This window comes from Abrus precatorius, unplaced genomic scaffold (assembly GCF_003935025.1).
Source record: "Abrus precatorius isolate BTA unplaced genomic scaffold, Abrus_2018 Scaffold6, whole genome shotgun sequence".
Classification (NCBI taxonomy): domain Eukaryota; kingdom Viridiplantae; phylum Streptophyta; class Magnoliopsida; order Fabales; family Fabaceae; genus Abrus; species Abrus precatorius.
The window spans coordinates 2,246,200-2,316,936 of record NW_020874406.1 but is presented as its reverse complement, the minus strand read 5'-3'; the positions used below and the strand labels follow the sequence as shown (position 1 = coordinate 2,316,936).

Sequence of the window (70,737 nt, the reverse complement as noted above, 5' to 3'; positions counted from 1 at the left end):
GCAAAAGGGGACCAAAAGAGACGAAAACTGGAATTTGGGTCCAAAGGAGCCAGAAAGTGCCAGATCGGGAGAAGGTGGTGAGAAAGCCTTACTTTGAGTCCTTGGAGTGATATTCATGGAGTTTCAGTGGCCTGAGCCAAGTTTCGCACGTCGTCCTTTGCCAGTAAGCAAAAGGGGACTAAAAACGACCGAAACTTGAATTTGGATCCAGAGGCGCCAGAAAGTGCCAGAAGGGGAGATGGTGGCGGGAAAGCCTTCCTTTGAGTCCTTGGAGTGATATTCATGGAGTTTCAGTGGCTTGAGACGAGTTTCGCACGTCTTCCTTTGCCGGTAAGCAAAAGGAGAGTAACAGAGACCAAAACTGGAATTTAAGGCCAAAGGCGCCAGAAAGTGCCAGAAATGGACAAGACGGTGAGAAACCCTTCCTTTGAGTCCAAGGAGTGATATTCAATTAGTTTTAGTGGCCAAGGACGAGTTTCGCACGTCTTCCTTCGCTGGTTAGCAAAAAGGGACCAAAAGAGACGAAAACTAAAATTTCAGTCCAAAGGCGCAAGAAAGTGCCAGATCGGGAGAAGGTGGTGAGAAAGCCTTCCTTTGAGTCCTTGGAGTGATATTCATGGAGTTTCAGTGGCCTGAGACGAGTTTCGCACGTCTTCCTTTGCCGGTAAGCAAAAGGGGACCAAAAAAGACCAAAACTTGAATTTGGGTCCAGAGGCGCCAGAAAGTGCTAGAAGGGGAGATGGTGGCGGGAAAGCCTTCATTTGTGTCCTTGGAGTGATATTCATGGAGTTTCAGTGGCTTGAGACGAGTTTCGCACGTCTTCCTTTGCCGGTAAGCAAAAGGAGAGTAACAGAGACCAAAACTGCAATTTGGGTCCAAAGGTGCCAGAAAGTGCCAGAAAGTGCCAGAAATGGACAAGATGGTGAGAAAGCCTTCCTTTGAGTCCTAGGAGTGATATTCAATCAGTTTTAGTGGCCAAGGACGAGTTTCGCACGTCTTCCTTTGCCGGTTAGCAAAAGGGGACCAAAATTTGAATTTAGTTCCAAGGGCGCCCTTAAAGGCTAGATGTGGAGAAGGTGGTGAGAATGCCTTGCTTTCAGTCCTTCGAGGGATATTCATGGAGTTTCAATGGCCTAAGACGAATTTGGCACGTCTTCCTTTGCCGGTAAGGAAAAGGGAACATAAAGAGACCAAAACGGGAACTTGGGTCCAAAGGCGCCAGAAAGTATCAGAAAGGGAGAAGGTGGTGAGAAAGCCTTCCTTTGAGTCCTTGGAGTTATATTCAAGGAGTTTCAGCGGCCTGAGACATGTTTTGCATCTTCCTTTTCCGGTACGCAAAAGGCGACCAAAAGAGACCAAAAGTGGAACTTGGGTCCAAAGGCATCAGAATATGCCAGAAGGGGTAAAGTTGGTGAGAAAGCCTTCCTTTGAGTCCTTGGGGTGATATTCAAGTACTTTCAGTGGCCTAAGAAGAGTTTCGCACGTCTTCCTTTGCCGGGTAAGCAAAAGGGGACCAAAAGAGACAAAAACTGAAACTTGGGTCTAAAGGCGCCAGAAAGTGCCAGAAGGCGAGAAGGTGGTGAGAAAGCTATCCTTTGAGTCCTAGGAGTGATATTCAAGGAGTTTTAGTGGCCAAGGACGAGTTTCGCACGTCTTCCTTTGCCGGTTAGCAAAAGGGGACCAAAATTTGAATTTAGTTCCAAGGGCGCCCTTAAAGGCTAGATGGGGAGAAGGTGGTGAGAATGCCTTGCTTTCAGTCCTTCGAGGGATATTCATGGAGTTTCAATGGCCTAAGACGAATTTGGCACGTCTTCCTTTGCCGGTAAGGAAAAGGGAACATAAAGAGACCAAAACGGGAACTTGGGTCCAAAGGCGCCAGAAAGTATCAGAAAGGGAGAAGGTGGTGAGAAAGCCTTCCTTTGAGTCCTTGGAGTTATATTCAAGGAGTTTCAGCGGCCTGAGACATGTTTTGCATCTTCCTTTTCCGGTACGCAAAAGGCGACCAAAAGAGACCAAAAGTGGAACTTGGGTCCAAAGGCATCAGAATATGCCAGAAGGGGTAAAGTTGGTGAGAAAGCCTTCCTTTGAGTCCTTGGGGTGATATTCAAGTACTTTCAGTGGCCTAAGAAGAGTTTCGCACGTCTTCCTTTGCCGGGTAAGCAAAAGGGGACCAAAAGAGACAAAAACTGAAACTTGGGTCTAAAGGCGCCAGAAAGTGCCAGAAGGCGAGAAGGTGGTGAGAAAGCTATCCTTTGAGTCCTAGGAGTGATATTCAAGGAGTTTTAGTGGCCAAGGACGAGTTTCGCATGTCTTCCTTTGCTGGTAAGCAAAAGAAGACCAAAAGAGACCAAAATTTGAATTTGGGTCCAAAAGCGCCAGAAAGTGCCAGATGCGGAGAAGGTGGTGACAAAGCCTTCCTTTGAGTACTAGGAGTGATATTCAAGGAGTTTCAGTGGCCTGAGACGAGTTTTGCATGTCTTCCTTTATCGGTAAGCAAAAGGGGACCACAAAAGACCATAACTTGAATTTGGGTGCAAAGGCGCCAGAAAGTGGCAGATGGGGAGAAGGTGGTGAGAAATCCTTCCTTTGAGTCTTTCGAGTGATATTCAAGGAGTTTCAGGGGCTTGAGACAAGTTTCGCACGCCTTCTTTTGCCGGTAAGCAAAAGGGGACCAAAAGAGACTAAAATTTGAATTTGGGTCCAAAAGCGCTAGAAATTGCCAGATGGGGAGAAGGTGGTGACAAAGCCTTCCTTTGAGTCCTAGGAGTGATATTCAAGGAGTTTCAGTGGCCTGAGACGAGTTTCGCACGTCTTCCTTTGCTGGTAAGCAAAAGGGGACCAAAAGAGACGAAAACTGGAATTTGGGTCCAAAGGCGCAAGAAAGTGCCAGATCGGGAGAAGGTGGTGAGAATGCCTTGCTTCGAGTCCTTCGAGTGATATTCATGGAGTTTCAATAAGCAAAAGGGGACCAAAATTTGAATTTGGGTCCAGCGGCGCCAGAAGTGTCAGAACGGGAGATGGTGGCGAGAAAGCTTTCCTTGGAGTGATATTCATGGAGTTTCAGTGGCTTGAGACGAGTTTCGCACATCTTCCGTTGTCGGTAAGCAAAAGGGGAGCAACAGAGATCAAAACTGGAATTTGGGTCCAAGGGCAACATAAAGTGCCAGATAGGGAGAAGGTGGTGAGAATGCCTTGCTTTGAGTCCTTCGAGTGATATTCAGGGAGTTTCAATGGCCTAAGACGAGTTTGACACTTCTTCCTTTGCCGGTAAGCAAAAGGGGACCAAAAGAGACCAAAACTGGAACTTGGGTCCAGAGGCGCCAGAAAGTATCAGAAGGGGAGAAGGCGGTGAAAAAGCCTTCCTTTGAGTCCTAGGAGTGATATTCAAGGAGTCTTAGTGGCCAAGGACGAGTTTCGCACGTCTTCTTTTGCCGGTAAGCAAAAGGGGACCAAAAGAGACCAAAATTTGAATTTGGGTCCAAAAGCGCTAGAAACTGCCAGATGGGGAAAAGGTGGTGAGAAAGCCTTCCTTTGAGTCCTAGGAGTGATATTCAAGGAGTTTCAGTGGCTTGAGACGAGTTTCGCACGTCTTCCTTTACCGGTAAGCAAAAGGGGACCAAAAGAGACGAAAACTGGAATTTGGGTCCAAAGGCGCCAAAAAGTGCCAGATCGGGAGAAGGTGGTGAGAAAGCCTTCCTTTGAGTCGTTGGAGTGATATTCATGGAGTTTCAGTGGCCTGAGATGAGTTTCGCACGTCTTCCTTTGCTGGTAAGCAAAAGGGGACCAAAAAAGACCAAAACTTGAATTTGGGTCCACAGGCGCCAGAAAGTGCCTGAAGAGGAGATGGTGGCGGGAAAGCCTTCCTATGAGTCCTAAGAGTGATATTCAATTAGTTTCAGTGGCCTGAGACGAGTTTGGAACATATTCCTTTGTAGGTAGACAAAAGGGGACCAACAGAGACAAAAACTGGAACTTGGGTCCAAAGGCACCAGAAAGTGCCAGAAAGTGACAAGATGGTGAGAAAGCCTTCCTTTGAGTCATAGGAGTGATATTCAAGGAGTTTCTGTTGCCTGAGACGAGTTTCGCACGTCTTCCTTTGCCGGTAATTAAAAGGGAACCAAAAGAGACGAAAACCGGTGTTTGGGTCCAAAGGTTCCAGAAAGTATCAGAAGGGAAGAAGCCCGTGAGAAAGCCTTCCTTTGGGTCCTAGAAGTGATATTCAAGGAGTTTCAGTGGCCTGAGACGAGTTTCGAACGTCTTTCTTTGCCGGTAAATAAAAGGGGACCAAAAGAGACTAAAACTTGAATTTGGGTCCAAAGGCGCCAAAAAGTGCTAGGCGGCGAGAAGGTGGTGAGAAAGCCTTCCTTTGAGTCTTTGGAGTGATATTGATGGAGTTTCAGTGGCCTCAGATGACTTTCGCACGTCTTTCTTTGCCGGCAAGCAAAAGGGAACCAAAAGAGACGAAAACTGGAATTTCGGTCCAAAGGCGCCAGAAAGTGCCAGATAGGGAGAAGGTGGTGAGAAAGCCTTCCTTTGAGTCCTTGGAGTGATATTCATGGAGTTTCAGTGGCCTGAGACGAGTTTCGCACGTCTTACTTTGCCGGTAAGCAAAAGCGGAGCAAAAAAGACCAAAACTTGAATTTGGGTCTAAAGGCGCCAGAAAGTGCCAGAAGGGGAGATGGTGGCGGGAAAGCCTTCCTTTGAATCCTTGGAGTGATATTCATGGAGTTTCAGTGGCTTGAGACGAGTTTCGCACGTCTTCCTTTGCCGGTAAGCAAAAGGGGAGCAACAGAGACCAAAACTAAATTTGGGTCCAAGGGCGCCATAAAGTGCCAGATGGGGAGAAGGTGGTGAGAATGCCTTGCTTTGAGTCCTTCGAGTGATATTCATGGAGTTTCAATGGCATAAGACGAGTTTGGCACGTTTTCCTTTGCCGGTAAGCAAAAGGGAACCAAATGAGACCAAAACGGGAACTTGGCTCCAAAGGCGCCAGAAAGTATCAGAAGGGGAGAAGGCGGTGAGAAAGCCTTCCTTTGAGTCCTAGGAGTGATATTCAAGGAGTTTCAGTGGCCTGAGATGCGTTTCGTACGTCTTCTTTTGCCGGTAAGCAAAAGAGGACCAAAAGAGACGAAAACTGGAATTTGGGTCCAAAGGCGCCAGAAAGTGCAAGATCGAGACAAGGTGGTGAGAAAGCCTTCCTTTGAGTCCTTCGAGTGATATTCATGGAGTTTCATTGGCCTGAGATGTGTTTGGCACGTCTTCCTTTGCCAGTAAGCAAAAGGGGACCAAAAGAGACCAAAATTTGAATTTGGGTCCAAAAGCGCCAGAAAGTTCTTGATGGGGAGAAGGTGGTGACAAATCCTTCCTTTGAGTCCTAGGAGTGATATTCAAGCAGTTTCAGTAGCCTGAGACGAGTTTCGCACGTCTTCCTTTGCTAGTAAGCAAAAGGGAGCCAAAATAGACGAAAACTGGAATTTGTGACCAAAGGCGCCAAAATGTGCCAGATCGGAAGAAGGTGATGAGAGAGCCTTCCTTTGAGTCCTTGGAATGATATTCATGGAGTTTCAGTGGCTTGAGACGAGTTTCGCACGTTTTCCTTTGCCAGTAAGCAAAAGAGGAGCAACAGAGAACAAAAATGAATTTGGGTCCAAAGGCGCCATAAAGTGCCAAATGGGGAGAAGGTGGTGAGAAAGCCTTCCTTTGAGTCCTTGTAGTGATTTCATGGAGTTTCAGTGGCCTGAGACGAGTTTTGCACGTTTTCCTTTGCTGGTAAGCAAAAGGGGACCAAAAGAGACCAAAACTGGTACTTGGATCAAAAGGCGCCAGAAAGTGCCAGAATGGGAGAAGGTGGTGAGAAAGCCGCCCTTTGAGTCTTAGGAGTGATATTCAAGGAGTTTCAATGGCCTGAGACGAGTTCCGCACGTCTTGCTTTGCTGGTAAGCAATAGGGGACCAAAAGAGACGAAAACCGGTGCTTGGGTCCAAAGGTTCCAGAAAGTATTAGAAGGGAAGAAGCCCGTGAGAAAGCCTTCCTGTGAGTCCTAGAAGTGATATTCAAGGAGTTTCAGTGGCCTGAGACGAGTTTCGCACGTCTTCCTTTGCTAGTAGGCAAAACGGGACCAAAAGAGACCAAATTTGAATTTGGGTCCAAAAGCGCCAGAAAGTTCTTGATGGGGAGAAGGTGGTGACAAAGCCATCCTTTGAGTCCTAGGAGTGATATTCAAGCAGTTTCAGTAGCCTGAGACGAGTTTCGCACGTCTTCCTTTGCCAGTAAGCAAAAGGGGGCCAAAATAGACGAAAACTGGAATTTGTGTCCAAAGGCGCCAGAAAGTGCCAGATCCGAAGAAGGTGGTGAGAAAGCCTTCCTTTGAGTCCTTGGAGTGATATTCATGGAGTTTTAGTGGCTTGAGACGAGTTTCGCACGTCTTCCTTTGCCGGTAAGCAAAAGAGGAGCAACAGAGAACAAAACTGAATTTGGGTCCAAAGGCGCCATAAAGTGCCAGATGGGGAGAAGGTGGTGAGAAAGCCTTCCTTTGAGTCCTTGTAGTAATTTCATGGAGTTTCAGTGGCCTGAGACGAGTTTTGCACGTTTTCCTTTGCTGGTAAGCAAAAGGGAACCAAAAGAGACCAAAACTGGAACTTAGATCAAAAGGCGCCAGAAAGTGCCAGAATGGGAGAAGGTGGTGAGAAAGCCGCCCTTTGAGTCTTAGGAGTGATATTCAAGGAGTTTAAATGGCCTGAGACGAGTTCCGCACGTCTTCCTTTGCTGGTAAGCAATAGGGGACCAAAAGAGAGAAAAACTAGAACTTCGGTCCAAAGGAGCCAGAAAATGCCAGAAGCGGAGAAGGTGGTGAGAAAGCCTTCCTTTGAGTCGTAGGAGTGATATTCGAGGAGTTTCAGAGGCCTGAGACGACTTTCGTAGATCTTCCTTTGCTGGTAAGCAAAAGGGAACCAAAAGAGACGAAAACCGGTGCTTGGGTCCAAAGGTTCCAGAAAGTATCAGAAGGGGAGAAGCCCGTGAGAAAGCCTTCCTTTGAGTCCTAGAAGTGATATTCAAGGAGTTTCAGTGGCCTGAGACGAGTTTCGCGCGTCTTCCTTTGCCAGTAAGCAAAAGGGGACCAAAAGAGACCAAAATTTGAATTTGGGTCCAAAAGCGCCAGAAAGTTCTTGATGGGGAGAAGGTGATGACAAAGCCTTCCTTTGAGTCCTAGGAGTGATATTCAAGCAGTTTCAGTAGCCTGAGACGAGTTTCGCACGTCTTCCTTTGCCAGTAAGCAAAAGGGGGCCAAAATAGATGAAAACTGGAATTTGTGTCCAAAGGCGCCAGAAAGTGCCAGATCGGAAGAAGGTGGTGAGAAAGCCTTCCTTTGAGTCTTTGGAGTGATATTCAGAGAGTTTCAGTGGCTTGAGACAAGTTTCGCACGTCTTCCTTTGCCAGTAAGCAAAAGAGGAGCAACAGAGAACAAAACTGAATTTGGGTCCAAAGGCGCCATAAAGTGCCAGATGGGGAGAAGGTGGTGAGAAAGCCTTCCTTTGAGTCCTTGTAGTGATTTCATGGAGTTTCAGTGGCCTGAGACGAGTTTTGCACGTTTTCCTTTGCTAGTAAGCAAAAGGGGACCAAAAGAGACCAAAACTGGTACTTGGATCAAAAGGCGCCAGAAAGTGCCAGAATGGGAGAAGGTGGTGAGAAAGCCGCCCTTTGAGTCTTAGGAGTGATATTCAAGGAGTTTCAATGGCCTGAGACGAGTTCCGTACGTTTTCCTTTGCTGGTAAGCAATAGGGGACCAAAAGAGAGAAAAACTAGAACTTAGGTCCAAAGGAGCCAGAAAATGCCAGAAGGGGAGAAGGTGGTGAGAAAGCCTTCCTTTGAGTCGTAGGAGTGATATTCTAGGAGTTTCAGAGGCCTGAGACGAGTTTCGTAGATCTTCCTTTGCTGGTAAGCAAAAGGGGACCAAAAGAGACCAAAACTGGAATTTCAGTCCAAAGTCCCCAGAAAGAGCCAGATGGAGAGAAGGTGGTCAGAAAGCCTTCCTTTGAGTCCTTCGAGTGACATTCATGGAGTTTCAGTGGCCTGAGGCAAGTTTTCCACGTCTTCCTTTGCCAGAAAGCAAAAGGGAACCAAAAGAGTCCAGAACTTGAACTTGGGTCCAAAGGCGCCAGAAAGTGCCAGAAGGGGACAAGGTGGTGAGAAAGCCTTCCTTTGACTCCTAGGAGTGATATTCAAGGAGTTTCAGTGGCCTGAGACGAGTTTGGCATGTCTTCCTTTGCCGGTAAGCAAAAGGTGACCAAAAGAGACTGGAACTTGGATCCAAAGGCGCCTGAAAGTGCCAGAAGGGGAGAAGGAGGTGATGAATCCACATTTTACTACATTTTTATACATCATTTATTACTTTTTATAGAAAAGAATAGACTTAGATAGTGTAAATAAGATCAATATTCCAATTAGGCTAAATAATATAGGTTTCTTAGTTTTTTCTTAATTTACATGAATTTAGATAGTTTATTTTACATATTTTGATCATTTGAATAATATGGCAGGAAGCCCCAAGCTTATTTTGAAGAATTATTGGAGTTTGAGGAATTTGAGGTGAAAGTAACTACTTTCAATATTGATAGTGACAACTACAGCAAGCCATTTCCAGCAAAGAGACCAAAGTGATCACTTTCAAAGCTTAAAGTGACAACTACAGCAACCTAGAATCCACTAAACCTGCGCGTGGTTACTATCAATATTCATAGTAATCACTCCAGAGCATGCAGAATTGAAGGTGCTGCGCGTAGTTACTATCAAAATTCATAGTGACAACTCCAGAGAGTCCAAAATGTCCCAGTGTTGCGCGTGGTTACTATCAATATTCATAGTAATCACTCCAGAGAGGCAAAACCCAACTGATGTTGCGCATGTTTACTATGAAAGAATGAGAGTAACTACTTTGGAGGGCGCCAGCTTTAGTATAAATCGATTTTTTTACCAAATTAAGGTAGAGACTTCTTACATTTCTTGAACCTTTTTCTCTTCTTTACTCAGTTTAGGATATTTTCCAGAGCTTAAGGCAACCTTGGGTGACAGCCAAGGGTCCATCCTAGGGTTTGGTTTCTCATTTCTCTTGCTTTTACATTAATGTTAATGAGTTTTCTGCATTTCTCAACTGCGTTTTTGACCCCCATTTCCATGGAGGGCTAAATTTTGTGCAATCCTTAGTAAGTTCGCATAGATTCTTGAGTTCCTTGAATTTAATGATAATATAATTCCTTTCTTTTCATGAATTACTTCTTCCTTGTCTCTTGAATTGAATTAATGGTGAATGAGGGGGGTATTGCTCAATTAACCCTAATTTCGTTTTAAGGAGATTCTAAACTAAGGATTGCTTAATCCTAGGTTTAATTCTAAGGTTGCGTAATTTTGGGATGAGAGATTAGAGCCTAACAAATTGCGTAATTTCATTGGGACCATAAGGTTGATTTTCGCATGTTAAATTAACCTAATTCATGGAAGAGAGGATGAATGTTAAATCTTGAGTGGAATGAGGATAGAATCTATGTGGATGAACTAAGGATTGTTGTCTTCTATTGTTTGAATTAATTAAACTCATTTGCTCATTGCTCTTTATTTTGATTTGAAACCACAAAACCCCCCATTTTAATTGCTTGTTCAATTAATGCCTTCAACATGTTTAATGAAGATTAATAACCAATGTTCACGGGAGACAATCTAGGGTTACCCTAGTACTACATTAATTTGTTTAAATTTTGATGAGAATTTACGACAAATCTTTTAAACACCTCGAAATAAACCATCATCAGGAGGTGAGAAATCCTTCCTTTGAGTCTAAGGACTGATATTCAAGGAGTTTCAGTGGCCTGAGATGAGTTTCGCACGACTTCCTTTGCTGGTAAGCAAAAGGGGACCAAAAGAGACCAAAACTGGAACTTAGGTCCAAAGGGTCCAGAAAGTGCTAGAAGGGGAGAAGGTGGTGAGAAATCCTTCCTTTGAGTCCTAGGAGTGATATTCAAGGAGTTTCAGTGGACTGAGACGAGTTTCACATGTCTTCCTTTGCCGGTTAGCAAAAGGGGACCAAAAGAGACCAAAACTTGAATTTGAGTCCAAAGGTGCCAGAAAGTGTCAGGCGGCGAGAAGGTGGTGAGAAAGCCATCCTTTGAGTCCTTGGAGTGATATTTATGGAGTTTCAGTGGCCAGAGACAAGTTTTGCACGTCTTCCTTTGCTGGTAAACAAAAAGGGACCAAAAGAGACCAAAACTGGAACCTGGGTCCAAAGGCACCAGAAGGGGTGAAGGTGGTGAGAAAGCGTTCCTTTGAGTCCTTGAACTGATATTCAAGGACTTTTAGTGGCCTGAGATGAGTTTCACACATCTTCCTTTCCCGATAAGCAAAAAGGTACCAAAAGGGACAAAACTAGAACTTGGGTCCAGAGGCGCCAGAAAGTCCCAGAAGGGGTGAAGGTGGTGAGAAGGCCTTCCTTTTAGTCCATGGAGTGATATTCAAGGACTTTCAATGGCCTGAGACAAGTTTCGCACGTCTTCCTTTGCCAGTAAGCAAAAGGGGACCAAAAGAGACCAAAACTAGAACTTTGGTCCAAAGGTACCAGAAAGTGCCAGAAGGGGTGAAGGTGGTGAGAAAGCCTTCCTTTGAGTCCTTGGAGTGATATTCAATTAGTTTCAGTAGCCTGAGACGAGTTTGACATGTCTTCCTGTGCCAGTACTCAAAAGGGGCCAAAAGAGACCAAAATTGGAATTTGGGTCCAAAGGCGCCAGAAAGTGCCAGATGGGGAGAAGGTGGTGAGAAAGCCTTCCTTTGAGTCCTTGAGGTGATATTAAAGGAGTTTCAGTGGTCTGAGATGAGTTTCGCACGTCTTCGTTTCCCGGTAAGCAAAAGGGGACCAAAAGATACCAAAACTGGAACTTGGGTCAAAGGCGCCAGAAAATGCTAGAAGGGAAGAAGGTGGTGAGAAAGCCTTCCTTTGAGTCCTAGGAGTGATATTCATGGAGCTTCAGTGCCTTGAGATGAGTTTCTGACATCTTCCTTTGCTGGTAAGCAAAAGGGGACCAAAAGAAACCAAAACCAGAACTTGGGTCCAAAGGCGCCAAAAAGGGACCAAAAGGGGAGAAGGTGGTGAGAAAGCCTTCCTTTGAGTCCTTGAAGTGATATTAAAGGAGTTTCAGTGGTCTGAGACGAGTTTCGCACATCTTCCTTTCTCGGTAAGCAAAAGAGGACCAAAAGAGACCAAAACTGGAACTTGGGTCCAAAGGCGCCAGAAAGTGCCAGAAGGGGACAAGGTGGTAAGAAAGCCTTCCTTTGACTCCTACGAGGGATATTCAATTAGTTTCAGTGGCTTGAAACGAGTTTGGCAGGTCTTCCTTTGCCAGTAAGCAAAAGGGGACCAAAAGAGACCAAAACTGGAATTTGGGTCTAAAGGCGCCACAAAGTGCCAGATCGGGAGAAGGTGGTGAGAAAGCCTTCCTTTGCGTCCTTTGAATGATATTCAAGAAGTTTCAGTGGTTTGAGACGAGTTTTGCACGTCTTCCTTTCCCAGTAAGCAAAAGGGGACCAATAGAGACCAAAACTGGAACTTGGGTCCAAAGGCGCCAGAAAGTGCTAGAAGGGGAGAAGGTGGTGAGAAAGCCTTCCTTTGAGTCCTTCGAGTGATATTCAAGGAGTTTCAGTGGTCTGAGACGAGTTTCGCACGTCTTCCTTTCCCAGTAAGCAAAAGGGGACCAAAAGATACCAAAACTGGAACTTGGGTCAAAGGCGCCAGAAAGTGCTAGAAGGGGAGAAGGTGGTGAGAAAGCCTTCCTTTGAGTCCTTCGAGTGATATTCAAGGAGTTTCAGTGGTCTGAGACGAGTTTTGCACGTCTTCCTTTCCCAGTAAGCAAAAGGGGACCAAAAGAGACCAATACTAGAACTTGGGTCCAAAGGCGCCAGAAAGTACTAGAAGGGGAGACGGTGGTCAGAAAACCTTCATTTGAGTCCTAGGAGAGGTATTCAAGGAGTTTCAGTTTCCTGAGACGAGTTTTGCACGCCATCCTTTGCTAGTATGCAAAAGGGGAGCAAAAGAGACCAAAACTGGAACTTGGGTCCAAAGGCGCCAGAAAATCCCATAAGGGGAGATGGAGGTGAGAAAGCCTTCCTTTGAGTCCTAGGAGTGATATTCAAAAGTTTCAGTGACCTGAGACGGGTTTCGCACGTGTTTCTTTGCCTTTAAGCAAAAGGGGACCAAAAGAGACCAAAACTGGAACTCTGATCCAAAGGCGCCAGAAAGTGCTAGAAGGGGACAAGGTGGTGAGAAAGCCTTCCTTTGAGTCGTTGGAGTGATATTCAAGGACTTTCAGTGGCCTGAGACGAGTTTCGCACGTCTTCCTTTCCCGGTAAGCAAAAAGGTACCAAAAGACACAAACCTAGAACTTGGATCCGAAGGCGGCAGAAAGTGCCAGAAGGGGTGAAGGTGGTGAGAAAGCCTTCCTTTTAGTCCTTGGAGTGATATTCAAGGACTTTCAGTGGCCTGAGACGAGTTTCACACGTCTTGCTTTTTCGGTAAGCGAAAGGGGACCAAAAGATACGAAAACTGGAACTTATGTGCAAAGGTGCCAGAAAGTACCAAAAGGGGAGAAGGTGGTGATAAAGCCTTCATTTGAGTAGTAGGAGTGATATTCAAAGAGTTTCAGTGGCCTGAGACAAGTTTCGCATGTCTTCCTTTGACAGTAAGCAAAAGGGGACCAAAAGAGACCAAAACTGAAACTTTGATCCAAAGGCGCCAGAAAGTGCCAGAAGGGGACAAGGGGGTGAGAGAGCCTTTCTTTGTGTCCTTGGAGTGACATTCAATTAGTCTCAGTGGCCTGAGACGAGTTTGGCACGTCTTCCTTTGCCGGTATGCAAAAAGGGCCAAAAGAGGGCAAAATTGTAATTTGGGTCCAAAGGCGCCAGAGAGTGCGAGATGGGGAGAAGGTGGTGAGAAAGCCTTCCTTTGAGGTGATATTAAAGGAGTTTCAGTGGTCTGAGATGAGTTTCGCACGTCTTCGTTTTCTGCTAAGCAATAAGGGACCAAAAGAGACCAAAACTGGAACTTGGGTCAGAGGCGCCAGAAAGTGCTAGAAGGGGAGAAGGTGGTGAGAAAGCCTTCCTTTGAGTCCCTAAAGTGATATTGAAGGAGTTTTAGTGGTCTGAGATGAGTTTCGCATGTCTTCCTTTCCTAGTAAGCAAAAGGGGACCAAAAGAGTCCAAAACTAGAACTTGGGTCAAAGGCGCCAGAAAGTGCTAGAAGGGGAGAAGGTGGTGAAAAAGCCTTCGTTTGAGTCCTAGGAGTGATATTGAAGGAGTTTCAGTGTCTTGAGACGAGTTTCGCACGTCTTTCTTTCCCGGTAAGCAAAAAGCTGCCAAATGACACCAATAATGGAACTTAGGTCCAAAGGCACCAGAAAAGTGCCCGAAGGGATAAAGGTGGTGAGAAACCCTTCCTTTGAGTCCTTGGAGTGATATTCAATTAGTTTCAGTGGCCTGAGACGAGTTTCGCACGTCTTCCGTTACGGTAAGCAAAAGGGGACCAAAAGGGACCGAAACTGGAACTTGGGTCAAAGGCTCCAGAAAGTGCTAGAAGGGGAGAAGGTGGTGAAAAAGCCTTCCTTTGAGTCCTAGGATGATATTCAAGGAGTTTTAGTGTCCTGAGATGAGTGTCGCACGTCTTTCTTTCCCAGTAAGCAAAAGGGGACAAAAAGGTACCGAAAATGGAACTTGGGTCAAAGGCTCCAGAAAGTGCTACAAGGGGAGAAGGAGGTGAAAAAGCCTTCCTTTGAGTCCTAGGATGATATTCAAGGAGTTTCAGTGGCCTGAGATGAGTGTCGCACATCTTTTTTTCCGTTAAGCAAAAGGGGACCAAGAAAGACCAAAACTGAAGCTTGGGTCCAAAGGCGCCAGAAAGTGCCAGAAGGGGAGAAGGTGGTGAGAAAGCTTTCCTTGGAGTCGTAGGAGTAATATTCAAGGAGTTTCAGTGGCCTAAGACGAGTTTCACACGTCTTCTTTTCTGGTAAGTAAAAGGGGACCAACAGAGGCAAAACTGGAACTTGGTCCAAAGGCACCAGAAAGTACCAGAAGGAGACAAGGTGGTAAGAAAGCCTTCCTTTGACTCGTGGGAGTGATATTCAATTAGTTTCAGTGGCCTGAGACGAGTTTGGCAGGTCTTCCTTTGCCGATAAGCAAAAGGGGACCAAAAGAGACCAAAACTGGAATTTGGATCTAAAGGCGCCACAAAGTGCCAGATCATGAGAAGGTGGTGACAAATCCATCCTTTGAGTCCTTCGAATGATATTCAAGTAGTTTCAGTTGAATTAGACAAGTTTCACATCTTTCTTTCCTAGTAAGCAAAAGGGGACCAAAAGAGACCAAAACAGGAACTTGGGTTCAAAGGCGCCAGAAAGTGCTAGAAGGGAAGAAGGTGGTGAGAAAGCTTTCTTTGAGTCCTTTGAGTCCTTCGAGTGATATTCAAGAAGTTTCAGTGGCTTGAGACGAGTTTGACATGTCTTCCTTTGTTGGTAAGAAAAAGGGCCAAAAGAGACAAAAACTGGAATTTGGGTCCAAAGGCGCCACAAAGTGCTAGAAGGGGAGAAGGTGGTGAGAAAGCCTTCCTTTGAGTCCTAGGAGTGATATTCAATTACTTTCGGTGGCCTGAGACAAGTTTGGCATGTCTTCCTTTGCCGGTAAGCAAAAGGGGACCAAAAGAGACCAAAATCGGAATTTGGGTCCATAGGCGCCAGAAAGTGCCAGACGGGGAGAAGGTGGTGAGAAAGCTTTCCTTGGAGTCGTAGGAGTAATATTCAAGGAGTTTCAGTGCCCTAAGACGAGTTTCACACGTCTTCTTTTCTGGTAAGCAAAACGGGACCAACAGAGGCCAAAACTGGAACTTGGTCCAAAGGCGCCAGAAAGTACCAGAAGGAGACAAGGTGGTAAGAAAGCCTTCCTTTGACTCGTGGGAGTGATATTCAATTAGTTTCAGTGGCCTGAGACGAGTTTGGCAGGTCTTCCTTTGCCGGTAAGCAAAAGGGGACCAAAAGAGACCAAAACTGGAATTTGGATCTAAAGGCGCCACAAAGTGCCAGATCATGAGAAGGTGGTGACAAATCCATCCTTTGAGTCCTTCGAATGATATTCAGGTAGTTTCAGTTGAATTAGACGAGTTTCACATCTTTCTTTCCCAATAAGCAAAAGGGGACCAAAAGAGACCAAAACAGGAACTTGGGTTCAAAGGCGCCAGAAAGTGCTAGAAAGGAAGAAGGTGGTGAGAAAGCATTCTTTGAGTCCTTTGAGTCCTTCGAGTGATATTCAAGAAGTTTCAGTGGCTTGAGACGAGTTTGGCATGTCTTCCTTTGCCGGTAAGCAAAAGGGTCCAAAAGAGACAAAAACTGGAATTTGGGTCCAAAGGCGCCACAAAGTTCTAAAAGGGGAGAAGGTGGTGAGAAAGCCTTCCCTTGAGTCCTAGGAGTGATATTCATTTAGTTTCAGTGGCCTGAGACGAGTTTGGCATGTCTTCCTTTGCCAGTAAGCAAAAGGGGCCAAAAGAGACAAAAACTGGAATTTGGGTCCAAAGGCGCCACAAAGTGCTAGAAGGGGAGAAGGTGGTGAGAAACCCTTCCTTTGAATCCTAGGAGTGATATTCAAGGAGTTTTAGTGACGAGTTTCGCACGTGTTTCTTTGCCGGTAAGCAAAAGGGGACCAAAAGAGAGCAAAACTGGAACTTGGGTCCAAAGGTGCCAGAAAGTGCCAGAAGGAGAAAAGGTGGTGAGAAAGCCTTCCTTTTAGTCTTAGGAGTGATATTTTAGGAGTTTCAGTGGCCTAAGATGAATTTTGCAGGTCTTCCTTTGCTAGTATGCAACAGGGGAGCAAAAGAGACCAAAACTGGAACTTGGGTCCAAAGGCGCCAGAAAATCCCATAAGGGGAGATGGAGGTGAGAAAGCCTTCCTTTGAGTCCTAGGAGTGATATTCAGAAGTTTCAGTGACCTGAGACGGGTTTCGCACGTGTTTCTTTGCCTGTAAGCAAAAGGGGACCAAAAGAGACCAAAACTGGAACTCTGATCCAAAGGCGCCAGAAAGTGCTAGAAGGGGACAAGGTGGTGAGAAAGCCTTCCTTTGAGTCCTAGGAGTGATATTCAGAAGTTTCAGTGACCTGAGACGGGTTTCGCACGTGTTTCTTTGCCTGTAAGCAAAAGGGGACCAAAAGAGACCAAAACTGGAACTCTGATCCAAAGGCGCCAGAAAGTGCTAGAAGGGGACAAGGTGGTGAGAATGCCTTCCTTTGAGTCCTAGGAGTGATATTCAATTACTTTCAGTGGCCTGAGACGAGTTTGGCACGTCTTCCTTTGTCGGTACACAAAAAGGGACCAAAAGAGACCAAAACTGGAATTTGTGTCCAAAGGCGCCAGAAAGTGCTAGATGAGGAGAAGGTGGTGAGAAAGCCTTCCTTTGAATCCTAGGAGTGATATGCAAGGAGTTTCAGTGGCCTGAGACGAGTTTCGCACGTCTTCTTTTCCCGGTAAGCAAAAAGGTTCTAGAAGAGACCAAAACTAGAACCTGATCCGAAGGCGCCAAAAAGTGCCAGATGGGGAGATGGTGGTGAGGAAGCCTTCCTTTGAGTCCTAGGAGTGATATTCAAGGAGTTTCAGTGGTCTGAGACAAGTTTGGCACGTCTTCCTTTGCCGGTAAGGAAAAAGGGACCAAAAGAGACCAAAACTGGAATTTGGGTCGAAAGGCGCCAGAAAGTGGCAGATGGGGAGGAGGTGGTGAGAAAGCCTTCCTTTGAGTCCTTCGAGTGATATTGAATGAGTTTCAGTGGTCTGAGACGAGTTTCAGACGTCTCCCTTTGCTGGTAAGCAAAAAGGGACCAAAAGAGACCAAAACTGGAACTTAGGTCTAAAGGCGCCTGAAAGTGCCATAAGGGGAGAAGGAGGTGAGAAAGCCTTCCCTTGAGTCCTAGGAGTGATATTAAAGGAGTTTCAGTGATCTGAGACAAGTTTCTCACGTCTTCCTTTGCCGGTAAGCGAAAGGGGACCAAAAAGACCAAAACTGGAATTTGGGTGCAAAGGCGCCAGAAAGTGCCAAATGGGGAGAAGATGGTGAGAAAGCCATCCTTTGATTCCTTGGAGTGATATTCAAGGAGTTTCAGTGGCCTGATACGAGTTTCGCACATCTTCCCATGACGGTAAGCAAAAGGGGACCAAAAGACACCAAAACTGGAACTTGGGTCCGAAGGCGCCAGAAAAGGCCAGAAGGGGTGAAGATGGTGAGAAAGCCCTCCTTTTAGTCCTTGGAGGGATATTCAAGGACTTTCAGTGGCTTGAGACGAGTTTCTCATGTCTTGCTTTGCTGGTAAGCAAACGGGAACGAAGATAGACCAAAAGTGGAACTTAGGTCCAAAGGGGCCAGAAAGTGCCAGAAGGGTAGAAGGTGGTGAGAAAACCTTCCTTCGAGTCCTTGGAGTGATATTCAAGGAGTTTCAGGGGCTTGAGACGTGTTTTGCACGTCTTCGTTTGCCGGTAAGCAAAGGCAGACAAAAAGAGACCAAAATTGGAACTAAGCTCCAAAGGCGCCAAAAAGTGCCTGAATGGGAGAAGGTGGTAAGAAAGCCTTCGTTTGAGTCCTACGAGTCATATTCAAGAAGTTTCAGTGGCCTAAGACGAGTTTCGCACGTCTTCCTTTGTCGGTAAGCAAAAGGGGACCGAAAGAGACCAAAACGGGAACTTGGGTCCAAAGGGGCCGGAAAGTGCCAGAAGGGTAGAAGGTGGTGAAAAAGCCTTCCTTTGAGTCCGTGGATTGATATTCAAGGAATTACAGTGGCCTGAGACGAGTTTCGCACGTCTTTCTTTACCGGTAAGCAAAAAGGGACCGAAAGAGACCAAAACTGGAACTTAGGTTAAAGGCACCAGAAAGAACCAGAAGTTGAAAAGGTGGTCAGAAAGCCTTCCTTTGACTCCTTGGAGTGATATTCAAAAAGTTTCAATGGCCTAACACGAGTTTCGCACGACTTCCTTTGCCTGTAAGCAAAAGGGGACCAAAAGACACCAAAACTGGAACTTGGGTCCAAAGGCACGAGAAAGTGACAGAAGGGGAGAAGTTTGTGAGAAAGCATTCCTTTGAGTGCTAGGAGTCATATTCAAGGAGTTTCAGTGGCCTGAGACGAGTTTTGCACGTCTTCCTTTGCTGCTAAGCAAAAGGGGACCAAAAGAGACCAAAAAGGGAACTTGGGTCCAAAGGGGCCAGAAAGTGATAGAAGGGGAGAAGGCGGTGATAAAGCCTTCCTTTGAGTCCTAGGAGTGATATTCAAGGAGTTTCAGTGGCCTGAGACGAGTTTCGCCAATTTTCCTTTGCTGGTAAGCAAAAGGGAACCAAAAGAGAACAAAACTAGAACTTTGGTCCAAAGGCGCCAAAAAGTGCCAGAAGGGGAGAAGGTGGTGAGAAAGACTTCCTTTGAGTCCTTGGAGTGTATTCAGGGAGTTTCAGTGGCTTGAGACGAGTTTTGCACGTCTTCCTGTGCTGGTAAGAAAAAAGGGACCAAAAGAGATCAAAACTGGAACGTGCGTCCAAATGCGATACAAAGTGCCAGAAGGGGAGAAGGTTGTGAGAAAGCCTTCCTTTGAGTCCTAGGAGTCATATTCAAGCAGTTTCAGTGGCCTGAGATGACTTTCGCACGTCTTTCTTTGCCTGTAAGTAAAAAGGAACCAAAAGAGACTAAAACTGGAACTTGGGTCCAAAGGCACCAGAAAGTGTCAGAAGGGGATAAGGCGGTGATAAAGCCTTCCTTTGAGTCCTAGGAGTGATATTCAAGAATTTTCAGTGGCTTGGGATGAGTTTCTCCAGTCTTCCTCTGTTAGTAAGCAAAAGGGGAACAAAAGAGACCAAAACTGGAACATGGGTCCAAAGGCACAAGAAAGTGCCAGAAGGGGAGGAGGTGGTGAGAAAGCCTTCCTTTGAGTCCTTGGAGTGATATTCAAGGAGTTTCAGTGGCCTGGGACGAGTTTCGTACGTCTTCCTTTGCTGGTAAGCAAAAGGGGACCGAAAAAGACCAAAATTGGAACTTGGGTTAAAGGTGCCAGAAAGTACCAAAAGGGGAAAAGGTGGTGAGAAAGCCTTCCTTTGACTCCTTGGAGTGATATTCAAGAAGTTGTAGTCGCCTGAGACGAGTTTCGCACGTCTTCCTTTGCAAGTAAGAAAAAGGGACTGAAAGAGACTAAAACTGGAACTTGGGTTAAAGGCGCCAGAAAGTACCAGAAGGGGAAATGGTGGTCAGAAAGCCTTCCTTTGATTCCTTGGAGTGATATTCAAGAAGTTGTAGTGGCCTGAAACGAGTTTCGCACGTCTTCCTTTGCCGGTAAGCAAAAGGGAACAAAAAGAGGCCAAAACTGGAACTTGGGTCCAAAGATGCCAGAAAGTTCCAGAAGGGGAGAAGGTGGTGAGAAAGCCTTCCATTGAGTCCTAGGAGTGATATGCAAGGACTTTCAGTGGTCTGAGACGAGTTTCGCACGTCTTCCTTTGCCGGTAAGCAAAAGGGGACCAAAAGAGACCAAAACTGAAACTTGGTCCAAAGGCGCCAGAGAGTGCCAGAAGGGGAGAAGGTGGTGAGAAAGCCTTCCTTTGAGTCCTTGGAGTGATATTCAAGGAGTTTCAGTGGCCTGGGACGAGTTTCGCACGTCTTCCTTTGCCGGTAAGCAAAGGGGGACCAAAAGAGACCAAAACTGAAACTTGGGTCCAAAGACGCCAGAGAGTGCCAGAAGGGGAGGAGGTGGTGAGAAAGCCTTCCTTTGAGTCCTTGGAGTGATATTCAAGGAGTTTCAGTGGCCTGGGACAAGTTTCGTACGTCTTCCTTTGCTGGTAAGCAAAAGGGGACCGAAAAAGACCAAAACTGGAACTTGGGTTAAAGGCGCCAGAAAGTACCAGAAGGGGAAAAGGTGGTGAGAAAGCCTTCCTTTGAGTCCTTGGAGTGATATTCAAGGAGTTTCAGTGGCCTGAGACAAGTTTCGCACTTCTTCCTTTGCCAGTAACCAAAAGGGGACCAGAAGAGAGCAAAACTGGAACTTGGGTTCAAAGGCACCAGAAATTGTCTGAAGGGGAGAAGGGGGTGATAAAGCCTTCCTTTGAGTCCGTGGATTGATATTCAAGGAATTACAGTGGCCTGAGACGAGTTTCGCACGTCTTTCTTTACCGGTAAGCAAAAAGGGACCGAAAGAGACCAAAACTGGAAGTAATGTCCAAAGGCGCCAGAATGTGTCAGAAGAGGAGAAGGTGTCGAGAAAGCCTTACTTTGAATCATTGGATTGATATTCAAGGAGTTTCAGTGGCCTGAGACGAGTTTCACACGGCTTCCTTTGCTGGTAAGCAAAAAGGGACCAAAAGTGGAACTTGGGTCCAATGGCGTCCGAAAGTGCCAAAAGGGGAAAACATGGTAAGAAATCCTTTCCTTGACTCCTTGGAGTGATATTCAAGGGGTTGCAGTGGCCTGAGGCGAGTTTCGTACGTCTTCCTTTTTCAGTAAGCAAAAGGGGACCAAAAGAGACCAAAACTAAAACTTGGGACCAACAGCAGCTGAAGGTGCCAGAAAGGGAGAAGGTGGTGAGAAAACCTTCCTTTGAGTCCTAGGAGTCATATTAAAGGAGTTCCAGTGGCCTGAGATGAGTTTTGCACGTCTTCCTTTGCGGGTAAGTAAAAGCGGACCAAAAGAGACCAAAACTAGAATTTGGGTCCAAAGGCGCCAGAAAGTGACAGAAGGGGAGAAGGTGGTGAGAAAGCCTTCCTTTGAGTCGTAGGAGTGATATTGAAGGAGATTCAGGGGCCTGAGACGAGTTTTGCACGTCTTCCTTTGCCGGTAACCAAAAGGGGACCAAAAGAGACCAAAACTGGAACTTGGGTCCAAAGGCACCAGAAATTGTCTGAAGGGGAGAATGTGGTGACAAAGCCTTCCTTTGAGTCATAGGAGTGATATTCAAGGAGTTTCAGTGGCCTGAGACGACTTCCGTACGTCTTCCTTTGCTGGTAAGAAAAAGGGGACTAAAAGAGACCAAAAGTGGAACTTGGGTCCAAAGGCGCCAGAAAGTGCCAAAAGGGGAAATGGTGGTCATAAAGCCTTTCTTTGACTCCTTGGAGTGATATTCAAGGGGTTGCAGTGGCCTGAGATGAGTTTCGCACGTCTTCCTTTGTCGGTAAGTGATAGTCATATTTTAATACATCTTTCTCTCTGTTTTCAATTTAATTGTGTCTTTTTAGTATATTATTTTCATGTGTTAGTTTAGATTTGTGTTGGTAAGTCATTTAGGATTTAAATTTAAATCTTTCTTAATTCCCGCCATAAATTCTTGTTTTGACACAGTTTCTTGAAAAGGCCATATCTGGAGCTACACTACTCGGAATTGGACAAAATTGGTGTCCCTGGAAAGATAAGAGAGAGATCTACAACTTATCTGTTGAGAGAAAAGCCCAGTTCGAACATCTGCAGGCCCAAAACTGCGTCACAATGTTGCGGTCCTGCAATGAATTTTTCAGAATTTGGTTTTATTGTTGACATTACTTAATTAGGGTTTTAGGAACCTCGTTAGGAAGCTGGGCCTTAATTAAGTGCAATTATTTTGTCTTTAAATAGGGTTTATGATTTAGCGTGGGGATATTCTTCCCTCTTTTTTGCCTTAATTTTCAGAATTTTAAATAAAAGCTTTCGTAAGGATTCCTCTCGTCTCCCTCTCTTTTATTTTCGGAAACTTCATCCCCTTCTCTAATTGGTCGAGCAACATGATTATGAAGCAAGGCTAATTCATCAACCGGTTCAAGGTTTTAAAAACTACATTACATTCGAGTTTCAAAATAGGTTTTATCGAATTCCTCCTTTCCTTCCTCTTTTCTAATTAGGTTAATTACGTTTTTCATGATATGGAATTTTTGTTGCATCCTAAATAGAAAGAATAGGTTAATTTCAGATTTGAATTAATTGGATTGACATAATTTAATCAATCAATTGTTCTAAATTTTGTTAAAACATTGGGTTTGCGATTGCGGTTCTTGTTTTGATGGAATTCATAATCTAGATTTAGATTTTAGGGTTGTTGATGCGCATTGAATTAGTGTGATTGGAAATTCGTTGGGATCATATTTGTGTGAACGACGAGAATTGCATTGTAGGGATTGAGATCTTGAATTGGTTGAATTTCATAATCCTTAATTTTCGTTTTTGTTATTTTGTCGTTTAAATTCAAAACAAATCCTCCCCCAATGTAATTTGAAATTGCATGATGGAACTAAAAATAAAATGCATTTTATGTCCTTGAGAGATGACCTAGGTTTGCTTCTTGTATTGCACAAATTTTTTAAAAAATCTAGCTTGTTTGATACCATTGCGACGTGCTTATCAAAATGGCGCCGTTGCCGGGGACATAAGTCATTTTGTTTTTATTTCATCATTCTGTGATTGTGTGTTTTTGTGATTCACTCTTCTGCGTTTGCGTTTTCGTGTGCATTTTTGTTTGTGTTTTCGTGTGCATTTTCTGGGGCGTTTTCGTTTTCGTCGTAGGGATTATGTTTGTCTTTTTTTTTTTTGTTTATTACATTTAGTTTTGCAGATTTAATTCGTGTTTTTAGTGTTTAGTTGTGTGATTGGTGCCATTGGGGTCAATTGTGTGTGGCTGGATGCGAAAAACAGGGGACTAGTAGGAATAGAAAACATAGATGCTGCATAATTGCTATCAGATTTCACTGTTCATCGTGCACTGGTCACATACTGTTCACACACTATTCATGCACTATTCATCCGATTTTGAAAAAAAAAAAAAAAGGTAGAGATTGAATTTTGATCTGAATTTTTGTGTCCACATTTCTTTTAGTGTCTATTAGTGTTTAGAGTTGGTAGATTGCAAAAATCATTTATAGAAAAAAAGATACATCTTGGTAGCCGAGAAAATTTTTGCGAAACTTCAAAGTGGCATAACTTTTGCTAGAAAACTCAGAATTTAGCTTATTGCATATGCATTTGGGGTAGAAAAAAATTTCCTATTCAATGCAACCGCTTTGCTAGTTGAGGCTGCCCAGAATTTCAAAAATTGCTTGTTTTCTAAAAGTTTTTTATTTTTCAGTATTTATTGACCTATTTTTCTTGACTTTAGGCTTCTAGTTCCCATAGCAATTCAATTCCAAAAAATCTGAAAATTTTTGTGGTGATTTCCCATACCAAAAAGAGATTTATCATGGTCCCCCTTCATTCATATCTTGCATTTTGATGGTACTTGCTTTGTAAACTGACTTTGTGCATTCATTGAGTATTTTCTGTTCTTGTTGGTTCTAACCTTGAATGACCAAGGCCAACCCTGTTATATTGCATGAACCTGACCCTGAAATAGAAAGAACACTTCAGAGGATAAGATCTAGCAAAAACAGTGGTGGTGGTAGTGGTAGTGGTAGCTTACTTGGTGATTCTGAAACTATTACTGTTATTCATGTTGTTAGGGAGAACATGGCTGATAATCCTGAGCTAACTTTGAAGGAATTGGCCACACCTAATGTTGTGTATCAGTCATGGTGTGTCCAATATCCTGAAGATGAAACAACCTCTTATGAGCTTAAATATGGACTTATCCATTTGTTGCCAAAGTTTCATGGACTTGCAGGTGAAGATCCTCACAAGCATTTAAAAGAGTTCCATGTGGTGTGTTCCACCATGAGACCACAAGGAGTGCCTGAAGACCATGTCAAGATGAAGGCGTTCCCCTTCTCCCTGGATGGTGTTGCGAAGGATTGGCTCTACTTCCTACCTTCAACAATCATCACATGGAATCAAATGAAGAGGTTATTTTTGGAGAAATTCTTCCCTGCCTCCAGAACCGCTGCAATAAGAAAAGAGATTTCTGGTATAAGGCAACTGAATGGAGAGACCTTGTATGACTACTGGGAGAGATTCAACAAGCTCTGTGCTACCTACCCTCACCATCAGATAAGTGAGCAATTACTAATTCAATATTTTTATGAAGGGCTAACTTTGATGGACAGGAGCATGATAGATGCAGCAAGTGGAGGAGCATTGATGGACAAGACACCACAGGCTGCGAGACAGCTTATTACAAACATGGCAGCCAACACTCAACAATTTGGATTCAGAGGAGCCGCTAAGGGAGTGAATGAGATAGCACTTGGTGCTGGTACTGGTGCTGTTCATGGTGTGGAAAATCAAAGGCTGGAAAACAAAATCAATGAGCTGACCACCATGGTGAGGCATTTGGCAATTGGCCAACAACAAGTGAATCCAGTAAGTGAGCAGCTAGCAAGAGTCTGTGGGATATGTACTTCCACTGAGCATCCTACAGATTCATGCCCTACCCTGCAAGAGACGGATGCGAATGTTTCTGGAATCTACACCAACCAACAGCAGCAATATAGATCTCCACACCAACAGCAGAATTATAACCCGTACTCCCAGACATATAACCCGGGCTGGAGAGATCATCCAAACCTGAAATGGGGGCAGCAGCAACAAGGTCAACAATCTTCATTTCAACCTGCTGCAGGCAAATATCAGCCTCCATTCAGGCAACGGCCACCTCCACCTTCAACACCTCCTCCTGCACAAAGGAGCGAGCCATCATTTCAAGAGATGATGCAACAGATGGCTGCAAACAACCTGCAGTTTCAACAGAACATGCAAGCAACTGTCCAGGATTTGAAGATTCAGGTTGGACAGCTAGCCACTCAAGTGAGTCAGATTCAGTCTCAAGGCTGTAGTAATTTTCCTTCTCAAACAGTCATGAATCCAAAGGGCAATGTGAGTGCTATTACCCTGCGAAGTGGAAAAGAGTTACCAGCAGTTGTAGCTGCAGCACCAGATTCTGAAAATGAGAGTAGTGCCACTGAAAAACATGTTCCGTTGCCTTTCCCGAACAGACCAGCAGCAGCAAGAAAAAAACCAGAGTCGGACAATGAGTTGTTGGACATGTTCAGCAGAATAGAAGTAAATATTCCCCTCCTCGACGCCATCCGACAAGTTCCAAAATATGCAAAGTTCCTAAAGGAATTGTGCACCAACAAGAGGAAGCTAAAGGGCAATGAGAGAGTGAGCATGGGAAGAAATGGCTCTGCACTCCTCTAGAATAAAAATGTGTCTGCAATCATTCCACAAAACTTGCTCCCTGAGTTGCCACAGAAGTGCAAGGATCCAGGAACTTTCACCATCCCTTGCACTATTGGAGAGGAAGTTTTTACAAATGCTATGCTGGATTTAGGTGCTTCAATTAATGTTATGCCTGCATCTGTTTTTAGATCCTTGCAGATTGGAGATTTGATTCCTACAGGAATTGTAGTCCAGCTAGCAAACAAGAGCACTGTGCAGCCACTTGGTGTCGTAGAAGATGTTCTTGTCAAAGTTGAGGACCTCCTTTTCCCTGCTGATTTTTATATTCTAGAGGTGGAGGATGACCTGCCTAGCCATGCTACATTGATCCTTGGGAGACCATTCTTGAGGACGGCGCGAACAAATATAGATGTGTATGCAGGGACCCTTTCTATGGAGTTTGGTGACAATTTGGTACAGTTCAACATTTTTTAGGCAATGAGACACCCAACAGAGAACCATTCTGTTTTCAGTTTGGATGTTATTGATTTACTTGTTGATGATTGTACAAATTTAGATGATTTGTTTGCTGATTCCTCAGACCTTACTGACCCATCATGTGCTTGTGATGATTCTTCTATGTGTGCTGTTTGTAGTGTTGATGTTGCAGGTGCAGCAGATATGGTTACACCAATAGATGATTCACTACCAGCAGTTGATCTAGCTCTAGCTCCATCTCCATCAATAAAGCTTAAGCCTTTACCTGCACATCTGAAGTATACTTACCTAGAGGACAACCAGCAACTTCCTGTCATTATAGCTCAGGATCTCAAATCTGATCAAGAGGAGAGATTACTGCAGGTCTTGAGAGATCATAGGAAGGCCATTGGTTGGACCCTTGCTGATCTTCCTGGAATTAGTCCTGCCATTTGTATGCACCGAATTTTATTGGAGGATGAGTTTCGACCTGTGAGACAGCCACAGAGGCGACTCAACCCTACTATTCTAGATGTTGTGAAGAAGGAGGTCACAAAGCTACTGGCAGCAGGTATTATTTATCTTATTTCTGACAGTAAGTGGGTTAGTCCTGTGCAGGTGGTCCCAAAGAAGACTGGGATGACTGTGGCGAAGAACCAGGATGATGAGTTGGTTCCAACTAGAGTTCAAAACAGTTGGCGAGTTTGCATAGATTACAGGAGACTTAACCAGGCAACTCGCAAGGATCATTTCCCTCTTCCATTCATCGATCAGGTATTAGAAAGGCTGGTAGGTAAATCCCATTACTGCTTTTTAGATGGATTTTCTGGGTACATGCAAGTTCATATTGCACCGAAGGACCAGCATAAGCAACATTCACCTGCCCATTTGGCACATTTGCTTACACTAGGATGCCATTTGGCTTGTGCAATGCTCCGAGCACCTTTCAGAGGTGTATGGTTAGTATATTTTCTGACCTTTTGGAGAGTTGCATGGAGGTGTTTATGGATGATTTTACTGTCTATGGTTCTTCATTTGATGCATGCCTAGAGAATTTATCTAAGGTGTTACGTAGGTGCATCCAAACTAACCTTGTGTTGATTTTGAAAAGTGTCATTTTTTGGTCACACATGGTATAGTCTTGGGTCACTTAGTCTACCTTACCCCACTTCTGTGAGAGAAGTGCGTTCCTTTCTTGGACATACAGGTTTTTACAGGAGGTTTATACAGGACTTCAGCAAGATTGCATTACCATTGTCCAAGCTGCTGCAGAAGGAAGTAGAGTTTGTTTTTGATGAGCCCTGTCAGCTAGCTTTTTAGGAGCTGAAGAGGCGGCTGACCACCACACCCATTGTTCAGCCACCTGATTGGGAGCTTCCTTTTGAGCTCATGTGCGACGCATCCAACTTTGCACTTGGAGCTGTTTTAGCTCAGCGGGTTGGGAGACTTTCTCATGTTATAGCCTATGCTTCTCGCACGTTGGATGCAGCTCAAGTTAGTTACACCACTACTGAGAAAGAGCTTCTAGCTATTGTATTTGCCTTAGATAAATTCTGTTCATATTTGCTAGGCTCTAGGATTATTGTGTTTTCTGACCATGCAGCTTTGAAATTCTTGTTGAAGAAGCCCGATGCTAAACCTAGATTGATCAGGTGGATGCTTCTCCTTCAGGAGTTTGATGTTGAGATCAGAGATAGGAGTGGTGCAGAGAACTTGGTAGCAGACCACTTGAGTAGGATTGAGGGAGGGAATGTTGATCCCTTTCCTATTAGAGATGATTTTCCTGAGGAGTAGTTGATGCAGTTGCATGTATTACTCCTTGGTTTGCTGATATTGTGAATTACTTGGTTGCAGGTGTCTTTCCTCCAGATGCATCTAGAGCACAGATAGCCAAACTGAAAAAGTAAGGCTAAATATTATGTTTGGGATGACCCTTATTTGTGGAGATTTTGCAATGACCAGGTAATCCGCAGGTGCATTCCAGATCAGGAGATCCATTCTGTGCTTCAGTTTTGTCATAGTTCACCTGTGGGAGGACATTATGGATCATACAGGACAGCTAGGAAGGTGTTGGAGAGTGGGTTTTACTGGCCTACCATTTTCAGAGATGCACATCAGATCTCTAGCACCTGTGAGCAGTGTGAAAGAGCAGGGACGGCCATTACACACAGGCATGAGATGCCCCAGCAACCGATCATTTTTTGTGAGGTTTTTGATGTTTGGGGTATTGATTTTATGGGTCCATTCCCTGCATCTTTTGGTTACACATTCATTTTACTAGCTGTTGATTATGTTTCTAAATGGGTGGAGGCTAAGGCCACCAAAACTAATGATTCCAATGTTGTTGTGGATTTTGTTAGATCCAACATTTTTTGCAGATTCGGTGTGCCTAAAGCCATTATCAGTGACAGGGGAAGCCACTTCTGCAATAGGAGCATGCAGGCTTTGCTTCATAAGTATGGGGTTGTGCATAGAGTGTCTACAGCTTATCATCCCCAAACTAATGGGCAGGCTGAGGTTTTTAACAGGGAAATCAAGCAGATTTTGCAGAAGATAGTCCACCCCAATAGAAAGGATTGGAGCAAATTTTTGGAGGATGCTCTTTGGGCCCATAGGACGGCTTACCGGACACCGATTGGGATGTCCCCTTACAGGATTGTGTTTGGTAAAGCATGTCATCTGCCCGTTGAGATCGAGCATAGAGCATATTGGGCGGTTAGACATTGTAACTTAGAGTTTGAACAAGCAGGTATGGAAAGGAAGCTTCAATTACAACAACTTGAGGAGCTTCGGTTGGAGGCCTATGAGAGCTCGAAGATCTATAAAGAAAAAGTCAAATGTTTTCATGAAAGAAATATTTTGAGAAAGGAGTTCAAAGTGGGCCAACAAGTGCTTTTGTTCAATTCCCGCCTAAAACTTATAGCCAGTAAACTTAGATCTAGATGGGATGGTCCTTTTGTTATTACTAATGTGTTTTCCCATGGTGCAGTTGAGATTAAGAATGAAGTTATCGGTAGCATTTTCAAGGTCAATGGACATCAACTCAAGGAATTTCATCAAAGTCCAAAGTTGGAGGAGAAAAATGTAGAAAACATAGCCTTGGAAGCACCAACCCTTAGACCTTGAGGGAGTTCTTTCCCCATTCTGTATTCTTTGAAATTGTCTTTGTTGTGTTGCTGCATTGAGGGCAATGTGATTTTTAGTGTGGGGGGAGTTGCATGCATATTGTGTTGCTATTTTCTGTTTTTGTTTTTCTGGTTTGCTGTTTTCATTTTCTGTTCTGCTGTTTCTGTTTTCATTTTTCATTTTCTGCTGTTTCTGTTTTGCTGTTTTCTATTTTCATTTTTTCTGCTGTGCTGATTTCTACAGATTTCATTTTCTGTTCTGCAGTTTTTGTTTTTGTTTTCTGCTGCAGTTTTCGTTTTCTGTTGCAGATTTCATTTTTCTGCTGCTGTTTATAATTCTATTTTCTGTTTTTCTGCTGTTTTGGAGTACAAATTCTGCATGTTTTTGTGCCTCTACTTTTCTGTTTTGATGATGTTTCGCTGGAGTAGTTACACAAATTTTCATTCTTTCCTTTTAATTTCTAGATGTAGGAATTGTGAAAGTTGTTACACCATTTTTAGTTGATAGGTTGCAATACTTGATATGAGTCATTTTTACATTTTTAGTTGAGCAAGTTACTTGAAAAAGGATGAGTTTGATTCATTAATGATAGAATATGAACCTTGTGAGAATTTTGAGTATATTTTACTTCTTTCTTGTGTGATTTCACTCATGTTGCTAGATTACCTTTGGTTTTGCCTTGTATCTTTTTGAAGCTTCTTGTCACATGCATTATTGATATGATTTAGGCCTTCTTTCAAAATGTAGCCACTTTGCCAAATTGACTTACCTCGCATTAATTCCACTTGTTTACCCCCTTTGAGCCTTTATAACCCTTCCTTGACTTTAGCTCATTATGAACTATAAAAATAAAAAAAAAAAATAAAAAAAAAAATTAAATAACCATGATGTTCCATAACCTTAGGGATTAAAGGAGCTTTGGAATTGTTTTGGGAATGGGTCTTTAATAAGTGTGGGGGTACTTCTAGGGAATGCTTATTCTAAATTATGGATATTGATGTTGAGTTGTTTGGTATTAAGTGAAAAAAAAAATTTTTAAAAAAAAATTTTAAAAAAAAAATTTTAAAAAAATAAAAATAAAAATAAATGTGTTGCAAGACATAAGATTTAGGAGATGTTTCAAGGGGTAATCCCTTTGCTTATTTGAACTTATTCCCCATTGCTCCTCTTTTCTCTTTGGTTGTTTAGCCTTAATATCTTTCTCACCTAACCTTTACCTTGGCCACATTACAAGCTAAATAAAAGTCCTTTTGATCTTTAATTGCATGTGTTTCAAGTTGTGGAAATTAGAAGCTTGTCAAAACTTAAGTGTTCTAGTTTTCATGTTGTGATTGAGTGTAAACACTAGCCAAAATTTTTTTTTGAGAGTTAAGAGCTATATACTACCTTGTGAGGTTCTATCGTTGTTGAATCTTTCTTTATTTTGACTTGTCTTCTTGCTTACTCTTAATGTCATTTGTGTCTCATAGATTGTTTGTTGCCTTGATTCTAGAAGTGTTTGTTCTCTTTCTTTATTCTTTGCATTGGAAATTCATTAGAAAGTTTTGAGAATTTTTGTAAGTTTTTTCCCCGGAGTGCAAAGGATTAAGTGTGGGGGTATTTGATAGTCATATTTTAATACATCTTTCTCTCTATGTTTTCGATTTAATTGAGTCTTTTTAGTATATTATTTTGATGTGTTAGTTTAGATTTGTGTTGGTAAGTCATTTAGGATTTAAATTTAAATCTTTCTTAATTCCCGCCATAAATTCTTGTTTTGACACAGTTTCTTGAAAAGACCATATCTGGAGGTACACTACTCGGAATTGGACAAAATTGGTGTCCCTGGAAAGATAAGAGAGAGATCTACAACTTCTCTGTTGCGAGAAAATCCTAGTTCGAACATCTTCAGGCCCAAAACTGCGTCATAATGTTGCGGTCCTGCAATGAATTTTTCAGAATTTGGTTTTATTGTTGACATTACTTAATTAGGGTTTTAGGAACCTCGTTAGGAAGCTGGGCCTTAATTAAGCCCAATTATTTTGTCTTTAAATAGGGTTTATGATTTCGCGTGGGGATATTCTTCCCTCTTTTTTGCCTTAATTTTCAGAATTTTAAATAAAAGCTTTCGTAAGGATTCCTCTCGTCTCCCTCTCTTTTATTTTCAGAAACTTCATCCCCTTCTCTAATTGGTCGAGCAACATGATTATGAAGCAAGGCTAATTGATCAACCGGTTCAAGGTTTCAAAAACTACATTGCATTCGAGTTTCAAAATAGGTTTTATCGAATTCCTCCTTTCCTTCCTCTTTTCTAATTAGGTTAATTACGTTTTTCACGATATGAAATTTTCGTTGCATCCTAAATAGAAAGAATAGGTTAATTTCAGATTTGAATTAATTGGATTGACCTAATTTAATCAATCAATTGTTCTAAATTTTGTTAAAACATTGGGTTTGCGATTGCGGTTCTTGTTTTGATGGAATTCATAATCAAGATTTAGATTTTAGGGTTGTTGATGCGCATTGAATTAGTGTGATTGGAAATTCGTTGGGATCATATTTGTGTGAACGACGAGAATTGCATTGTAGGGATTGAGATCTTGAATTGGTTGAATTTCATAATCCTTAATTTTCGTTTTTGTTATTTTGTCGTTTAAATTCAAAACAAATCCTCCCCAAATCTAATTTGAAATTGCATGATGGAACTAAAAATAAAATGCATTTTATGTCCTTGAGAGATGACCTAGGTTTGCTTCTTGTATTGCACAAATTTTTTAGAAAATCTAGCTTGTTTAATACCATTGCGACGTGGTTATCAGTAAGCAAAAGGGGACCAAAAGAGACCAAAACTGGAACTTGGGACCAACGGCACCGGAAGGTGCCAAAAGGGGAGAAGGTGCTGAGAAAGCCTTCCTTTGAGTCCTAGGAGTTATATTAAAGGAATTTCAGTGGCCTGAGATGAGTTTTGCACGTCTTCCTTTGCGGGTAAGTAAAAAGGGACCAAAAGAGACCAAAACTGGAATTTGGGTCCAAAGGCACAAGAAAGTGACAGAAGGGGAGAAGGTGGTGAGAAAGCCTTCCTTTGAGTCCTAGGCGTGATATTCAAGGGGTTTCAGGGGTTTGAGACGTGTTTCGCACGTCTTCCTTTGCCGATAACCAAAAGGGGACCAATGGAGACCAAAACTGGAACTTGGGTCCAAAGGTGCCAGAAAGTGCCAGAAGGGGAAAAGGTTGTCAGAAAGCCTTCCTTTGACTCCTTGGAGTGACATTCAAGGAGTTGCAGTGGCCTGAGACGAGTTTCGCACGTCTTCCTTTGCCGGTAAGAAAAGGGGACTGAAAGAGACCAAAACTGGAACTTGGGTTAAAGGCGCCAGAAAGTACCAGAAGGGGAAAAGGTGGTCAGAAAGCCTTCCTTTGACTCCGTGGAGTGATATTCAAGAAGTTGCAGTGGCCTGAAACGAGTTTCGCACGTCTTCCTTTGTCGGTAAGCAAAAGGGGACCAAAAGAGACCAAAATTGGAACTTGGGACCAACAACAGCTGAAGGTGCCAGAAGGGGAGAAGGTGGTGAGAAAGCCTTCCTTTGAGTCCTAGGAGTCATATTAAAGGAGTTCCAGTGCCTTAGATGAGTTTTGCACGTCTTCCTTTGCGGGTAAGTAAAAGGGGACCAAAAGAGACCAAAACTGGTATTTGGGTCCAAAGGTGCCAGAAAGTGACAGAAGGGGAGAAGGTGGTGAGAAAGCCTTCCTTTGAGTCGTAGGAGTGATATTGAAGGAGTTTCACGGGCCTGAGACGAGTTTTCCACGTCTTCCTTTGCCGGTAACCAAAAGGGGACCAAAAGAGACCAAAATTGGAACTTGGGTCCAAAGGCGCCAGAATGTGCCAGAAGGGGAGAAGGTGGTGAGAAAGCCTTCCTTTGAGTCCTTGGACTGATATTCAAGGAGTTTTAGTAGCCTCAGACGAGTTTCACATGTCTACCTTTGCCGGTAAGCAAAAGGGGACCAACGGAGACGAAAATGGGAACTTTGATCCAAAGCTGCTAGAAAGTGCCAGAAGTAGAGAAAGTGGTGAGAAAGCCTTCTTTTGAGTCCGTGGAGTGATATTCAAGGAATTTCAGTGGCCTGAGACGAGTTTCGCACATCTTCCTTTGCCAGTAAGTAAAAGGGGACCAAAAGAGACCAAAACTGGAACTTGGGTCCAAAAGCGCCAGAGAGTGCCAGAAGGAGAGAAGGTGGTGAGAAAGCCTTCCTTTGAGTCCGTGGAGTGATATTCAAGGAATTTCAGTGGCCTGAGACGAGTTTCGCACATCTTCCTTTGCCAGTAAGTAAAAGGGGACCAAAAGAGACCAAAACTGGAACTTGGGTCCAAAAGCGCCAGAGAGTGCCAGAAGGAGAGAAGGTGGTGAGAAAGCCTTCCTTTGAGTCCGTGGAGTGATATTCAAGGAATTTCAGTGGCCTGAGACGAGTTTCGCACATCTTCCTTTGCCAGTAAGTAAAAGGGGACCAAAAGAGACCAAAACTGGAACTTGGGTCCAAAGGCGCCAGAGAGTGCCAGAAGGAGAGAAGGTGGTGAGAAATCCTTCCTTTGAGTCCTAGGCGTGATATTCAAGGAGTTTCAGGGGTTTGAGACGTGTTTCGCACGTCTTCCTTTGCCGATAACCAAAAGGGGACAAAAGGAGACCAAAACTGGTTCTTGGGTGCAAAGGTGCCAGAAAGTGCCAAAAGGGAAAAAGGTGGTCAAAAAGCCTTCCTTTGACTCCTTGGAGTGACATTCAAGGAGTTGCAGTGGCCTGAGAAGAGTTTCGCACGTCTTCCTTGTCGGTTTGCAAAAGGGGACCAAAAGAGACCAAAACTGGAAGTTGGGACCAACAGCAGCTGAAGGTGCCAGAAGGGGAGAAGCTGGTGAGAAAGCCTTCCCTTGAGTCCTAGGCGTGATATTCAAGGAGTTTCAGGGGTTTGAGACGTGTTTCGCACGTCTTCCTTTGCCGATAACCAAAAGGGGACAAAAGGAGACCAAAACTGGTTCTTGGGTGCAAAGGTGCCTGAAAGTGCCAAAAGGGAAAAAGGTGGTCAAAAAGCCTTCCTTTGACTCCTTGGAGTGACATTCAAGGAGTTGCAGTGGCCTGAGAAGAGTTTCGCACGTCTTCCTTGTCGGTTTGCAAAAGGGGACCAAAAGAGACCAAAACTGGAACTTGGGACCAACAGCAGTTGAAGGTGCCAGAAGGGGAGAAGCTGGTGAGAAAGCCTTCCCTTGAGTCCTAGGCATGATATTCAAGGAGTTTCAGGGGTTTGAGACGTGTTTCGCACGTCTTCCTTTGCCGATAACCAAAAGGGGACCAAAGGAGACCAAAACTGGAACTTGGGTCCAAAGGCGCCAGAGAGTGCCAGAAGGAGAGAAGGTGGTGAGAAAGCCTTCCTTTGAGTCCTTGGAGTGATATTCAAGGAGTTTCAGTGGCCTGAGACGAGTTTCACACATCTTCCTTTGCCGTTAAGCAAAGGAGGACCAAAAGAGACCAAAACTTGAACTTAGGTCCAAAGGCGCCAGAAAGTGCGTGAAGGGGAGAAGATGGTGAGAAAGCCTTCCATTGAGTCCTACGAGTGATATTCAAGGAGTGTCAGTCGCTTGAGACGAGTTTCGCACGTGTTCTTTTGCTGGTAAGCAAAAGGGAACCAAAAGAGACCAAAACTAGAACTTGCATCCAAAGGCGCCAAAAAGTGCCAAAAGGGTAGAAAGTGGTGAGAAAGCCTTCCTTTGAGTCCATGGATTGATATTCAAGGAATTTCAGTGGCCTGAGACGAGTTTCGCACGTCATCCTTTGCTGGTAAGCAAAAGGGGACCAGAAGAGACCAAAACTGGAACTTGGGTCCAAAGGAACCAGAAAAGGTCAGACGGCGAGAAGGCGGTGACAAAGCCTTCCTTTGAGTCCTAGGAGTAATATTCAAGAAGTTTTAGTGGCCTGAGACGAGTTTTGCACGTCTCCCTTTGCGGGTAAGTAAAAGGGGACCAAAAATGACACAACTGGAAGTAGTGTCCAAAGGCGTCAGAAAGTGCCAGAAGGGGAGAAGGTGTCGAGAAAGCCTTTCTTTGAGTCCTTGGATTAATATTCAAGGAGTTTCAGTGGCCTGAGACGAGTTTCGCACGTCTACCTTTGCCGGTAAGCAAAAGGGGACCAAAAGAGACCAAAACTGGAACTTGGGTCCAAAGGCGCCAGAGAGTGCCAGAAGGAGAGAAGGTGGTGAGAAATCCTTCCTTTGAGTCCTTGGAGTGATATTCAAGCAGTTTCAGTGGACTTTGTTGAGTTTCGCACGTCTTCCTTTGCTGGTAACCAAAAGGAAACCAAAAGAAACCAAAACTGGAACTTGGGTCGGAAGGATCTAGAAAGTGCCAGAAGGGGAGTAGACGGTGAGAAAGCCTTCCATTGAGTCCTACGAGTAATATTCAACGAGTTTCAGTCGCTTGAGGTGAGTTTCGCACGTCTTCCTTTGCCGGTAAGCAAAAGAGGACCAAAAGAGACCGAAACTGGAACTTTGGTCCAAAGCCGCCAGAAAGTGCTAGAAGGGGAGAAGGTGGTCAGAAAGCCTTCCTTTGAGTCCTTGGAGTGATATTCAAGGAGTTTTAGTGGCCTGAGACGAGTTTCGCACGTCTTCCTTTGCTAGTAAGCAAAAAGGGACCAGAAGAGACCAAAACTGGAACTTGGGTCCAAAGGCACCAGAAATTGTCTGAAGGGGAGAATGTGGTGACAAAGCCTTCCTTTGAGTCATAGGAGTGATATTCAAGAAGTTTCAGTGGCCTGAGACGACTTTCGTACGTCTTCATTTGCTTGTAAACAAAAGGGGACTAAAAGAGACCAAAAGTGGAACCTGGGTCCAAAGGCGCCAGAAAGTGCCAAAAGGGGAAATGGTGGTCAGAAAGCCTTTCTTTGACTCCTTGGAGTGATATTCAAGGGGTTGCAGTGGCCTAAGATGAGTTTCGCACGTCTTCCTTTGTCGATAAGCAAAAGGGGACCAAAAGAGACCAAAACTGGAACTTGGGACCAACGGCACCGGAGGGTGCCAGAAGGGGAGAAGGTGGTGAGAAAGCCTTCGTTTGAGTCCTAGGAGTTATATTAAAGGAGTTTCAGTGGCCTGAGATGAGTTTTGCATGTCTTCCTTTGCAGGTAAGTAAAAAGGGACCAAAAGAGACCAAAACTGGAATTTGGGTCCAATGGAGCCAGAAAGTGACAGAAGGGGAGACGGTGGTGAGAAAGCCTTCCTTTGAGTCCTAGGCGTGATATTCAAGGTGTTTCAGGGGTTTGAGACGTGTTTCGCACGTCTTCCTCTGCCGATAACCAAAACGGGACAAAAGGAGACCAAAACTGGTTCTTGGGTGCAAAGGTGCCAGAAAGTGCCAAAAGGGAAAAAGGTGGTCAAAAAGCCTTCCTTTGACTCCTTGGAGTGACATTCAAGGAGTTGCAGTGGCCTGAGAAGAGTTTCGCACGTCTTCCTTGTCGGTTTGCAAAAGGGGACCAAAAGAGACCAAAACTGGAACTTGGGACCAACAGCAGCTGAAGGTGCCAGAAGGGGAGAAGCTGGTGAGAAAGCCTTCCCTTGAGTCCTAGGCGTGATATTCAAGGAGTTTCAGGGGTTTGAGACGTGTTTCGCACGTCTTCCTTTGCCGATAACCAAAAGGGGACCAAAGGAGACCAAAACTGGAACTTGGGTCCAAAGGCGCCAGAGAGTGCCAGAAGGAGAGAAGGTGGTGAGAAAGCCTTCCTTTGAGTCCTTGGAGTGATATTCAAGGAGTTTCAGTGGCCTGAGACGAGTTTCACACATCTTCCTTTGCCGTTAAGCAAAAGAGGACCAAAAGAGACCAAAACTTGAACTTAGGTCCAAAGGCGCCAGAAAGTGCATGAAGGGGAGAAGATGGTGAGAAAGCCTTCCATTGAGTCCTACGAGTGATATTCAAGGAGTGTCAGTCGCTTGAGACGAGTTTCGCACGTGTTCTTTTGTTGGTAAGCAAAAGGGCACCAAAAGAGACCAAAACTAGAACTTGCATCCAAAGGCGCCAAAAAGTGCCAAAAGGGTAGAAAGTGGTGAGAAAGCCTTCCTTTGAGTCCATGGATTGATATTCAAGGAATTTCAGTGGCCTGAGACGAGTTTCGCACGTCATCCTTTGCTGGTAAGCAAAAGGGGACCAGAAGAGACCAAAACTGGAACATGGGTCCAAAGGCACCAGAAAAGGTCAGACGGCGAGAAGGCGGTGACAAAGCCTTCCTTTGAGTCTTAGGAGTAATATTCAAGAAGTTTTAGTGGCCTGAGACGAGTTTTGCACGTCTCCCTTTGCGGGTAAGTAAAAGGGGACCAAAAGAGACACAACTGGAAGTAGTGTCCAAAGGCGCCAGAAAGTGCCAGAAGGGGAGAAGGTGTCGAGAAAGCCTTTCTTTGAGTCCTTGGATTAATATTCAAGGAGTTTCAGTGGCCTGAGACGAGTTTCGCACGTCTTCCTTTGCCGGTAAGCAAAAGGGGACCAAAAGAGACCAAAACTGGAACTTGGGTCCAAAGGCGCCAGAGAGTGCCAGAAGGAGAGAAGGTGGTGAGAAATCCTTCCTTTGAGTCCTTGGAGTGATATTCAAGCAGTTTCAGTGGCCTTTGTTGAGTTTCGCACGTCTTCCTTTGCTGGTAACCAAAAGGAAACCAAAAGAAACCAAAACTGGAACTTGGGTCGGAAGGATCTAGAAAGTGCCAGAAGGGGAGTAGACGGTGAGAAAGCCTTCCATTGAGTCCTACGAGTAATATTCAACGAGTTTCAGTCGCTTGAGGTGAGTTTCGCACGTCTTCCTTTGCCGGTAAGCAAAAGAGGACCAAAAGAGACCGAAACTGGAACTTTGGTCCAAAGCCGCCAGAAAGTGCTAGAAGGGGAGAAGGTGGTCAGAAAGCCTTCCTTTGAGTCCTTGGAGTGATATTCAAGGAGTTTTAGTGGCCTGAGACGAGTTTCGCACGTCTTCCTTTGCTAGTAAGCAAAAAGGGACCAGAAGAGACCAAAACTGGAACTTGGGTCCAAAGGCACCAGAAATTGTCTGAAGGGGAGAATGTGGTGACAAAGCCTTCCTTTGAGTCATAGGAGTGATATTCAAGAAGTTTCAGTGGCCTGAGACGACTTTCGTACGTCTTCATTTGCTTGTAAACAAAAGGGGACTAAAAGAGACCAAAAGTGGAACCTGGGTCCAAAGGCGCCAGAAAGTGCCAAAAGGGGAAATGGTGGTCAGAAAGCCTTTCTTTGACTCCTTGGAGTGATATTCAAGGGGTTGCAGTGGCCTAAGATGAGTTTCGCACGTCTTCCTTTGTCGATAAGCAAAAGGGGACCAAAAGAGACCAAAACTGGAACTTGGGACCAACGGCACCGGAGGGTGCCAGAAGGGGAGAAGGTGGTGAGAAAGCCTTCGTTTGAGTCCTAGGAGTTATATTAAAGGAGTTTCAGTGGCCTGAGATGAGTTTTGCATGTCTTCCTTTGCAGGTAAGTAAAAAGGGACCAAAAGAGACCAAAACTGGAATTTGGGTCCAATGGAGCCAGAAAGTGACAGAAGGGGAGACGGTGGTGAGAAAGCCTTCCTTTGAGTCCTAGGCGTGATATTCAAGGAGTTTCAGGGGTTTGAGACGTGTTTCGCACGTCTTCCTTTGCCGATAACCAAAAGGGGACAAAAGGAGACCAAAACTGGTTCTTGGGTGCAAAGGTGCCAGAAAGTGCCAAAAGGGAAAAAGGTGGTCAAAAAGCCTTCCTTTGACTCCTTGGAGTGACATTCAAGGAGTTGCAGTGGCCTGAGAAGAGTTTCGCACGTCTTCCTTGTCGGTTTGCAAAAGGGGACCAAAAGAGACCAAAACTGGAAGTTGGGACCAACAGCAGCTGAAGGTGCCAGAAGGGGAGAAGCTGGTGAGAAAGCCTTCCCTTGAGTCCTAGGCGTGATATTCAAGGAGTTTCAGGGGTTTGAGACGTGTTTCGCACGTCTTCCTTTGCCGATAACCAAAAGGGGACAAAAGGAGACCAAAACTGGTTCTTGGGTGCAAAGGTGCCTGAAAGTGCCAAAAGGGAAAAAGGTGGTCAAAAAGCCTTCCTTTGACTCCTTGGAGTGACATTCAAGGAGTTGCAGTGGCCTGAGAAGAGTTTCGCACGTCTTCCTTGTCGGTTTGCAAAAGGGGACCAAAAGAGACCAAAACTGGAACTTGGGTCCAAAGGCGCCAGAGAGTGCCAGAAGGAGAGAAGGTGGTGAGAAAGCCTTCCTTTGAGTCCTTGGAGTGATATTCAAGGAGTTTCAGTGGCCTGAGACGAGTTTCACACATCTTCCTTTACCGTTAAGCAAAAGAGGACCAAAAGAGACCAAAACTTGAACTTAGGTCCAAAGGCGCCAGAAAGTGCGTGAAGGGGAGAAGATGGTGAGAAAGCCTTCCATTGAGTCCTACGAGTGATATTCAAGGAGTGTCAGTCGCTTGAGACGAGTTTCGCACGTGTTCTTTTGCTGGTAAGCAAAAGGGCACCAAAAGAAACCAAAACTAGAACTTGCATCCAAAGGCGCCAAAAAGTGCCAAAAGGGTAGAAAGTGGTGAGAAAGCCTTCCTTTGAGTCCATGGATTGATATTCAAGGAATTTCAGTGGCCTGAGACGAGTTTCGCACGTCATCCTTTGCTGGTAAGCAAAAGGGGACCAGAAGAGACCAAAACTGGAACTTGGGTCCAAAGGCACCAGAAAAGGTCAGACGGCGAGAAGGCGGTGACAAAGCCTTCCTTTGAGTCCTTGTATTAATATTCAAGGAGTTTCAATGGCCTGAGACGAGTTTCACACGGCTTCCCTTGCCGGTAAGCAAAAGGGGACCAAAAGAGACCAAAACTGTAACTTGGGTCCAAGAGCGTCAGAAAGTGCCAAAAGGGGAAAAGGTGGTGAGAAAGCCTTCTTTTGAGTCCTTGGAGTGATATTCAAGGAGTTTCAGTGGCCTGAGACAAGTTTCGAACATCTTCCTTTGCCGTTAAGCAAAAGGGGACCAAAAGAGACCAGAACTGGAACTTGGGTCCAAAGGCGCCAGAGAATTCCAAAAGGGGAGAAGGTGGGGAGAAAGCCTTCTTTTGAGTCCTTGGAGTGATATTCAAGGAGTTACAGTGGCCAAAGACAAGTTTCGCACGTCTTCCTTTGCCAGTAAGCAAAAGAGGACGACAAGAGACCAAAACTGGAACTTGGGTCCAAAGGCGCCAAAAAGTGCCAGAAGGGGAGAAGGTGGTGAGAAAGCCTTCCGTTGAGTCCTAGGAGTGATATGCAAGGAGTTTCAGTGGCCTGAGACGAGTTTCGCACGTCTTCCTTTGCTGGTAAGAAAAAGGGGACCAAAAGATACCAAAACTGGAACTTGTGTCCAAAGGCACCAGAGAGTGTCAGAAGAGGAGAAGGTGGTGAGAAAGCCTTCCTTTGAGTCCTTGGAGTGATATTCAAGCAGTTTTAGTGGCCTTTGACGAGTTTCGCACGTCTTCCTTTGCCGGTAAGCAAAAGGGGACCAAAACTGAAACTTGGGACCAACGGCACCAGAAGGTGCCAGAAATAGAGAAGGTGGTGAGAAAGCCTTCCTTTGAGTCCTAGGAGTCATATTCAAGGAGTTTCAGTGGTCTGAGACGAGTTCCGCACGACTTCCTTTTCCTGTAAGCAAAAGGGGACCAAAAGAGACCGAAACTGGAACTAAGGTCGAAAGGCGCGAGAAAGTGACAGAAGGGGAGAAGTTGGGTAGAAAGCATTCCTTTGAGTGCTAGGAGTGATATTCAAGGAACTTCAGTGGCCTGAGACGAGTTTCGCACGTCTTCCTTTGCTGGTAAGCAAAAGGGAACCGAAAGAGACCAAAACGGGAACTTGGGTCCAAAGGCACCAGAAAGTGCCAAAAGGGTAGAAGGTGGTGAGAAATCCTTCCTTTGAGTCCATGGATTGATATTCAAGAAATTTCAGTGGCCTGAGACGAGTTTCGCACGTATTCCTTTGCCGGTGAGGAAAAGGGAACCGAACGAGACCAAAACTGGAACTTAGGTGAAAGGCGCCAGAAAGTACCAGAAAGGGAAAAGGTGGTCAGAAAGTCTTCTTTTGACTCCTTGGAGTGATATTCAAGGAGTTGCAGTGGGCTGAGACGAGGTTCGCACGTCTTCCTTTGCCGGTAAGCAAAAGGGAACCAAAAGAGACCAAAACTTGAACTTGGGTCCAAAGGCACCAGAAAGTGTCAGAAGGGGAGAAGGCGGGTAATAAAGCCTTCCTTTGAGTCCTAGGAGTGAAATTCAAGGAGTTTTAGTGGCCTGAGACGAGTTTCGTCAGTTTTCCTTTGCCAGTAAGCAAAAGGGGACCAAAAGAGACCAAAACTGGAACTTGGGTCCAAAGGGGCCAGAAAGTGCCAGAAGGGTTGAAGGCGGTAATAAAACATTCCTTTGAGTCCTAGGACTCATATTCAAAGAGTTTCAGTGGCCTGAGATGAGTTTCGCCAGTCTTCCTTTGTCGGTAAGCAAAATGGGACTGAAGGACACCAAAACTGGAGCTTGGGTCCAAAGGGGCCAGAAAGTGCTAGAAGGGTAGAAGGTGGTGAGAAAGCCTTCCTTTCAGTCCTTGGATTCATATTCAAGGAGTTTCAGTGGCCAGAGACGAGTTTCGCACGTCTTCCTTTGCCGGTGAGGTAAAGGGGACCAAAAGAGACCAAAACTGGAACTTAGGTTAAATGCGCCAGAAAGTACCAGAAGGGGAAAAGGTGGTCAGAAAGTCTTCCTTTGACTCCTTGGAGTGATATTCAAGGAGTTGCAGTAGCCTAAGACGAGTTTCGCACGTCTTCCTTTGCCGGTAAGCAAAAGGGAACAAAAAGAGACCAAAACTGGAACTTGGGTCCAAAGGCACCAGAAAGTGTCAGAAGGGGAGAAGGCAATAATAAAGCCTTCTTTTGAGTCCTAGGAGTGATATTCAAGGAGTTTTAGTGGCCTGAGACGAGTTTCGTCAGTTTTCCTTTGCCAGTAAGCAAAAGGGGACCAAAAGAGACCAAAACTGGAACTTGGGTCCAAAGGGGCCAGAAAGTGCCAGAAGGGTTGAAGGCGGTAATAAAGCCTTCCTTTGAGTCCTAGGACTCATATTCAAGGAGTTTCAGTGGCCTGAGATGAGTTTCGCCAGTCTTCCTTTGTCGGTAAGCAAAATGGGACCGAAGGACACCAAAACTGGAGCTTGCGTCCAAAGGGGCCAGAAGGTGCCAGAAGGGTAGAAGGTGGTGAAAAAGCAGAATTAACAACTCAATTAATCCAAGAACTTAAAGTTCAGAAGATAAAGTCGAATCAATACATCAATTTGAGTTCCACAAACCCCTAACTATGGGAAATTAAGCACACATTGCAACAAAAACAGAGAAAGAAGAAGAAGAAGATGAAGAAGAATGCAGAGCAGCCATGGCCACGAGCTCCAATCCGATCCCTCTTCTTGGAGCTTCAAGCTTCGACCCCAATCTTCTCTCCACTCTCTCTCAACGAGAATCTAACTAACAAAACAGAAAATGAGCAAAAGATCCCTGTTTTCGCGCTTCAATCATGTATATATAGAAACCCCAGTTCTGCGCGTTGTCACTTTTTTTCACAAGAGTAACCATGCAGAAGCTTTATGTAGTGCGCGTGTTCACTTTCAAGAGCAAGAGTAACCACGCGCAACTTGCAGAGTTGAAGGCTTCTCTGGAACATTCACTTTTATTCATAATAGTGGCAACGCAGGAGGTCAAGGGCTGCGCGTGATCACTTTCGTGAGTAATAGTAACCACGCGCAAGCTGTCCTGATACAAGTGCCTCTGGAACGCTCACTTTCGTTGGCGAAAGTGACAACGCGCAGCTCATCAGGAATGGAGTCTTCTCTGGAACGCTCACTTTCGTTGACAAAAGTGATAACGCACACTGGCAACGCTCACTTTTGTAAATAAAAGTGATTACGCACAGGCTCCTCTTCTCATTTAGGCTCTGGAATGATCACTTTCACTAACAATAGTGATCACGCCCAGCCTGCATCCTATAAGTCTTGTATTTTGGAGTCCAACATTGCCATTCTTCCTCTTCTTTTCCATTGATAATCCATTTCCATGACTTTTGCTCAGATTATTCCTTCAAAAACAAGATAAATTCCTTAAGAACTAAGCATAAATTCTACAAATGCAAAAATAACTACAAAATGAAATAAAACTTTTAATCATTCTCTTTTTTTGAGTTTTTCTGCTTTCTTCATATATTTTCCTTATTAAATGAGCTAGAATTATGCTAAAATATCAGTAAAAATATGGATTCATCACCACCCCAAACTTGAATTTTTGCTTGTCCTCAAGCAAATCAAACTAAACCAAGGGTAAGTTCCTCCATTTTCAAATTCAGTTCATAAACTGCTTATTTCAGATTTTTCTAATTTCTAATTCTGTGTTTTCTGTAAGATTTTCAATCAAGTTGTTCATCCAAATACTCATCATGATATTTCTACTACATAATCATCATTGAGTAAGAATTGCTACCTAAGTTCATATTTTTCATCAAAATTCATGTGAGTACAATTAATCAACATGATCACAGCTCACTTGGAAGTGTTTCTCTCATCACTCAACAGTGTTTAGGTGCTGTTTTCACTCTAAATCATCAATTTCACTGCACTTTACCATATGCTTGCCCAATTTCTCCATCTCCTCTGCTTAGTACAATTAATCACACATCTAGAGGACTTTTTCAGGTTATAACAAGGCTAAGGTTAAGGTAGGTATCAAAGAAAATGGAAAACAATACATGCAATTTCAAAAGATCAGAGGCATTTTGAGTGATTTGTTTTAAAACTAGCCTGGATCTACATTATTCCTCCTTACTTCTCTCACTTATGCAGCAAACAAATTTTTTTCTTGCAGCAGAATTTTCACTGATACTTTTCTTCTTTTCTTGCTTTTAGTCACTATCTTCTTTTCTGCAGCACTTTGCTGCACTTCTTTTCTTTTGAACTCACATTTTTGTTCTTTTCACAGCTTTGCTTCATAAATTTTTCATTTTACTGCAGCACTTTTGTTCTTTCTTTCTGGCTTGTTGAACTCAAACTTAGATAGCATGTTATTTCCCACCCCAAACTTAGAACATTGCTTGTCCTCAAGCAATTAAAATATCGATACCACCCCAAACTTAGTTTTAAAACTCATTCTTGATTAAACTCATTATGCCTTTGATCTTTTGAATAGTAAAAATTGGTTTTTCAGCAAGGCTTATAATGAGGTAATTTCAAGAAAAAGGATATTAAGCTCAAAAGAGTGAACTAAGACATTCAATCATAAAGGAAGGCCTTTAGGCTGACTAGGTATAATCAAACATGGCCTCTATCATGTGGGTGAAAACTGTAGCATGCATATTCAATTAAGAACAAGGGCAAGTTCTAGAGAATACAGCCAAATATGATTAATCACACAAGAAAAAAATTAGACAGCTCAAATCTCACTAGGTATTTATAAGTGATCATGTGGATGAATGAAACACAATGCACTTTTCAGAAATATATGCACCTAGTGGCAACTGCCTCATTTTTGAAAATACAAGTGTGATCTCATTTTGAGAATGGGAAAAACAACTTAAAAAGAAATTCACACAAAATTCACAAAATTGTCAATCATTTTTATTTGATTAACAGCCAGCAATTTATTATCTATTCTAGTATTTTGGTGTTTTTGAGGAATAATTCAGTGTAATGTGAAGCTAACTCATGAATAAGAGGTAGAGAATGAAACCCCCCTTTCATGGCAGCTGGTGCAAGTGTTAGCTTCCATGGTGTGTGAGTGTTGTGTGGTTGTGACATTTTCTGCACAAAACACCAAAAATTCTGTCAATTATCAAGTGAAAAGGGATTGAATTCTGCAGAATTAATGTATGTTCAAAATATAATTGTTCAGAATTAGCATGAAACCAAAATATACCAAGTGTGCAAATTACAAACCCAAATTCTAAAATGAAACCAAAAAGTTTGAAACTTAATTACAAACCATTAAGAGAAAATTCGAATTAACAGAAAAGAAAACAAAAATCCTAAGCTAGTCATCTTGGGCATCCTCTTCATCAGAAATTTCATCTTCATCTTCTTCCTCATCCTCCTCATCTTCTTCTTCCTCCACCACTTCTTCAGTTGGCTGTGGAAAATGAGTCTTGTATATTGGCAAGTCTTTAAAACTGATGAGCATAGACATTGAGCATTCTCGGCCAAGTCTGGTGTGTGATAAAGTTCATCTTTGGTCATTCCCATCTTCTGACCAAGATTCATCAACACACATTCCACTAGCATAGTTCCTGCCTTCAAACTGTTGTGGAGCTCAGTTTGTCGTTCAGCCAATTGATTTTGCCTTTCAACCAAAAGATGTAGGATGTCCTTCATCTTCATTGGTTTCTCCTTTCTGAACTGGGTAGGGATAGGTGCAGCTGAAGTGCAGGAGGTGGTGGCATAGATTTCCTTTACCATTGAGACAGAGATAGGGGGAGCAATCTGATTTTCTCTTGGTAGTCTCCAACTTCAACCCCTGCATCCTCACAAGTAAAGTGATTAATGAGGGAAAGGCTAGTGAATCTCTTTTTGTTTTCAGAATATTTAAGATACATTCACTAATTACTTCCCCTCATCAATGTACATATCATTAACAATAGCAAACAATAATTCAGCCCTCTTTACTGCCAGGGTTGAACTATGCTTGACTGGCATGAAAGAATTCAATAGAAAAGTATCCAGACTTTAGCAAATGGTAGCAGGTTCTTGGTGGTGATATACTTGGGTTTCTGGGCGAGGTTCAGCTGCCAAGTTGTGCCTGGCCTTCCAATTCTGTGCAGGATTTCAATATAATCCTTGTTGGACTATTCTTAAAGTCAGTGAAGTCCATCTGCCCAGGTTGTCTTTCAGTGTAAATTTCCAACACTCGATTGATGTTGGCAGCAGTGAAATCTACCCTCATATACCCTTGACCATTGTGTGAAATTTGGGAATTTGGTCTCCCTTGAACCGCATTGCATTTGCATAAAACTCCTGTGTAATTTCTCTCCAACCATTATCAGCCAAGGAGCAGAAATTGTCCCATCCCCTTTTTGAATTTCTTCTGGTATCATGGTAGTTTCCTTCAGCAATTTCAAAGGCTCTATCTGGGACAATCTTCCTCCTCAGAATATTTGCCTTGAAATAGTTTTCATGAGCAATGCTCCTGAATCTTGGATCATGATCAGTAGGGGTAGAGGTAGAAGGAGCATTTCTTCTGGTCGGCTGAGGTGGTGAAGAGGTTGCAGGTGTGGTTACACTTGGCTGAGGAGGGTCAGCGATTTCAATGGGTGAGGAAGGTGAGACACCATCAGTTCTTGCTCTTTTAGTGGTTGAATAATTCCTGGCTGTTCCAGCTTGCATATTCCTGATAGATCTCCTTCTTGGAGTGTTGCTGGCAGATCCAGCTTTGGTCTTCTTAGAAGGTCCAACTGGTGTATTTAAAGAAGTTCTGACCATTTTGTAGTGGCTGCAAAAACAAGCAAGTAATTTGACAGTTTAAAATTCATGACACAGAATTGTGACAATATACATCTCTTTACTAGATAATTTCAATCAATCCATGTGCAGAATTCCAACTTGCAGTATGTATCTATTTACAATCAGTTGCTGTCATGAAAATGTAATCATATCAACACACAAGCATTATTGTAAATTACTAAGCAATCACAGTCAAAATTGGTTAAACCTTTAAATTTGTAGTTTAGAGTGCACACTCTCAAAGCACATCAGGTTAACGCAGAGATGCATTATAGGTCATCAACATATCTTTTTACATGCTCTCTTAACTTTTCAGATATACCAGAACTTAGGTACAAAATTAATCAAACCATATTCAGGGGATTTTAAACTGGCCTTCATAATTTGTTCCCTCAGAGTTCACAATTTCACCAAGAATGCAGAAAAAGAATCACAATTTTCAACCAAATTTCAACTACTAATGGTTCCTAAAAGAAATTTTCTTCTGACAGTAAAATTCCATCCAGAATATTGCCTATTGTTTCTGTGAATCACACACAATTAGAACAATGCACTCATTCATTATCATCAAAGACTAAATATCAGCTTAATGCAGACTTATCAATATGGTATCTGTACAATCATGCAGTGCAATATACAGCAGTAACTCATTCCATACAACTCAGTTCAGACATCAACATTCAAATATTGCATGCAAGGAGTATTTTCGTTGATGGCAACTGGAATATTTCTATTTCTTTTAAAGTCATTTTCAGATTTTTCGCATAATGCAGATGTGCATATGTTAACAGAGGAGATTGAATGACTTTGAAACCCTATTCACAGTATTTAAAGTTACTTATATCAATTACGCTCAAGATATTTCTCCACTTGCCATTTTTGACATTTTTCCAGAGTTGCAGCAAAGAAAAACCCTAAATACAATTTCAGAGAATGCAGAGAACGTACCTTGAGCTTCAGAAATGTGAATGATAGTGAAAAAGAAGGAGCAATTGCTTGCTGGTTGCTTCACGAAAGACTGAAAGTCAGAGGAATTTCAGAGGGAAATGGGGATTTAGGTTTAATTGGATGTGAGCGTGGTTCCTTTATATTGAGTCTGGGGTCATGCGTGTGCACATGCCCACTTTTTAAGTGAAAAGTGAACGTTCCCTTATTAACAAAATTCTGCGTTATCACTCTTGTCGAACAGAGTGAGTGTTCCAGAGAGCTTGGAAATTTGAATGCAATGCGCGTTATCACTATTGCTGGGCAAAGTGATAACGCGCAAGCTTTTTGCTTGAACGTGGTTACTTTTATCAGTAAAAGGAGTAACGCGCTATGAAATATTCCATACTTACCTGCGCATGGTCACTCTTGACAAGGAAAGGAAGTGATCCAGAGAGTGTGTTTTTACCATCTGCCTCTGCGTTATCACTCTCATCAGCGAGAGTGATTGTTCCAGAGAGCTGTGTTTCCCAGTCAGTTTCTGCGTTATCACTCTCATCAGCAAGAGTGATTGTTCCAGAGGGGAAATCTCAGAATTCCATCTCTGCGTGATTGCTTTCCTGTAAAAGAGTGATTCCTTTCATCAATCCAAGTTCTCCAAATTTTAATTGGCTCACTTAACAAATCATAATCATTCCAATACACACTTACCATATAAAATACCTACTTCCCTCATCATGTTCACCCTTAATTACATATGCAACATTCATTCAAGGCTGAATTCTGCAGAATTTCTGCAGAACAAGTATTCACTCCCTACTTATGCAGTTTTGACTTTTACATTACACATTATAGCATGAAATCCAATTGCATTTATCAGATTCGCTACACATGATAGATTTAGCATACTTCAAAATTTACCTTTTGCACCAAAATTATAGAATATGATGAGTATGATGCAGAACTTTGTATTTTTCAGAGAATTTGCAGAATTTGATAACTATTGTTCAGACTGTACAAGAACTTTAAGCATTCTAATTAATTCCAATCTGCATTCTTGTTTCAGCCACCAGATTTATTCCAAACATCAAATTCAGCAAGGTAACCAAGATGAAAAGTGCAGACTTTGACTTCTATGAACACTGTTAATTCAAATTTAATGCAGAAAAGTTAAATTGGGTTAGAAATGTGAGTTGCCTCTCACAAAGCGCTTCTTTAATGTCATTAGCTTGACATTAAATGTTTCTCACTCAAGAGAAACCAGTTTCATGCATGATATGTTCCTTGTAAACTCCTCTCCATGATAGATCTTTAATCTTTGGCCATTGACCTTGAATTCTCTCCCTGTTTTCAGATCTTCTATAAGAATTGCTCCAAAGGGAGAAGTTTCCTTGATTAAAAACGGTCCAGACCATCTAGATTTCAGTTTCCCTGGAAACAATTTTAATCTTGAATTGAATAATAGTACTTGCTGGCCAGGTCTGAAATCTTTTTGCAGAATAAATTTGTCATGGATCCTCTTGATTCTTTCTTTGTACAACTTTGCATTTTCATAAGCTTGTTGTCTGAATTCTTCCAATTCATGCAACTGTAAAACTCTCTTCTTTCCAGCACTTGACAAATCAAAGTTAAGCCACTTGGTAGTCCAATATGCTCTGTGCTCCAGCTCTAGAGGTAAGTGACAGGCCTTTCCAAATACTAGCTGATATGGAGACATACCAATTGGAGTTTTAAAAGCAGTTCTATATGCCCACAGTGAGTCATCCAGTTTCTTTGACCAATCCTTCCTTGAACTGTTCACTACTTTCTCTAGAATTTGCTTGATCTTTCTATTTGAAACCTCCACTTGTCCACTTGTTTGTGGATGGTATGGAGTAGCAACCTTATGCTTCACACCATATTTCATTAATACAGCTTCAAGATACTTGTTGCAGAAGTGAGTACCTCCATCACTTATCAGCACTCTAGGCACACCAAATCTTGAAAAAATGTTCTTTCTTATAAAAGAAATCACTACCTTTGCATCATTTGATCTGGTGGGAATTGCTTCTACCCATTTAGACACATAATCCACTGCAACTAGAATGTATTCGTGTGAGAATGATGGGGGAAATGGTCCCATGAAATCAATCCCCCATACATCAAATGGTTCCACTTCTAGGATGTTGGTTAATGGCAGCTCATGTCTTCTTGAAATATTTCCAGTTCTTTGGCATTTATCACAGTTTTCCACATACTTCTTGGCATCTTTGAAGAGTGTAGGCCAAAAGAAGCCTGCTTGCAAAACTTTTGCAGTAGTCCTTGAACTTGCATGGTGGCCTCCATATTCTGAATTATGACAATGCCATAGTATCTCAGCTTGCTCACTTTGTGGAATGCATCTTCTAATTAACCCATCTATTCCAATTTTGAACAGATATGGGTCTTCCCACACATAGAATTTGCTGTCATGTAAGAACTTCTTCTTTTGCTGCCAAGTAAACCTTTTTGGAATGAATTGAGTGGCTTTAAAATTTGCAATGTCAGCAAACCAAGGCATGTTTTCCACTGCAAACAGCTTTTCATCTGGAAATTCTTCATTTATTTCCAATGATTCAGTGGTTAAACTCTCCAAAGGAAGTCTGGACAAGTGGTCAGCAACACTGTTTTCTTTCCCTTTCTTGTCTTTGATTTCTAGCTCAAATTCTTGGAGGAGTAGAATCTATCTTAATAATCTGGGCTTTGCATCCTGTTTTGTCAAAAGATATTTAAGAGCAGCATGATCAGTGTATACAATCACTTTTGAACCCATTAAATATGATCTGAACTTATCAAAAGCATATACAACAGCTAAAAGTTCTTTTTCTGTTGTTGTGTAATTCACTTGTGCAGGATTTAACACTTTGCTTGAATAATATATAGCATGTAATTTCCTATCTTTCCTCTGTCATAAAACAGCACCCACTGCACTATCACTTGCATCACACATGAGTTCAAAAGGTAATTTCTAATCTGGTTTTGCAAGAATAGGTGCAGAAATCAGTTTCTCTTTTAAAACAGAAAATGCATGCAAACAATTATCATCAAATATGAAATCTGCATCTTTTACAAGTAAATTACTCAAGGGTTTAGCAATCTTGGAAAAATCTTTTATGAATCTTCTATAAAAACCAACATGTCCTAAAAAACTTCTAACTCCCTTAACATTGACAGGTGGAGGCAATTTACTAATGACTTCTATTTTAGCTTGGTCCACCTCCATTCCCTTCTCTGAAATTTTATGACCAAGGACAATGCCTTCTTGTACCATGAAATGGCACTTCTCCCAATTTAACACAAGGTTAGTATCTTGACATCTCTGCAAAACAGTGGATAGATTAGCTAAACAATCATCAAAAGAATCACCAAAAACAGAGAAATCGTCCATGAACACTTCTATGATGTTTTCTACCATATCAGAAAAAATAGAAAGCATGCATCTTTGGAAAGTGGCAGGGGCATTACACAAACCAAATGGCATTCTCCTATATGCAAAGACTCCAAATGGACATGTAAATGCAGTTTTCTCTTGATCTAAAGGATCTACAGCTATTTGATTATATCCTGAATACCCATTAAGAAAACAATAAAATGAATGTCCAGCAAGTCTTTCTAACATTTGATCTGCAAATGGTAGTGGGAAATGGTCTTTTCTGGTTGCATCATTTAATTTTCTATAGTCTATGCACATTCTCCATCCAGTCACAGTCCTAGTAGGAACAAGTTCATTCTTTTCATTAGGTACAACTGTCATACCACCTTTCTTTGGAACAACTTAGACTGGACTTACCCAATTGCTATCAAAAATGGGGTATATTATTCCTGCATCTAACAGCTTTATGACCTCTTTTTTAACTACCTCTTTCATGGCTGGGTTTAACCACCTTTGTGGCTGCACAACAGGTTTAAAATTCTCTTCAAATAAAATTCTGTGCTTACAAAATGAGGGATTTATACCTTTCAGATCTGCAATACTCCAGCCAATTGCAAATTTGTGTTCTCTCAAAATTCTGAGCAATTTTTCCTCTTGTTCTTCCTTAAGTTCATTGTTGATGATGACTGGATTTTCATGATTCTCATCCAGAAATGCATACCGTAGGTGTGAAGGGAGTTGTTTCAGTTCTAGCTTTTGCTTTTCCTCTTCTTTATCGTCCTTTTTCAGCTCTTCTTTCACTAAATTTTCTGCAGGTTTTTGAATTGGCAGAGCTTCCAATTGCTGCTGCATTTCCATGATATCTTCTTCATTCAGAGTTTCAGATTTGTCATTCCCTGCAGATATTACCTCTTCTAACACAGCAATTTCATCAAATTCTTTCATATAGTGTTGTGTAATAAAAGCATCCAGTACATCTACCTTCATACATGTATTATCTTCAACTGGATATTTTAAAGCTTCAAACACATTAAATATTACCTTCTCATCTTGAACTCGAAGCATAAGTTCACCTTTTTGCACATCTATTAAAGCTCTTCCGGTTGCAAGAAATGGCCTCCCTAGGATCAAAGGAATGTTAGAATCCACTTCTATGTCCAGAATCACAAAATCTGCAGGAAAAATGAACTTGTCAACTTTAACTAATAAATCTTCAACAACTTCATATGGATAAGTGTATGATCTATCAGCTAGCTGCAGTGTAATGTTGGTAGGCTTCACTTCCTCTATGCCAAGTTTCTGTAGAACAGCTAATGGCATCAGATTTATGCTTGCTCCCAAGTCACACAATGCTCTTCCCACAGTGCAGTTTCCTATTTCACAAGGAATGCTAAATGATCCAGGATCTTTCAACTTTTGAGGAAGCTTTCTCTTGAGAATGACACTGCACTCCTCTGTCAAAGGTACTGTTTTGTCATGCTCTAGCTTCCTTTTTCTGGAAAGTAGTTCTTTCATGAACTTTGCATATGAAGGCATTTGCTCCAAAGCTTCTACAAAAGGAATGTTAATTTGTAATTTCTTAAAGACATTCATAAACCTTTCAAATTGTCCCTCTTGTTTAGGATTTTGGACTCTTTGAGGATAGGGTAGCCTCTTGTATTTTTCTGGGTCTATTGGCTTACAAGCTTCCTCAAAGAGTTGCTTTTTGGTTTTCCTTTCAGAATTCATGGGAACTTTTTCTTTTTCTTCTGAATGGTCTTTCTTCAATAGCTTAAAATTTCCTTGTTGCAGATCTTGTTCAGTGTTTCTTTCTACTGCATCATTCACTTTCTTTTCTGCTGGTTTAGGGCTTGCAACTACAGCTCCACTCCTTGTAGTTATGGCTTGACATTGCTCTTTAGGATTGATTACTATATTGCTTGGAAATCTTCCTTCATCCCTGCTGGATAATTGTTCAGCTAATTGTCCAATCTGTGTCTCTAGTTTCTTCATGGAAGCTTCTTGGTTTTTGAAGCTTGTTTGAGTCACCTTCATGAATTGCAGCATAGTTTCTTCCATCTCAGTCAACCTCTCATTCATAGGTCTAGAAAATTTCTGATTTCCTTGAGGTTGAGTGGATGAATTCCTCTGAAAATAAGGCTATTGTGTTGCTGGACCTGCATTAGAAAAAGGCAAATTTGAATTAGAATTCTTTGCAGCAGAATATTGATTATTCCAATTAGAATACTGCTGAGTTCTATTATTCAAAAATTGAAATCCAGGGGGATATGATGGTTGTTGTCTCTAAAAATTATTCATATAATTCACTTGCTCTTGTGGTTCACTTGTGGATGCCTCACATGCACCATTTGCATGGTTTCCTCCACAAAAATCACAACTTAGCTGACTGTTAGGCATACTCCCTGTTTGTAGATTGTTGATTTGTTGTGTTAAAGCAGCTAATTCTTCTGAAAACATTTGATTTTGTAACTGATTTTGTGCAAGAAAAGTTTCCAGAACTTTAGCTTCATGACCAGAGTTTCTTCCTTGGTTCCTTGAGTTTGAATTCTGATACATTGAAGATGCCATCATGTCAATAATCCTCTGAGATTCTTCCAAGGATTTTGTATTTAATGAACCTCCAGCAGCAACATCAACCATTGTTCTTGTTACTGCATTCATCCCATTATAAAAAGTCTCTAATTGCATCCAATCTGGAATACAATGATGTGGACACCTTCTAAGCAGTTCTTTGTATCTTTCCCAAGCTTCATACAATGATTCTCCGTCTTGCTGAACAAAGGATGTAATTTCTCCTCTCAGCTTAGCAGCTTTGGATGGAGGGAAGTACTTGGTTAAAAACTTATTCACAAGTTCTGTCCAGGTTGTGATGCTTCCTTGTGGTTGAGCTTGTAACCAGCATTTTGCTCTATCTCTCAAGGAAAAAGGAAATAGTCTCAGTCTGATGGCTTCTTCACTAACCCCATTTATTCTTATGGTGTCACATAGTTGTAGAAAATTTGAAATATGTAAGTTAGGATCATCAGAATTTCCACTAGAAAACTGATCTTGTTGGATTAAGTGTAATAAAGCAGGTTTAATCTCAAAATGGTTGGCTTGAATAGTTGGCCTGATTATAGAAGAGTTAAAACCTTGCATGTTAGGAATTGCATAGTCCCCTAATGTTCTAATTCTATTTTGTTCTGCCATCTCTATTTCTGAATTTAGTTGTCTCAAAGATGTAGGTGTTCTTTTCACTCTAGGATTACTCTGAGATTCTGGAGAATGGACAGCTTCTAACTCACTATCACTCCCTATGGCTTTTTCTGCTCTAGACTCTTTTCTCAATCTTCTTAAGGTTATGTCTATGTCAGCATCAAAGACTAGAGTTGATTTGTTTTTGTTTTTGCCACGCATATACAATTCAAAATGAAGCAAAAGTAAACTACAAGTTAGTATTCAGAACTGCACCACGAAAATTATGCAGCAAATATCAGTAAAAGTAATTGAAACACAAGTTTAAAAGTTGCAGAATTATGCAGAATGGACAAAATGTCTAACTACAGACTACTACTACAGAAATTCAGAGAACAAAATACTCAATCTAGCTATTCTTATGTTACTAATGATATTGAAACTCTAATTTCCCCAGCAACGGTGCCAAAAACTTGTTGTTAACAATCTAAACACTAGCAAGTGATGAGTAAATTTAAGATCCAAATATCGTCTCCACAGGAAATTTAGGTTTCAAGTACCACTTCACAGAATTATAACCATTTGAGCCATACGAATTTTGGAATGAGATTTGTAACATATAACAGCAGCAAACTGGAACAATTAAAAGTAAAATGAACTTGCAGAAAACAAGACAATGAACACACAATTATGTGATAACAGAGGGAGAAACCATAGCTAGGGAATTGCTTCACCAAAACTCCAATGTTTAATCAATAAAGTTCTGAATTAACAAGCAATTGGAAGGAATGACAATCAGTTTCACTTTATACTATTCAGAGGTTAATTCCTTAACTCAGTGAACCTAACATTCAATTAAACCATTCTAATTCCTTAGATCTAATTCAATTCAATGTTGCTTTAAGTGTAAGAAACCAAAAAATTGCAAGATCAAAGTTCCTTATTCCTAAGAAAACTAAAATCTCGGTGATTGGTTCAGATCTGAAGAACAAATTCAATTTCCATTGACAAAGGTTCCTCTGGATTTAGTTAATCAAATTTCCATTCAATTCACACGTAAAGTTTAGAATCAATCACTCAATCTATTCCAAAGCTTGAAATCCAGATCCAAATCAATTCAACATGTTCATTTCAGATCTACAATCCCTAACTATGAACAAATTACACAGCCATGGCAGCAGAAGAAGAAAAAGAAAGAGAAGAAGAAAAGAAGAAACTCAGAAACGCCATGGAAGCTTGCTCCACTCCAATTCCTCTTCGTGAAGCTCCAAGATCTGAATCCCCACTCCTCTCTCTCACTTCCTCTAACCAAAAACTAACTAACAAAACTGAAAAAATGAACAGAATCCCCGTTTTCGCGCTTCAATCATGTATATATAGAAACCTCAGTTCTGCGCGTTGTCACTTTTCTTCACAAGAGTAACCACGCAGAAGCTTTATGTAGTGCGCGTGTTCACTTTCAAGAGTAAGAGTAACCACGCGCAACTTGCAGAGTTGAAGGCTTCTCTGGAACATTCACTTTTATTCAGAATAGTGGCAACGCAGGAGGTCAAGGGCTGCGCGTGATCACTTTCGTGAGTAATAGTAACCACGCACAAGCTGTCCTGATACAAGTGCCTCTGGAACGCTCACTTTCGCTGGCGAAAGTGACAACGCACAGCTCCTCAGGAATAGAGTCTTCTCTGGAACGTTCACTTTCGCTGGCGAAAGTGATAACGCACACTGGCAACGCTCACTCTTGTAAATAAAAGTGATTACGCAAGGCTCTTCTTCTCCTTTAGGCTCTGGAATGATCACTTTCACTAACAATAGTGATCACGCCCAGGCTGCAACCTATAATTCTTGTGTTTTGGAGTTCAACATTGCCATTCTTCCTCTTCCTTCCCATTGATTCTCCATTTCCATGACTTTTGCTCAGCTTATTCCTTCAAAACAAGATAAATTCCTTAAGAACTAATCATAAATTCTACAAATGCGAAAATAACTACAAATTAAAATAAAACTTTCAATCATTCTCTTTTTCTGAGTTTTTCTGCTTTCTTCATATATTTTCCTTATTAAATGAGCTAGAATTATGCTAAAATATCAGTAAAAATATGGATTCATCAACGACCGTGCTGTCAAGGAGAATGGTCGTGCATGTTCACTTGGACTAACATTGGCTATATATTTTTCTTACAGAAAATGCCTCCTAAAAGAGCTCATGAAGGCACCTCCACTGCACCAACAACGTACGAGATTCAGTTTTGAGGTGACCAGGGTACAGTAAAAGGATACCGCAAGCGCCTGGACACTTTGCTAGGGTTTGAGTTCCTCCCAACATGCTATCCGGACGAGAATGTCTTCAAGAACATGGTCTGTGGGAGGACGTCTCCAGATACATTGTAGCCATAGGATAGCAAAGCGTCCAGGCTGTGTGAGCACCGACATACAGGGAGCTAGTCTTGGAGTTCATAAGCTCGGTCATATACACCGACAACTTGCGGGTGCGTTTCCATATGACCACCCAGCGCGACATGACGTTGGCTGAGTTCAACATCTACTGCTGATTCGAGACGAAGGAATTAGTCCAGACGCAGGCATATAGGGATGCATTGGTAGAGATACCTCTAGGCTATTCTGAGGACACAGCTTGGCAAGAGATTATTGGCACTTGTGATGTCTACAGGGCCCAACTCGCGAAGAGTGCCGCCATTCGAGATCCAGCTCTGCGGGTGGTCCATAGGTGGCTTGTGCATTCTATTTTCGCACATAGCCAGAGCATAAGTAATGTAAGCTCTCACCACTTGTTCATTCTGTGGTGCATGCTTCACCAGCGCCGTGTCAATGCTGGGCGATTCCTTCTACTCTCATGCATGGGCCTTGGAGCACGTCTGAGCATCGCGAAGACTGGCTACATTCATGTTGGGTCCTTCATCTCTCACCTCGCCCTCAACCTAGGAAATGGGGAGTTCGTACTCGCCCCACCCCATGCACCCGCCAGAGAAGAGCCAATAGTACCTGAGCAGCAGCCTGAGCCTCCTCTTGCTGACGAGGATGGTGAGTTTCATGATGCTCCAATGGAGCCACCCTCATCCCCTGCTCCTGCTCACCATCCAGATCTATAGCAGTTGCACCAGCATATCGATGAGAGGATGGATATGTATGAGACTCAGCTGGCTGAGTATTCTGCATCGGTTCATCAGCGCCTTGACCAGAAGGAGACCCAGATCGCAGAGTTGCTCCGCTTGTTCCAGCATCATTTCCCCCTCCCTAGTGACTTATGAGTTTCATGATTTATTTTATGTCTTTTCTTTTAGTTTAACATCTATTTTTCTTATTTTTATTTCATTTCATGTACTTGAACTCTAGTTTCTTTTATATATTTGCTACTGTAAGCTGGTCTACTATGTGGATACTTTGTCTCCATATCATTGCAAATATTCGGAGGTCAACACTATGAGCATTATCAAACGCCCGATTCTACAGGGAAAATTTTTCCTTTTTCTCTTATCTTTATTTATTTTTTTATTTTAGTTTATTTATTTTTAAACATTGAGGACAATGTTTTGTTTTAAGTATAGGGGAGTAGTTCCTAATTATGATTGTTATAGCATGTTCTCTTGAGTGAAGTTTCTATGCTATTTTTGTGATAATTTAAAACTTTTTCCATCATGAAACCCAAATTTTTTTTAGATAGAAGAGCATGCTAAGTAATTATTATTGGCATTATACTTTCATTAGGAAACTAATAATTAGCTAAGTTCCTTACTTTTATGCTCGACATTAAACTTTAACCCACAGATGTGAGTTTTGAGCCTTAAAGGGGATTTCTCTCTTAATTTAATTAGTTGTACCCCTTTCCTCATTGTTTTGTGTGATTATCTCCTTAGGATTTGTGCTCTAGAACTTGACTTAGAATCGACTTAAGACTTCTCTTTTTTAATTGCATGTTTTTAATATGATTGAGGCATAATATGATTTTTATTTTTTGCCTTCAGCATGTTTGAGATACAATTAGTTGTCCACTTTGAGCTTTATTGATTTTCTTGGTCCCTTGCATTAAATTTATAAAATATTTTGATGACCTTGAGTTTATGAATGGAGTAATTAAGTTGTTGAATTGCTTGATAAATTCTCCTCTATATCTCTCATGTGCAAAAAGAAAGAAAAAAAGTATGAAAAATAAAATAAAAAAAAGAAAAGAAAAGAAAAAGGGTTATATATGATTAAAAGGAGAAAAGAGTAAAGATATTGTTCACATACAAAAATATAAAAATTACTCCAAGAGCTTTATTTGTAAACTTAGGGGATGTTTATAATTTTTATAATTTATTACCCCTTTGTATATTTCCTTTCTTTCATTTATCTCACCTTAATTATTATAACCCCTTGGCCACATTATAACCTGAAAAAGACCTCATGATTTTTACTTGCATTTAATTGATTTAGTGGGGAGTTGGTTTATAGTCAAGTCTGTGGTAGTACACTTTTTAGGAGATTTGAGTGATATCTCATTCTGTCCCTTAGTGAGAGAGGAAAGCAGAGTACTTTAATTTGATGTTTAAGTGAAAAGTATGGAAATATAAGATTCTAATTGGGAATCCTTTTGATTGCTTAAGCTCAGTGATATTACTCTTGTTCTCTTTATCTCCTTTATCTCAGGTTTCTTGTGTGGTATTATGTTTTAAGTTATTATGTATTCTCTTAAATAGCACTTTGCTTGAGGACAAGCAAACAGATAAGTATGAGAGAGTTGATAAGTCTGTAATTAGGCCCTCTTTTACAACCATTTATTCATATTTGACCTTTATTTTTATTGGGTTTTACACTAATTTATTCATTAATTATGCAGTTTGATATAAAGAGGCCACAAGTAGATTTTAGTTCATTTTAGGCCCAAATGAATGGGTTTAAAAGCCTCACAGCAATAACCACGCCCAATGAAGCACGGGGTGCTTCGACAATATGCACAACCGTGCTGCACGATCATGCACGGCCGTGCTTGTTTGCGTTAGCCAAACTGGAGTTCTAATTCTATAAATAGAGAAGGGGATGCATTGTAGAAATGATCTTTTTCCTGAGCATCATTTCACAGAAGGCCCTTTAAGATTCTTGATCACTTTCACCTCTCTTGTACAGACCTTTGGCACACCCTTTGCGACACTTAGAGATTCAAGTGACCATACTTGAAGACCGAAGATTCATCTCTTGTTCTAGTTTGCTTTTCTCTTCATTATGGATATGTTATTGATTATTCTAACTTTTTCTTTCTACATGAGTAACTAAATCTATAGCTAGGGCTATGAGAATTATTGTTCATGACTTTATGGAATTTTGATATTTGAATCTAAATTTGATTTTCGCTTCGTGATTAGAATTTATCTTATCATTTCTCATTCTTAACTCTAATTAATTACATCGTTAGACGATCGTACTTCAGTTAATTAATAGATCTATAGGATAAAACGAGATAAAAGATTAGGTAGACCAAACCAATCTTCATCTTCTAATCGTTATTGAATTAACAAATTCATAGGCTTCTTAGGCTTTTTCTAATTGATAACTCGCATGACCATTGGGGATATTAACTTAGAAAAAAGAATATTAATATTGCATGATTAGTGGATATTAATAGTATTAGAATGAATGATTAGTAATCATAAGGAAATTGAATTTAGATCTAAATAAAAAATAACATAAAGGATTGAATGAGAACACCCATACGCCCTAGATTTCTCTTTGATAAGTGTAACCAAGACATGCTCTGTGTTTCTTACTCTTAATTTTTACAATTGATTTTATAAATTCTCGTCCTGATTAATCTCGCATATTTGAAGCTCAAACAATTAAATTAGGAAAACTCTTAGTAGTTGATAAACAATCCTTGTGGGACGATATTTTGGGAACTTAGTTGAAAATCCTTTATTACTTTTCGATGGGTACACTTACTCTCCGAACAGTTATGAAATGGACTGATAAAAAATAGGAGAAAAAATAATTTTAAAGGTTAGTCCATGAGTTTTAATTCCATTTGTCAGCTCCACTACCTATGAAATTAGACTTTCACTTCACAACCACCACTAAATTCATGTGTGAATTGTTATTTTTTTTTATAAATCAAACAAATATTAATTATTTCACGAATTAATTTTTACATATTGATTTCTGTCACAATAATATAATCAACACACATTTTTTGAGAGAAATTTATTTGAAACACTCCATAAATTTCTCTTGACTAACATTAGTGGAGGAAATGAAAGAAGAAGGAACGAAGAAAGGTGACTGATGAATCCACTTTTTATTATATTTTTACTTGCCTTTTTGGTGCTCCTTGGTAGAAAAAATGGACTTAGATAGTGCAAATAATATAGAAATCACATTTTGAGTAAATATCATAGATTTATTAATTTTTGGTTAATTTGCATTTAATTACATAGATATAGATTGCAATTTTAATTATCTTGATAATTTTGCAGAGTCCCCAATTTAATTCTGAGATATCTTGGCCCTTGGATGAAAGTTGCCCCCATAGTAGCCACTTTTAGGAGCAAAAGTGGCAACTACAGCAAGTCTGGACATTAAAGGTTCCAAAGTAGCTACTTTCAAGTGAAAAAGTGGCAACTCCAGAAGCTCCAGGGACGTCATTTTGGAAGCATTTTTCCCGTGGCCACTATTGCCTTTCATAGTGGCTACGCGCATCCAAAGTAGTCACTTTCAAGTCCAATAGTAACAACTCCAGAAGCTCCAGGACGTCACTTTTGGGAACATGTTGCGCGTGGCCACTATTGTCTTTCATAGTGGCTACACGCATCCAAAGTAGCCACTTTCAAGCCCAATAGTGGCAACTCCAGAGAATTGACAAGTTTACGTAAATATGCGCGTGGATACTTTCAAGGCCCAAAGTGGACACTTTCAAAGGCAAAAGTGGACACTTTGTTGACATATCCTCCACTATAAATAGATTTTAGGAATTAGGGTACGGGGACTGAAACATTTATTTTTCTTTCATTCTCTTTGCCAAATTAGGACATTTTCTTTCCAGAGCTTTGGAGCCTTGGGTGACAGCCAGGGGTCCATTATAGGTTTTGATTTCCAATTTCCCTTTGATTCTCATTGAGTTTACATTAATGTTACTTACGTTTCTGCATTTCTCTCTTTTATTTGTGAAGCCCATCCATATGGAGGGCTAAATTCTCTTGTAATTCCTAGTCAACTCATATGGTTCTTGAATTCTTGGGTTTAATAGCAATACTACTCTTTCTTTCCTTGGATTTATTAACCCTAATCTCTGAATGAAATGAAATTTACATGAGGGGAACATTGCTTAATGAATCCTAAATTACCCAAACGAAATTCTAATTCAAAATTGCTTAATTTTGATTAATTTTTGAGATTGCTTAATTTTAGGGATAGAGATTGGAGCCCATTAAGATGCTTAATTTTAATTGGGATGTTAAAGTTAATTTTCGCTTGTTAGATTAACTTAATTCAAGGGAAAAATAGGAGATTATTGAATCATTTGAAAGAATAGGGATAGAACTCATTGATTGACTAGGGATTACTCTTCTTAATTGATTGAATTTCACTAGTTTATATTTTGCTCTTGATTAAAATCTAAAAATTGACAAACCTCCCCCCAATTTACTTGCTTTAAAATATATGTTTACACTTGTTCGATGTATGTTCCCAACCAAAAATTCTTAGGAGACGACCTAGGACAACACCCTAGTATTGCATTCATTTCTTTGCATATTTGATAAGAATTAACGACAATCTTTGTGCATAACGAGTAGCAAAAATTCGTTTCATCAGTGACACCTATTATCATGACCCTTTGTATAAAGATATGAGGCAATATTGTTACAAATGGAATAATAGCTCTATTATTATGTCAAAATTATACTTATTTAGATCTAAACACATGATTTATATCGTTTTAATTTTTAAAATACTATTTAAGTTATTTATTTAATTTTTTCTTTATTTTTTTAATATTTTAATTTTCACGTATCAATTTATGACTATGTAGTAAATACAGTTAAATAATAATTTATTAAAATAATAATAAAAATATGCTATTGTATATAAATATGATATTAATGCTATAAGAAAAAATAAAAATTAGTTTTAAAATGTTCTATTTTAAAAAATGATTTTAAAATTATATTATTTAAATTTATAAAAAAAAAGTCGTTGCCCTCAGTGATGATTACGAATCCAGACTGAGTGCAGTCTGCGCAGAAACTGCACCGTGCATTTAGGCAAAATTTTGCATTTTCGCTTAAGCGAAAATGCAAAGGCTTAAGTGAAAATAAAAAATCGCGTAACAGGACGGTGAAGTTACTGCACTGAATCCGGATCCGATGATTACCGTGGTCGATCTCTTCCCAGTTAATGTTCGCTTGGAGTAGTTGATTTTTTATATATATTAGAAAACAATGAAGAAAAGGTGGATTACTTGTGTCAGAGTGGCATCTTGCCTCTTGTTTGTCATACATCAAATTGACAATCTTCGGCGTTGCCCTTGGATTCTGTTTTGGTAACCTTTATTCAACAAAAACAAGAGACCTTCAGAAAGGAGTTATATATAGCTGTAGACTACGGGTAAAATTTGGGAGAGACTCCACATACACATAGACGATCAAAACAGAGAAGGATCAAATTATTTAAAGAATAAAAACCGCGTCCCAGCTCAATTCTTTGCATTGCCGGCGCAAAAACCGTAAGCTACGATACGACCTAGGCTACCTGTTATTTAATGCATGGAAAATTGATGCGAATGGCCCCACAATCCAAGTGTACTCGCGCAATCAAGTTCAAACATGAAAATCCTCAAACTGTATAGAACGGGGAAAGGGTAAATAAGACACTTCCATGATATCTTTTTCTCTGTCCATGGATCAATACAGCGTAAGCAGCAAGCCACTGTGACAAATACAAAAAGTCATGCTCAAGAAGAAGGCAATCGTCTACTTCCCGGCAAAAACTAAGACCCGCAAATATATTTTTGTAGAACAAAATCATTTTTATGATGCATTCTTTGTTGAAGATAAATTTTAAATCTCAAGTCCAATACTACTTCTCAAACAGGAATAGGATAATCTCAAAAATAGAATATTCGAATTTATTAGTACATAATTAAGTACTATTGTTAAATAAAACGTGATGCTAGTATCATTCAAATACCAAATAGGTGTACTATTATGTCTTTTCCCGTTTGGCTATAAATGAAAAGAATTAACTTATTTCTGGTATTGACACTGAGTCACAGGTTTGAGTTTTGAAAATCCCATTCATTTAATATAGTAATTAATTCATACTGAAAGGAGAAGAGCGATATTGATTTGATTTTGTCAGTTTATAAAAGCAGCTTCCATTCCCATCTCCACGTGACAGAGAGAGAAGAAAGGAATGGCAGGAAGAATGCACACGAAATCAGACTCAGAGGTCACCAGCAACAGCATGGACCAGTCATCGACGTCGCCGACGCGGTCTCCTCCCCGCCGTCCACTGTACTACGTTCAAAGCCCTTCAAATCACGACGTTGAGAAAATGTCTTACGGTTCGAGCCCTCTCGCTTCCCCTCACCACCATTTCCATTACTACCTCTCTTCCCCCATTCACCACTCTCGCGAATCCTCCACCTCTCGCTTCTCCGCTTCCCTCAAAAACCCCCGTCATTTCTCCTCCTCCTGGAAGAAACTCCACCCCCACCCCGACGACGGCGTTCACCATGACGACGACGACGATGACGAGGACGCGCTTCACGACTCCAGTCGCAACGTCCGTTTGTACTTGTGCTTCTTCCTTCTCTTCGTTCTGCTTTTCACTCTCTTCTCTTTCATTCTCTGGGGCGCCAGCAAGAGCTACAAGCCTCGAGTCATAGTCAAGGTGTTTTTGAATTTTACGAAATTATTTTTGTTTATTTTTCAAAAGAATTGAATATTGTGTGTGGGCCTTGTTCTGATTAGATTCTCGTTCTTCTTCTGCTTACTCTGTTTCTAATATTTGTTTGTTTATTTGAATGATAATAACAATACAACATTTGATGTTAAATAAATGTGGGAATGCAGAGTATAGTGTTTGAAAACTTAAATGTACAATCGGGGAACGATGGAAGCGGAGTGGCAACAGATATGTTGTCGTTGAACTCAACGGTGAGAATTTTGTACAGGAACACTGCCACGTTCTTTGGCGTTCACGTCACTTGTACCCCTCTTGAGCTTAGCTATTACCAGCTTGCACTGGCCTCTGGGCAGGTATCTTTTTCATTTTTGAATGCATGATCGAGTTAGAATGGAAAAAGGTGTGTAGTTTTGATTTGACTATTTTAATCGTTTTGATGGATTGAGAGTTAAGAAGGGGCAGCGTATAGTAGTTATTGGGGGTTTCGCAGCATCCAAGGGAGTGGGGACAAATTTCTGCATCGAGCAGAGGCGTTCTGAACGACTTCAATTTCATTGGTCCCTTTATTGGGCTCTCTGCCTCCCTTTTCTACATCATATTAGTTGTGGGGCCCACCAACAACTTTCATACCATTCCATTCTTTTCATGATTTCCCACACACACTTTATTGCATAGCCATTGGACACAGCTCGTGGTAACTGGCAGCCACTCACCCTGCCTCTCACGTGACTTTCACTCAAATTATTGCCTTACAATTAGAGCTTCTTTTGCTTAAAATGTGTAAGACTTTTCAGTTAAAAATGTGAAGATAACATTAAGCTACATAAAAAGTTATATATAATCTTTCTATTTTATTTATTATAATCTTTTTACGTAGTGAGATTTATTGGAAATAGATTTTTATGCATGAGACCCACGAATCCACAATTTATACAGGTAGTAAAACTTTACGTTGTAAGATGTATTTATCAGATTGTTAACCGGTTATTTAAAACACATAAGGTGGATTGTGGTTCCACTCTTTGAACAGTTACTGAGGATGAGTTTATTATTGTGTTATTTTGATAATATAAATGATTACCGTTTCATTGGATGTGTAATATTTGTTGATCACTTATGTTGTAAGATACTGTTGGAGGAATGTAGATTATGCAGTGAGAGTTTTGATGCATGAGTAAATTTATGTCGAGGGTTGTGTGTAATACACGTTATTATTCAAGAAAATTTGTGAACTGATTGATTCATTTGTGGACATGAATAGATTTTCATGCATTACACTCCCAAATCCACAATTTATACAAGTAGTAAAATTTTACAGTGTAAGATGTATATAAGTACAATGTTTAAAATATATTTAAATTTAATATCTATTAGTTGTGTATATCAATGTTATAAGCGATTGGGAGATCGTTTATTTCAAACAATTTGACAAATTTCTTGCACAATTTAAATTTTTTTTGAACTTTTTCAAAAAGTTTGTAACCATCTGATTATTTAGATTGTCATAATTAAATTTCGCTTTTTTTTTTGTCAAATATTATAAATTTATCAAAAAGTGGGGTTTGACTTATGACAGTCTTAATGGATGCAGTCACATAGCTACATGCTTTAATGTTATGAATATTTTTAAAATCTTAATAATTAAAGTAGTAATTGTTTCAGGTAAATGGACAAGAGGTAATAAATTTTCATTGTTTCAATTTGATGGAAACAAAACATTTTTGGTATTACAAACTAATGGCACTGCCTTGAGCTTTGCAGAAACGGAATAGGGGTATTCGTTTTCACATTATTATGTAGTTAAGTTGTTCTTAATTTTTTGTATACATTTTAACAGCCTTACACTCATATAACTATGTAAGTAATCCTATTTGTATGATTATACTTAATTTTCCAAACAAATCATTTTATTTTTATTTTCTAAATTCATTAACTATATTAGTATTCCAATATACATTTTTTTTTATGCGAAGGAATGTAATAATCCTCGTGTCCAACTCAGTCCCTCACGCTAATTGCTTTCACTGCCTGAAAAAGCGAAACACGGTCAAGTGAACATACAATCATGCGTTGCATGATGAGTTATTTCCTGTTTGCCATTACGGGATTGACACTAAGCAATCCTAAGCGTCATGATGTCCAATGCATTACTTCATACTTTCAAGTCTTAAAAGCTGAAACACTACAAGTAGAGTGGGTGCCTGAGTCTTATTATTAAGATGTTCCATGTCAGTTAAGGAATAGAAGTAGAATTGTGTTTATAAGTTTTGAATAAACCTTTTTCTGTTAGCCTGCCTAATTTTCTAATAGTTAGGACTTTTCTAATGCTTATCGTGATTCCATTGTAGTAAGATTGTTGGCTTCCCAGGTTCTTTACTTCTAATGATTTGTCTTTTTAGACATAAAGTGACCACCGATTTGGTTAATAGATGCAGGAGTTCTATGAGTCGAGGAAGAGTCAGCGGAAGTTAGCGGTGGTAGTGTTAGGACACCAGGTTCCACTCTATGGTGGGGTGTCAGTTCTTGGGAATACTAAAGAGTATATGGATAGTGTTGCATTGCCACTGAACCTGACATTTGCAGTGAGATCAAGGGCTTTCATCTTGGGAAGATTGGTTAAATCCAAATTCTATCGAAGAATTAGATGTTCTGTCACTTTGCATGGCAACAAACTTGGAAAACGACTTAATTTGACGGATTCTTGTGTCTACAAATGACATGTAAAGGTAGCTGCTATATTTGTTGCCTTTTTTCTCTTTTTTGTAATTTTTGGGAATACTCATCACGAACTTTTCCATTGGATTTCGATTCCTAGTAGTACTTCTCTTTTGCTATGGATGCTGGGTCTACGTAAATATCTAATGTTGATTTTAATGTATATTGTGTTCATTTTAATTCCTTTTTTCTCGCTGATTCTGTGTGGCTGTGCAGTTCTAGGGGCTATCCTGCCTAACATCATATAGTTTATTCATAATTGGATTTGCCAATAATGTCCAACGCTAAGTTCTCGCGGTTAAAGGGATGTGCTTGTAATTAAAAATATTTAAATATGAAGTCCTTTTTTAATAAAAAAAATAATTTTAAAATATAACAAGTATTCATGCTCTTTTAAACATATTAAAAAAGCGGTGGGTTTAGTTGAAATTTGTTTTTTATATTAATTAGTAATTTGTTGAGGTAATTTTTTGTCTTGACTAGTTTTTTGAACTGTGTACCAAAACTGGTGAGATATTTGGGCGTTCCGTCGATGGAGTAGTTTGGGCTTTAACTCGTGCCTCGAAGTTCTTTTCCCATTACACTACGATTTTTTAATTACATCACTTTCTTTTTTTAAAAAAATTTAGAATGTAGACGTTAAGTTAAAATAGTCCATAAGTACCATGACCAAAAAACACAAGTCCACAAGGGCGATGCGAAAAGCAAAAAGTAACAACCCTGTCCACAGTTGAGAGTCCATATTACTCGCTTTAATATCTCAAGTTCTATTTAATCCAATTACGAAACACAGTGCAGCTCACTTTCTAAACAAAATTTAACACCAAGGCTCAACATAAAGTAAGGGTCTTCGTTAGATTTTCAAAAAATCAATCTAAGTCTATTTAAAATTTAATTATATGAATTGAATTATAAATTAATCTATTTTAATTTTTTTAAAATCAGTTTAAATTTAATTTTAAAATTTAGATTTAGTTTAAAACTAGTTTTAAACCATTTTTATATATAGTAAAAATATACTATAATTTTTTTAATTATTATTAAATTATTATATTAAAAAAACTTAAATTTTATAATAAATAATATAACATTATATATATTTATTTATTTATTTGTTAAGCATTAACATTTATTAAAGATAAAATATGAATACAAGAAATACTTTAGTTTATTATATTAACAATACATGTCCAGAGAATATTTATGTATATTTTAATTTATTAATAGTATTTTTTATTTTTATATTTTATTAAAGTAAAAAATATTTAGATATATTCTATTTTTTATCATTTATCCATAATATAAATTAATTATATGAGTTAAATTTTAAACTATTTTATTTATTTTTTAATCAATTCAAAAATAGTTTTAAAATTTAAATTTAGTTTAAAATTAATTTTAAAATTGATTTGTTTTTGTTGAAACTAGTTTTAAATTTAATTTTTATCGTAAAATTGATTTTTAATATATTTTTGAATTATATTTTTAACGTAAAACTAATTTATTATACAAAATATTACATTAAATTAGTGCATTTCATAAAAATTTTAATAATATTTATTAATATATTATATTTTATAGAAGTATATAAAATATTTATTATTTTTTTAAATTACTTTTAATAAACAGAGTTTATAATAAAAATTTAAATTAAAATCTATAAAAATAAAAAATTAATAATATAAATAATAATGAATTTTTTGTTATAATATTTTAAAAATTAAAAGAACATAAATTTAAAAATAACAGTGGTAATTAATTTAAAAATACTTGTTATATTTTAATATATTTAATTATTTTAAATATTTAATTTTAATTATAAGAATTAAGATTAATAAAAAATATATTAATGATAAAATATAGTTACAATAAAATTTTGTAAACTAATATAATGCTGAAATTTAATAAATAAAAATATAAAGTTACTTTATATATATAGATTTGAATAACTAAAAAAAAATTCAGTTTTAGAAAATGGATTTAGATACTAAATTAGTTACACAAATATAGTTAATAAAAAAACTAATTTAATATAGATTTAAATTTTTAAAACTAATTTAACATTGATTATAAATTGAGTTTATAAAATTAGATTTTTTGAGTACCCCTAACACAAAGTGACTCGTAGTTTGTTAAAACTTCAGTCATATATTTTTTACTATTTCATTAACTATAGATAATAAATTTATAATTGACATCACTGGACAGCAGCTCAAATAAACCTTACTATATTTATATGTTAAAAATTGATTTTATGTATATGATATTCTCGTAACCAGAGATTAGATTAATTAATCTTGGTGCCTTATATATTTTGGGTGACGCATAAATAGAGATAAATTGGGGTTGAAAACAAGTTATTCCTAATTATTAAGTGGCATTTGCTAATTACTTGTGAATGGCATTAATATTATGGTTTGAAGAAGTTAGCCTTTAGACCTTTATCAGCTAGAGTCCGTATAGCTGCAGCTACCAAAAGAACACTGAGAAGCATCCCTAAGCAACCGAGTGCAAAATTGAAGCACCAAACAGCACCTCTTGGTCGAGGTTTCTTGAGGGCTAACCACATGAAACAAGGGTATGCATATGTGACGGGCACCAATGTGAACCCTCCAAGAAGGGCAGCTAGGCTTGGCAAGAATGGGAACGTGACCGCTATAAAGAATGTCAAGCCCCCAAAGAATAAGCGAATGCATGTTCTCACCACTCGTGAACATTTCTGATTCTTTATGGTCGTGTATCTTAGCTCCAAGTTGTCAAAAACAGGCATGGCATAGATTTGGTAGCTACTCAAACAATGTGTTATTACCAGAATATATACTGCACCCATTGAGAATTTCGTTACTTGCTTCTTGTGTAATTGCGGGAACGAAGTAAACAACCCTTTATCATCTATCTGGACACATGCATTTAAATTGATTCATTAATGGATTAACGACAAAACATCCTCGGTTTATATATTAACAATAAAACATGCATTTAAATTAATTATATTTGGGATAACTATTAAGCTAGATATAGTAGTGCTTGCCTGGTTTCCGTAGGCCCAGAATCCGGCAATTGCGAGAGGAAACACGCACATGGCAATGAACACATATGAAATGCTCACTCCTCTGCGCATTGGTTCTTTGGATGTTTCTTTAAAATCTGAAGGCAGCGTACCCTGCAAAACCAACATAAAAAATTTCTTCAACTTAGGCATAATAGGTTGACATTATGCTTAAATTACTGCACAATTGCAAGGTGTAAATGGTACTGCATTTTTCCATATTTTAATATTCATTTAATTTTTTTAAAAATGTACTATATATTGAGATATTTTATCATATATCAAATATACGAATATGATATTAGAAACCGTACTGATGCAAAATATATGCAACACTCAACCTTTATCCATGCAAGATGCCAATACTGAAGTGTATGGGAATGTATTGGTCTACTTGCCTGTATCTCGAGCAAAACATTATGACCTCTGAAGGCAAGAACAATGATTCCAATGGCATTGAGAATGTCACTGATCTTAGCCACTGGTGAGGAATCTCGGGAAAGGGATGAGCTATAGGACACGGCGTTGGGCCTACCCTTCTTAACGGAAAGAGCCCAAAAGAGGGTGCAATAAGTGATGGCGGTGACGGCGCCGGCAAAAGAAACGGCGGCCATTGAGTTGAGGTTGGGCAACTGTGCTATGAGAATGGCGACGCACGTAAACACTAAGAACCACTCTGCCCCGGTCAGTGAGTGGGCATTACAACTCTGCCCGTGTTCGTCGTCGCAAAGTGTCTTGAATAATAGTCTCATGGTCCCGCCACCGGTGATGATGAGCATGACGCATGTGCCTCCTGAAAGATACATTATCGGGAATACTGCTGCCACCTTTCCCAACCTTTTACCTAAGTGGTATCAGATTATTACACATGAAAAGTGGAATGTTATTCTCACAATAGACAAATCTTTTTGCATTTTTTAAAAATAGAAAAAAAATTTAGATGATGTGATGCTAGAAAGCAATAAAAATTTGTTGTTGTAAAAATTTATGGTGGAAAAGAAGTCCACTTTTGCCTTTATTAAATTAGCATGTATCTTTCCCATCGTTGAAAAGTTTGCCTCGGGAATATATAATACACCTTATCAAAGTTGAAATTTATATTACAAAGATTGCAAATCTTTCTCTGTCTATATCATAATCCAAATGAGCTGTGGAAAAATAGAACGGATGGGATATATATAGTGCCGAACATGGTAGAGCCCATGTCAGTGCGTACGTAACTCAAGCGTCGGCATAGAATAGTAATAATAATTTATGTAGCTAACAATATTTAATAATAATATTTAATTTGATTGTAACGGTTGATGAGATAGCACTTTCGAAGCAAAGATTAAAAAAGAATTAAAGAACAAAGTTTTTGGGATAGAACCTTGTGGAGACAAATTCAATTTGAATTTGAGTTTTTGGGAATTTGTACTTACCGAAAGCAGCC

The 70,737-nt window shown here is 40.7% G+C and overlaps 2 protein-coding genes and 2 non-coding genes across 4 annotated transcripts in view; 2 read left to right on the top strand and 2 right to left on the bottom strand.

The window, feature by feature from the left end:
- Positions 1-23,858: 23,858 nt before the first annotated feature.
- Positions 23,859-23,965, bottom strand: LOC113870546. The gene has a single exon (XR_003505568.1). It is a non-coding gene; the product is annotated as a small nucleolar RNA R71 (small nucleolar RNA).
- A 29,209-nt stretch (positions 23,966-53,174) lies between these two features.
- Positions 53,175-53,281, top strand: LOC113870603. Its single transcript, XR_003505624.1, has one exon. It is a non-coding gene; the product is annotated as a small nucleolar RNA R71 (small nucleolar RNA).
- A 9,777-nt stretch (positions 53,282-63,058) lies between these two features.
- LOC113869292 lies at positions 63,059-66,258 on the top strand. Its single transcript, XM_027505547.1, has 3 exons — positions 63,059-63,526; positions 63,709-63,894; positions 65,971-66,258. The coding sequence occupies exons 1-3, from the start codon at positions 63,059-63,061 to the stop codon at positions 66,256-66,258; spliced, it is 942 nt and encodes a 313-aa protein (XP_027361348.1).
- A 2,214-nt stretch (positions 66,259-68,472) lies between these two features.
- LOC113869291 (lysine histidine transporter-like 8) overlaps positions 68,473-70,737 on the bottom strand; it is a 2,405-nt gene continuing 140 nt past the window's right edge. The window contains exons 1-4 of the mRNA XM_027505546.1: positions 70,727-70,737; positions 69,704-70,149; positions 69,261-69,419; positions 68,473-69,152 (exon numbers count right to left, since the gene is read on the bottom strand). The exon at positions 70,727-70,737 is cut by the window's right edge and continues 140 nt beyond it. Of these exons, the coding sequence (XP_027361347.1) occupies positions 68,667-69,152; positions 69,261-69,419; positions 69,704-70,149; positions 70,727-70,737 (1,102 nt within the window). The 3' untranslated portion in view covers positions 68,473-68,666. The remainder of the gene's footprint in view (positions 69,153-69,260; positions 69,420-69,703; positions 70,150-70,726) is intronic.

Coding starts and splice junctions, on each gene's coding strand:
- LOC113869292 (XM_027505547.1), top strand. CDS start 63,059: ATGCACACGAAATCAGACTCAGAGGTCACCAGCAACAGCATGGACCAG. Junction 63,527..63,708: donor AGCCTCGAGTCATAGTCAAG/GTGTTTTTGAAT, acceptor GTGGGAATGCAG/AGTATAGTGTTTGAAAACTT. Junction 63,895..65,970: donor TTGCACTGGCCTCTGGGCAG/GTATCTTTTTCA, acceptor TTTGGTTAATAG/ATGCAGGAGTTCTATGAGTC.